Genomic DNA, 72,089 nt, shown 5'->3' on the forward strand with positions numbered 1-72,089 from the left:
CGGATATAGCTAAGAAAGTGATAAGTAAAATAAATGTGCACTTGTTTTTCTTTACCAGAGGTAAGATCTTGCTGTATTAATGCTTATCTACCGTATCCACAAATGAAACCAGTGTTTGAACTAAAAGCTGAATACTAAATTTGGACTATGGTGTATTGTATAATGCTTAATGATTTAGCATACCATGAAAAATGTTACTTCAAATCTGAGATGATCACCCCGAAATTCACAGCATTTCGACAAATATTGTTATTTTTCAGAAATATTTCAAATAAATAAAAAATTCTGAATCGTACGAGTTTACAAGCATAAGCTAAATTATTTTTATTGCAAGAACTGGCAATGTAACTTTTAAACTTTTCAAGATATACACTTAGAAATGTTCACAATACTGTACTGGGGGTGGCGTGTTATGTACTGAGGATAGTTTCCAAGCTGACAAATATGTAATGAGGAAAGCATGAAAATTAGGACAAAAATCCTGTGTTCTGATTGATAGTAACACTGTTTATGTACAATATATGTCTATTTCGAACTTTTTCGTTTACTCCAGTCTTTAGAAATATTTATCATACGTAGGCTCCGTCTAATTCTAGTATCCAAATGGTGTGCAAGTTGTAGCAAGACGTATCACATTTTACCAGAGGCGGATAGGGCCAGGGCAACAGTCTTTAATACAATACACTGTATTTTAATTATGTTAATTTTATGGCAAAATGCTTTTTTGTTCATTGTGTAAAAATCGGGCAAAATCACAAGTTTGGGAAAAAAGAAATTCGAAATCTACATTTTATACGGAAACGTTGTGTTTTTATGCATAGAAATCCTTAGTTTCAAAACAATCTATTTATCAAAAAAGTCATTGCTGTTCTTTAAAATGATATATAATATCAATGGTATAAAGAAATCAAGGCAAAACTTTATTACGGAAAAGGTTGATAACAGTAGTTTTTTCGTGATTGCTGCATAGGTGATTAAGCAAACATTTCATATTGCTGGTACTTTCAATATCACTGCAGGATATAGTTTCTTTAAAAAGAAACAAATACAGGGAATCTCTCACAGAACGGGTTTAAGGTGCATTTTTATTGTACAAAATGATTTCACTATTTTCTTTTTACTGAAATTATGAAGCTGAAACTGTTTACATATTCTGGTTATAAAAGCACCTCGATTTTAAAAGAAATTATCGAGGAAAAACCGTAGTTCTACTTTAATTAACAATGACTTTGATCCATGCTCTCCAAAATCAACGTCTAAACGAAGGTTGCTTAAATATCAAGGTTGGTCGCAATACATTATTTCTCTCTATAGAGCAGAGAGCATTTTTCTGTTCTAAGTAATAACAAACGCACAGCACGGTCTTAGAAAAAGTGTCACGTGTATGAATTTGGTCAGACAAGCGGACGAAAAGACAGACGAACATACCGAGAGGTCAGAGTGATACATACAGATAAAAAAGCTCTCATCTCTCGAAATGGACAATAATGAAACCATATCCCCCGACTTTACGTAGAGGTAAAAAGTCCTAATCATTATCACAGTCTCATTATTCGAAATACATCGTTACTATCCTCAGCCCACTAAATAGCTATCCTCTGTGCAGCTTTTTATTTGCTTCGCTTATCCCCAGTACACTTTCATGTCATCAAAAAGTATGAATATCTCCATAACAAAACATATCGTATTGATATCTTATACAATACTGGACGATGCAATTACAATGAAATCGCTCGATTCAGTTTTCATTCTTATTTTCTATTTGTTGTTTTATGTTTGAAATCCTACCACCTTACTGAACATTTCTGAGCGATCAGGCAACTTTCAGCGAGAATCGTGCTATTATATAAGAGAGGAGACACATTTCCATCATACATGTATATTGCATAGGGTTAAGCTATTCGACACTCTTCGATTCTGATAAAAATATAACCATAAAATACAAAAAAAATATGATAAAATGTGTGTCAGAATCAAACGTTTATTGATTTATCACTTTCTGAGATATCCGGTGTCCGTTTCCCCACAGTGTTTAACCTGGAAAAAAAACTGAGGATTTTTCTTTCGGTCATTATCTGACTAGCGCGGAAGTGCTGCTTGATTATCTATTTAGTACTATTGTACTTAAACGGCGGTCTGCAAATTTCGTCCACTCTCTACAGATTTTGTATAAGATTTTTAATGCTAATTAAATGTCCGTGAACTGAATCTTTTTTTCTCCTTAGAAATACCAGAAGTAATGTTGAGTGTGTTATTCATTTTTCTTGTCTTATTTTATATGGCAGTTGGTGTAGTCTGTTTGTGACTATGGTTTTTATTACAATAATAAATTATTTTCAACTTTAAACTATACCGATAGTTTAACAGGTAGTGTCATGATAACAAATGTTGTTTTTTTTCACATCTAAAGAAAGATTTATTGCCTGAACCAATTGAAATGAAGAAAGATTGTTATGAAAATGATGTTGGTTGCGTCACCATATTATGCAGCCAGTAACAAGAGGAGCCACTGAACAAGGCCAATGGATCTTTCATGCCTAAGTAACAGTTGTTGTTTTGGTTCTGATGTATACATGAATCATCTATTTTATAGATATGAATATTTTTCAGCAAATCAGCAAATATTCGGAAAGTGTTTCTGCATATTTTTTTCCAAATTGTTATGCATATAATTATTTTTGAGTATTGTGTTTGTTTTCGTATTGAATTGAACAGACATGTTCCGTAACGATGTATAGGCACAATAGACAACTATCTCTGAAATGTATTTTTTGTTTTCAAAATACAAATCTCACTGTTTATAGAATTTAACGCGCGTTAAGTTATCGTATGGCTTCTGCATTTAATAACCACTTAGAAGTCCATGAATATCATTTTGTACAGCTTTTTAGAATTACATCTGTCTGTAGCATTAGCTGATTAAATAATAAGATGCTGATATCAATTAATGTGTGGCATATTAAAAAATAAACGTTAACACCTGCTGATCTGTTACTCCTTTTCAATAAAAACATGTACTATCAATTACAACTTAAAAAAGGCACCTTCTACTTGTGATTAGCACCGATGTGACAATCGATCTGCTTCCGTTTGTCGTTCGCAGCGGGTGACAATACCTACTGACGTAAATTTAATTTTTTCAAATTTTTAAAGACCTTATCAGCATCGACATTTAACAGCTCTATTTCACCATTTTTCTTCATAGAATTAATGTAACCTTAAGTATAATTATTTAAAGAGATCTGACAGGTTTTTGATTTCTTTCACAATAATGTGTAATAGATTTAGATACTTTATGCAAGAGAATCCTTCACAGCGGTTATAATGCGTATCCACCATTTTGGAGAAAGCTTGTTAGACATAGCAACAATATCCAAAGGGTGGGTGGGCGAGGGGGATTCCTTATCTATGCATTACTATATTTAGCAACAGCTAACCATCCCGGGAAGCAGTGAGTAATCCATACAGTCAGATATGGCTATAACTATGTTCTCTGCAAGTTTGTTACATCTGATTTGATTTCATTGCCGGTCCACATATTTAGAAAAAGAAGCGGTATGAATGTCGGGTGCTTGTTATTTTTGGAGGTTGCTATTGTTATCAGATATGCAAGTGTGGCGAAGTAAATACGTGTTTTGAACCGTAAATTGCAGTGTAAGGATTTTTCACACGTGAATATTTCGTAAGAAAATTTAAAAAAAAATCGTAGGATGTTTCATTCCGCATTCTTGTACCTAGCAAAGAAAAGAAAAATATCTCACTTGTCAAAAAAAGAACAAAAATATCACTGTTTTGTCGTAAATGTCACACGTATACGCACTGCAGCGAAAAATGTATCATCATAAAACGGCTTGAAACCAGGACAGATTTGAACAGAACAGCTAAAATAAAATATATGTCTCTTTCGAACGCTTTTAACTCCTCCCCGCCATCCAACGCAGATATTGTTCTTTCTTAACGCTGTTTCCTGCTTCATTTGCCGTCCAGTAATAACAAAGCGTGATTTTGTATAATCGAAGTGTCAATATTCGTCAATTCGAAGCGGGAACGGTCGAAGACATCAATAGTGTGTGGCGCTCTCTTGTATACCGTTCATTTCAAGGACCGATCGCTGCAGAGTTTAATGGGTGCAAGGGCATGCTTCTCCAGAAAACTATGTATTTGTAAATGACAACCACTAAAAATGATTTGATCTCTGTAATGGAGTGTGAAGTGAAACGTGATTGTGTATTATCAGAGTGTCGACACTTGGAACTGGTTGGGGCAAAATCAGTAATTAAGAAATGAAATGATTTTTTTCGGTGTTTATGCGAAATGAACGACAGAATAGGATCGACCAAAGAGCTATAAAAATAAATAGATTGGCAACTTGAAAGGCATATAGAGCAAATCTCGCCAACCTCCCGTGACAAAAAAACGAGATCTCGTTTACCGGAAGTGGCACTTTCTCCACGCGCCATTTTGTATGCGAAAGCAATTAATCATCGGTAAAATAATTATCACCGTATGACCATGCTTCTTTCGATGGCCAAAAAAACGTGTGCTTCGTGTCTTAAGACCATTTCACATTAAACTAATTTTGTTTTAGAAGCTAACATGTATTTTAAATGTAGTTTTAAAGGTATAAATTGTAACTCCATGCTCGCCGAAGTTTGTTTTTAGTAAGATAACGCTGAATCACGCTCTGACACGAGCTCACGCGAGATTACAACCAGTTGCCATTCTGTGTATTTTATACTTCTGTGGATCGACAAATCCATGAAACGCGCCGATCATATTCTGTCGTTCATTTCGCACGAACACCGAAAAAAATAGTTTAATTTCTTATATTTACATTATATTTCCTTTCCATTTGTAAACAAGATAATATTGCACATATTTTGTGGCATTTAACATTAGAATCAGCTTCCCGGCCATTCTGCTCACCAGACGGAACAACTGCGACGTCATGTAAGGAACGTTCTCACTGACTATACGCGGATGTCGTCAAAACAGCGGTCGGTTATCACTAAGCAGCGATGCCTTTCCTTTTGCTGTTCATACGAAATGAACGTCATAATTTTCAATGGAAAAGAATAGGCGAATGTAAATATTAGAAAATAGCAACATTTTGTCCATTTTACTGTCCTAGGACCCGCACCGCCGTGTTGCAGTAGGACTATTCGTCAGCATTTGATACAGACTTTCAACAATCATGACAATGGATCTAGTTCTTGTATGTATCAAAGAAGTATAAAATACATTTTATTTTTATAGCTCTTTGTATGTATTAAGTGTTTGGAATTATTTTTGTCCAATTTGATCGCAGAATCTGCAAGGCATTTTAAGAGTTTTAAACGTCTTGTGAGTAACAGGTTACTTCAGAGAGAAGACTGATATAATTTCAACACAATTTAGGTAAGAGTTCATTTCCACGCACAACGAAATCGAACTGACTGTCCAGATATACCGGCCGTATTCACAATTTAATTCAATAGATGCACTAAAATAAAAACAACTTACCTTTACTATTTTGGGCGCACGATATCTTATCTCGAGCGCACGACATTTTATCTCGCGCGCTCGACATCTTATCTCATGCGCACGACAGCTAATATTATGTGCTCGAGATCTTATCTCTTGCGCACATCTTATCTCGAGCTCAACACGTCTTATCTCGAGCGCTTGACATCTCAACTCGTGTACAGGATATCTTATCTCGTGCACACGAAATCTTATCTCGAGCGCTCGACATCTTATTTCATGCTTGAAATAATGCGCGAAGTGGTACCTGGGGTTTCCTCCACCATCAAAAGCTAGAAAGTCACCATTTGACCAAACTTTAAACCCGACATAATAAGTAAATATTTTGAATGCCACTGTCATCTATGTAGGCTGATTTGTGCCATTTCGTTATTATGTTCTGTTGCAGCGACACCTGACCAAACGAGGCACTGCCGGATGTCATCCCGCCGATCGTGATTTTGGTGCCCTGCTGAACGTCGCCCGAACGCATGTGGCTCTACCAAACGCCGTCCCGACAAAACGTTGCTCCGCCGAACGTCGCCCCGCAAAACGTCGCCCTGCCGAATGTCGCCCTGCCGAATGTCATCCCGCCGAACGTCGTCTTTGTGCCTTCCGGAATGACATAGTGTAATCAAATTTGAGATAAAAGTTAGTAAGATTTAATATTTGTGATATATTTGTTAGTCACTAATAAAGTGTTACCAGAGGAAATTGTTCACTCTTACCCCGACCCCGACCCTCTTACCCTAACCCTAACCTTCAGTCCTTCAGTGAGTCTATCAGTGACATTTTTAACCTTTCTTGGGAGCGGGTTTCTCTTTATATGAAAAATAAAACTGTGATATTGTAAAGAGCCTATCTGAGGACGGTGCGCCACCATTTTCAAATACTAAAATGTCGTGCACTAGAGATAAGATGTCATGCGCTTGAGAGAAGATGTCGTGCACACGAAATAAGATGCGGTGCGCTCGTGATAAAATAATGTGTACACAAGAAAAGATGTCTTGCGCTCGAGATAAAATGTCGTGCACACGAGATATCTTAATCTTATAAAAATAAATGCATGTCCCGAACATTCCACCGTATATACCAGTAATGAAACTTGGCGAAAAAGCTCATTTGGTCATCGTGGTCATACATGTATTTTATCTAGGCTGGCAGGGTTTGTCTGATAGTGTGGCCACCAGAATGTTAACATATCATATTTATAAAATAAGCGATAAACTGTATCACTGTGCACTGATAAAATACCGGTATGTTTGTATGATATGATATAAAAATGTCAAACGTATATGTCACAGTTTTGATCTGTGATATTTCTTTTTTTGGCATTACTTGTGTAAAAAAAAAGAGTCATTTCTGTGAAATTTCGGTTTAGTACACCGTAGAAATATTATGTAAGGATTAAATATATTGGGTATGGTCAAATAATGCCAGTTTTATATATTTAGCGTATGGGAAAAGGAAACATGAAGTCATAGCATAATTGTTATTCACTTTCTCTTTTTTAACAATTAAGTTAAGTGATAAATTATGTAATCATTGTTTGTGAAGATATTTAAATATAATGACTTGCTATTTAAGTACAAAAATGTCATTCATTGATGTATTCAATGAACTTCTATCAAAACACTAATGATACGTCATATCTGTATACTGTTTGTTTGTGGAATATATTAAGGTGACGGTAGATGGTATTTCAAAGTTGACTGTATTTCATCAACGGCAACATTGCATATTTACCCCGGTCAATAGGTGAGAGTAGTCCTATAGTTGCTTTAGCAAAGAAAATTTGCAGCACTGTGACTTAACACCAAAATGTAGATGATGTATATTTTTTGTATACCAGACGGGGATTTCCGGTATTTTCACCGGTGCTGGAAAACTCCATCTTACACCCCGGTAAATGACGTATTACGAACTACATATATGTAGAAGACCTTGATAGTTCCTCTTTGTCCCTTATAGTACATTTCTCGATTAAAAAGAACGTAAGTTTAGTTTAAATACATAATGTTAAGCTGCAAGCGATAAAATAAAACCGGACCTAAACGCTGTTATTTGTCTCCGAAACGTCATGACGTCTTTCCTATTCGCGGACGTTGATTTCCCGCGCTTTGTGTCAATATGCTGCTGTAAGAAAATAATTTTAAGAAGAAAGTCGTTCCGTTGATTTTATTTTTACTGTTATTTCTTGAATATATGGTATGCAAGAAAAAGAGTCCATCAATGACACGCGGTAATTCGGCAAGCCTTAAACAGTTACCCTCGAGGTCGGATATTCCCATCTGTACCTACAACCAGTGAAAGAATGTTATAATAGGACCTCATATAATTTTAAAACTGTAGTGTTTAGGACAGATATTCAGCATATGTATTTAGAGGGAAACTGTTGTTTAACCAGTCTTGAAGGCCCACTTTAGTCAGTCGTTAAGTTCTTTCGGCGCAGCCGTATAAGTTTGTCTTCATAACCTACAATGATCTATGCCACGTGACGTAAGTTGGCAAATCAGCTTGCTTGATAACGTATCATATACGTATTTTAAGCCATATAATCATGAAACAGTGTTGCTGGTAGATGAAAGTATTCATTTTTTCATTATGCGCATTGTGCAACGCTGAGTGAAATTACAAAGTATCCATCCTGAATTACACTGTTTACTGCTTTAAAGGTATGTGTCGGTCAGTTTATTTAGCAAGTTTATTGGTATGCCTAAATCAATATAATAAGTATGTAACTATTATAAATACAATTAAATCCCATTAAAGTACCATTTTTATGGTTTACAGCAATAGATGCGTACAGTAGTATAACTTGCATTGACACAGTGGTTTTCGAGCGCAATCGATTTGAGTCTACTAAGTATAGAAGGTTGCCGATCGTTCCTCTTGTTTGTAATATACTACAATCTTTTCATGCGAAACTTTTTTTTCTCGTTTGATGTTTTGCTGTAAAAATGAACCACTTCAGATGATATTTAGTCCCAAATATTGCATTGTTGAGTAGATCTGAAAGATTATGGCCGAAACGAAAGTATGTTGGCCATATGAGCAGTAATAGAATAATCAGAATTAAACAAGAAACCACAGACAGTTGGCATTGTTTCATTCAAATGATTTGTACATACTTTCATTTTCCTACTAATACTTTTATACCCCCGGGACTAAATGATCTGGTGTATATTGTTTTTGCTCTGTCTGTCTTATTCCTCGATGGATCTCTTTCAAACTCACACACATAACTCCTACTAACAAATTATTTACATGAATGTAGAGATATTTCGCTTCGATACGGTGGCTGATTTATGCCATTTCGTTCTGTCGCAGCGACAAAACGACAAACGTGGTTCTGGCGTCCCGCCGGACGTCGCCCCGCCAAACGTCACCCCACCGAATGTCGCCGCGCTAAACGCCGCCCCGCCGAACGTAACTCCGACAAACGTCGTCCCGTCGAACGTCGCCTCGACGAACGTCGCCCCGCCGAATGTCGCCCCGCATACCCCGGGGGACGTTCGGCTGGGCGATGTTTGACAAGTCGACATTCGGCGGGGCGACGTTTGGCGGCGCGCCACAACGACGTTTGTCATTATGTCGCTGTGACAGAACGAAATAACGAAATTGCACAAATCAGCCACCATATTTTGAACTTCAAACACTTACCATATTGTCCAGTTTTGCAAATAACTTTTTCATTTCTTTATGCATCCCTTTCATAATTACAGACCTTTTAAGTCAAGATTTTTAAGGGCACACACTTATCTAATTTATTCGTAGCATATACTCCAACTACATTGTGCCGACAAACTTTTTAAGGACATGTCTTGTTTAAAACGATGTACAACAGTTACCTTTGGTACAATTAGCAACCTGAAACAGGACTATCTACGGCGGAATATACTCCTTTGGTTTTCATTTACTTCAAAGTTGTTTATCTGGTTTATTCTTAGACTGGTCAGCTGTCGTTGAATTTTCATATGGGAAGTAAAGGCATTCTGTCGAGTATATCTCAAAGGATAATTAATCAGTATGTCTGGAGTTGAAAGATTTGCAAAAGTTTCAAAAGACTCTACGGTGTTATATTTTCTGTTTCTTTGGGATCCTGAAGTCTAGGCAGTCTTTATGTAGAATGCAGTGCGCTAACCAAGGGGCGTGAAAGGTGTTGCACATTTCATTACTTTTCGCGAATAGACAATCAAACCGAGTCTGCAAATATTTTTACTATGCTATGCTTCAAATATATCTCATTCAAATTTAGTTACAACAGGTATGTGTTCAAGATTTAAGCCGGAGCTACGGTGCACATTTCATCACCTCTCATTAACAGACTCAGGCAAACCGATATTGCTGTTATGTTGTTTGGCTGCGTTCTATGATTCCGTAGGGTCTTTTCAGAGATTTTATTTCTGGCAGATAGGTAACAATTATGATCATTTCTGAAGTATTATCAAGCTCTGTTGTCGGTAATATCGTGCAAACTACATTTTGTAATAATGTGTTTTCATTTTGTTTTGTTTTGTTGGGGTTGTCTTGATCAAATATACTTAATTTGGTTTAATAACTTGTTTTTTTTCGGTTTAGCTTTATTTGTACTCCCAAATGTTTTCAGACTTTAAATACAATTTTCGTGCAAATCACCATCTGGAATGTAATTAAAACTACGCTACAATTTTGCTAAAAATGCAAAAAAAAAAGATATTTTAATCAAAGTTAAATTATAAACGAGTTTAGAGCACATGCGCAATTAATTAACTTGCGAAATTATGTATTTATTCTAGATTACAGAAAAGATGACTAGAACGCAAAGGTTAAGAGACAATAAGATTCATTACAACACATTTATTTTTCTTATATGAATACCTTGTCACATATAATTTATTACGACATCTCAACAGTTTGGCACATATTGGTTTTTAATTCCGGCGTAAGACCTTGTTGTGTACAAAGCTATTCGGGATTTTACGTCAAATTTATACCAATTTTCACACAAAATGTTGTCTTAACAGTTACATCGGTTGAAGTTAAGTGGAAAAGAAGATTTATGAAAGCCAAAGGAGAAAAGATTTATTCTCTTCTCGGTAGGTCAAAGTCTGACAATTTTATATGTCAGACATGGCTATTTTCCTAGTACATATTTCCCAGCATAACATTTATAGTGCCACGTGACAAGACTGCACATGGTAAAATGTAGCTACAATATAGGCTTAAATAACGTACATTAAATAGCAATAGATGGATTTACACTTCAACGGAAGTATAATTTCGCACATGCGCGCTCTACGTAGGGCAAAAAGACATTCATGACCGCAAAAATAAGTATATTAGAGTGTTATATCACATTTCAATCTACTCGTTCAATATGAGTTTATATTGTGATAAATAACCACTACAGGACAAAGGAAAGTATATGTAATTTTTTGCTCATCCACATTTGCCTTGTTCAAAATGAGATACTTAGATTAATGCGCATTAACAGGCAATAAACTATTTTTCAGCAATATTGATCTTTCATCTCGACAAAGTTAGTTTAAAGAAAAATGAGAAACTGATATTTTCCATCAACTTAAAAAGCTTATGTGTGTATGGACATTTCTTAACATTACATCCGACAGAACTTACAACCTGTCGCTATTAGCTTACGTGATAATATCATTAGAATTAAAAGTATAATTAAGAATAGTTAAAGACTTAAAAACTTTTCGACGGGGTTACAGATTTATTCCAATTGAAACGAACACCAGAATAGAATCGGTAAATCCATGAATCGCGCTTATGTAGGTTTCCTTATTGTTGAGCGGTCTTTTTGCCACACGTAAAGAGTGCATGAGCGGTAAAATCAAAACATACGGTAAAACATTAGGGCAACCAATAGCTTTGTAAATCCGTCTATACAAAAATGTCTTGCCATTCCACATATTATTTTGATCGTTAAACTCTCTAACAATAATGATGTACTAGAGAATGCATACATACACAATGTTAACACTGTCATCTGGTACATTTTGCAGCTATAAGGTTGATTAAAAAAAAACTATAATATAAAATAACAACACAAATGCCTTCAGAGACACTTGAAATAATGAAATGTAACTGGTAAAGATTGTTTAATTGAACTTGATTAGAACATGCTTTTCTTTGTTTACAATGAGCTTAGAACTGACAGAGAAAAAATAGAAAATATCTGATCGTATATTTTTTAAAACGACAATTTTTGTAAATGTAAATGATCTTCTGTGTATCTTTAAAGTTTGAAAGTGGAATATTGTCTGTTCAAGGAAAACTTGTTTATGTATATTTTTTTCGGTTCAGTTCAAAGGAGAAACTTAAAAATTCATTAATCAAGACAGTCCCTTTTATCTTGACAGCACTTTTTTAGACCTGTGTCCTGCTAAATGTTTTGTAAGAAACTAAACACTAAAAAAAAGGTAGAAAGCTTGTTACACATTATTGTCGGCGGAACAGTTTCCAACAAATAAAATTAACGATCTATACCTAAATAATATTCTAGTAACATATATTACTGTGTTATTGCGGTCATCAGTACGAATTAAAAAGTGCATTGAAAGTTCAAAATCTGGCGCTCGTTTGTTTTTTTGTTTGCAAGTTGACAGGAACCGATCCAATTTTTCGCAAAATATCACAAAATTGTACTTACTGAATTTGATACAGACTATTTTTGAAACTATGTCTGCCATTATTTACTTTATTATTTTAGTAAAGATGCAAATAAGTAGTATTACACTTTTGTACCTACAATATAATTTGCATGCAATGTAAACCGGATTTTTGTGTTTCAATTTTACCAGAACCGACAAAATATGTCATGCAAAATTCACTTTTTAACATTGAAGATGAGTTAAGGTTAAGAAGGCGTAATGAGCGGTATTTTCAAAAACAAGATGGATTCTTGATAACCTGTTTAAATAAAAGCAAAAGTTGATCTTTACCCGATGTACAACTATTGAAAAGGTCAAATGCACACTTTTTGCGCAAATGACGTCGAAAATTTACGTTTTAGCCTACCGTAAATAGTTGTGACTTTGCCGTTTTTATGGCGATTAATTTAATTTCGGCGCAACATTTGATTCAAAAAGTATTTTTTCCATTTTATAAAACAAGCCCTTTGAAACTTACAAGGTGATGTAATTTTTCAAATATGTACTCCGACTATTCACCGAAGGAATGCTTACTTTGACAGTAATAAATTTCAGGGCTCGCGCTGTCGATCGCCATTTGTTATTATTTAATTTAAATGGCGAATATTTTTTTTTGATTTGGCGACAGAAACTGGCGATTATTTAAGCTGCAGAATTAATTATGCCAAATAGGAAAGTAACCCTCGGTCAGCTAGTTGTCAGCGAAGTGTAGAAAATCGATAAAGTGGACTGTACTCAAAGCGTGGGCCAACTATGACGACGGCATTGCCTAGGCGGAAGAACGCAGACGACAAATGAAGGCAATCTGAAAAAAATCATACAGTCTTACTAATCTAGCATTATAGGAGATGCTTTCAACGGGCTACTTTTTGAGAACGTCTTCCCCCGCCATGTAACTAGCACCAATATTCTTCATTGCAGACGACAGTTAAACCAATCTATCCTGGTAGATTTCTGATGAAAACTTTATTCGCCGTCTATAATTACCGCTGAATAATTATCTGTCAAAAACATGTTATAAATTCAGAGACCTACTAACTGACGATTTCAAAACACCTTTACAATCTAAAGTATTCGAAGTATTTTCGAAACGTGAAAGTGCTGAAAAAGTAAAGGCCAGATATTGTTAACAGTTAACTTCAGAAAGAACTGGGAAAACCAGTCTTTTTTTTTCTATTTTAAGTACTAAAAAGTAACATGAACGATGCGTGCAAGCAAAAAAAATCAATACATTCTGGCATTAACATAAGTAAAATCCTTCCAAAAACACACACAAATATTAGTATTTATTGAACAAAGTATCAAAATCTTGTTTATATTTATTGAACAAAATATCAAAATCTTGTTTACAGAATGTTGTCATTCCATAGTGAGCGTAGTTGTCAAATATTACGTATTTTCGCGACCCGATTTTTTTCTTTTCTGGACTGTTTAAAAAGAATCCTGAAAACACTTATGATCTATATAAAGAAGAAAAAAAAGCATGAACACGATTCTTGAACACTGTAAAATTTCCCCTGTGTGCAACTGTGCGTTGAGTGGGGCTTTGGCTATTGCCAAGTTCACAAATACCTCTCATTATCGATCATTTCAGCTGCCGTACACAATGTTCATTTAAAAAGATGAAAGTTGACAATGTATGAATGGCTGTATGTCGATGTTGAAATAACTTGCAGCCCGGCCCAGTTGTTTTTGTTCTGTGTTAAAAAGATATGCTTGTATTATTTTATATATGAAACAAGGAGCAATCAAACACGCTCGGAAGATAACAGTTAATTGTTAAAACGCGAAAGTTCATTGTTATCACTTTTGCGAGTTTAACAACGCTACCGTTTATTCATATTTTTGTCAGGACAGTGCTGTTTTTTTTTAATTAGGAGTGTTGTTTTAAAACAGTCCCTGAGCGGTCATGTTTCGGGGAATCGGGGTTCTAAATTTTTTATCTTTCTTATTTTATACTTCAGCTCATTCATATCACCCGGTTTTGTTCCAAGCTTAAGTTGACAATGTAATCGATTTAGCGGCTATATCCAGCTATAATATTGAAATTTGAAAAAAATACACATACTGATAAAAACTGTGGAAGATTTCATCTGAGTGTTCAATATGAATACGGTCAAATGCTGACAAAAGTATAGCCATTTTTTTACTCTGAACATATTTTTTTTTTGTTTCTAGTCGTTCATTCCAGCTTTGATGGAAATGAATTATATCAGAAAATATATTAAAAGTAGGCAGTAGTTATATCCACTCCTTTATAAACAAAAATTAGATATATAATTGTTTAAATATGACGAAAAACTGGATGCGAAATGAAATCGTTAGCATACAAGCTGTTTACCGTAAACGCTTAGATCGCAAAGACGTGGCGTCGTGACGTTCCGCTAGATGGTGCTCTCATAAGCCTTCTTTACCTTAATATCAACATTTTAGCTTTATATCCTTATGTGAACTGTAAATTACCTGGTCGCTACCGCCGCCGTGTAACGGTTAGCGTTTGAAACAATGGTATTACGACATGTAAACGTTTGTGCACCATTTTTTTTTCACATAGACAGAGAAATAGTTCGTGTTTTCCTTAACCATACCCTGAAGCTTGTTTGTGCTCAGGTACGATAATTCATTGGCTTGAAAACGCAACCTTTCCAATCGTCAATTTTCAAGACTTGAGCTTCAAACGAAGTCTTGCAACATTTGGTCATGGTCGCTGTAAATTTAAAAGTTGAAATTAACACTCTCGTTCTGTCGCCTATCTCTTAATTTTAAGTGAACAGAATAATCCAGGATATTAACAGGAATAAATCATTCCAGTTCCAGGAGAGTTCAAGTCATTCTACGGTGATCCAGAGACAAGATCGTCCAAATTTTGATCCTCTGATAATGCACTGCTCGAGTCTTTATCGCTCTTTCCGTTATCCATGTGAGAGAATCCATTGTGTTCTACCTTGCCTTGAAAACTGAACGGCCATGTCTGAAAAAAGATAATAATCTCTTATATCTATATACAAGGATGAGAAAGTTCAAAGGGGACATGTGTGTGATTTTATTTATCTTCCGATCACGAAATACTATGTCGTTCGAACAACATAATTTAGTCGCAGCCAAGAGTTTGTATGTTGTCCAAAAAACGTCATGTAAATACAACTGTCCCAACAATAAAGAGACCTTTTGTTTGTTTGTTTTGGGTTTAACGCCGTTTTTCAACAGTATTTCAGTCATGTAACGGCGGGCAGTTAACCTAACCCGTGTTCCTGGATTCTGTACCAGTACAAACTTGTTCTCCGCAAGTAACTGCCAACTTCCCCACATGAATCAGAGGTAGAGGACTAATGATTTCAGACACAATGTCGTTTATCAAATAGTCACGGAGAACATACGCCCAGCCCGAGGAACGAACTCACGACCCCGCGATCCGTAGACCAAACGCTCTACCTACTGAGCTAAGCGGGTGGGCTATATAGAGACCTTACCGTATTTTTCAAAACATTATCATGAAGTTAAAAAGCTTTGAAATACATACAAATGTCCATATAGTTCTCGAAAGTCAATATGCTTATCATAACAAAAAGACATAGTTGTGAGCATATGAAATATACATATAAACGATTGAGGAAATGATACTCTTCTTGGACATGTAGAGCAGAAACATGAAAGAGATATAACATATTGTTCCATTTGGGTGTATTTCTTTTTCAACAGTGATTTGGATTGCTAAACAATGGTCCGATAAACTGTTTCGCTAAAACATAGAACAACGGGACAGTCTGATATTCTGCGAATATACATGTTGTAAAGACTGCAAATGTTAAGACTTAAATGGGACCCGAACCCAGGATCTCTCACCGTCCTTAGAGCGGGCACTCTACCACAGCGCTATAACAACAGGTTCTGTAATAATGCAACGTATGTGCACCCTTATTCTCTGCCCGACTTTAGCAATGTAGGTGCATCATTATTGTCTAACCGACTTTATTACGTAACTCGGACAGTTTTGTGACAGTGGAATGTTCGGTGTACTCCGGATTGACTTATTTTACGCTAACGGAAATGTTCGTGTAAATTAATATTATAATCTAGTTTTTCCAACATTCGGTAAAAACTGCCCATATTTCTGTTAGTCTCTTGTGTTCTAGAGTATGAATTTACAAACTGGCATTTTCGGTGAAATAGTTTATACTTGCGCTTTTAGAAGGCATACGGCGAAGACAGTGAGCTTTATGGAGTTACCATGATCCAAAAACTCCTCTATTTTAATGTTAACAAGGCATGTTATATACCAAACTGTTTGGCATTGCCTGTAGTATCTGGAACTGCCGGCATAAGTTGTCAAAAATGGTGGCGTTCCAAGAAATCCAAGACTGCGTCCAAGATGACCGCCATAAACTGCCAATTCCGTGAAAACTTTATGAAACAGTATGACCGTTTTATTTATAAAGGTAGTGCTAGATATTTGCATGGATATTACTCATATTATAATGTGCCTTAAATTGACATGCAGCACTGCCTACTTCAAGGTCAAGGTCATTTCAAGGTCAAAGTGCAAAAAATACCCAAATAATTTGTCATATCCTCTCTATTGTTTCTTATTTTACATGATTTTTACATTCAGTTTGATAAAAAAATTAAGGCGAAATTGGTAATTGCATGTTTTTCAATTGAAAGTCATATTTTTGTTAAAAAAGTATTCATATATCGTGGAAACAAATACTTTTCACACCAGTACATGGTGTCGAATATTGCTGAAAAATCGGTGTTTCCATGATAATTTAATGTTCAAATGCAATGTACTAATTTTAAAGGTATAGCTAAATGTTTGCATGAATATTATTTATTTGTATTACATACAACAAATTGGCATACAGTGCTGACTATTTCAAGGTCAATGTCAAGGTCATTTCAAGGTCAAAATACAACAATTACCCCAAAAATGATAGTTCTTCTCTACTTCTCTCATTCTGGCATATTTTTGTATTAAATATGTAACTTGTAAGTCTGTATTCTTTCTTTTATAACTTCATTTTGATAAAGAGTATTCATATTTTGAAAAAAAAACAAAAACAACAAAAACACCTTTTTTTCACTTCAGTCCGAGATAGCGCATTAAATCGCTGGGACCATGACAGTTTACTGTTTTAATTTTAAAGTTATAGCTAAAAATATAATGTGATTATCAGCTGAGTTTTTTGAAATGATATCAACCGACATTTAGAAAAGAGCATTTTAGAATGGCCGTCTGCTAATGGTAAAAAAAACCCTACATACAGCTTAGGTCAAGAATTATACCATCTGAGGTCATAAAAAAGACATTTAGGCCTACTATAAATGGATAATGATTTCAGTGAATTGAAATCAACCTTTGAAAAAAATCCAATGAAACAGGAAAATATTTTCATTAAACACTTACATGACTTTATTAAAATATCTATAAAGAGGTTTTTTAAAACGTCATGTTAAAATATAGATACTGAAAAAGCAAGAATTTTCTCCTCCTTTAACTTTCAGCATTGTCCAGGTTGTCTTCTGTTACACTGTGAACAAGTATTGGCAGATTATATCAGTATAATATCACTATCAACAAAGGCAGTCACTATGGCATTCATTAGTGCACAGGTAAACAATGTCATTAAGCAGTTTAGGTGGAGCAGCAGACTGAGTCATCATTTGTGGAATGAACACCCCTGTTTATAATAATCAACAGCATATCCAAAATCTACTGGATCTGGCAATACAACGTTTGCAACTAAACCAGCCCTCCAGATTAACATCTGATAGGCACATCGGAGCAAAGGTAGCATGAAACTATTGTCTGTTGGGGAAGTCTCCTGGGTTTCGTCCTTGATATTTCAACAGCAATCCTAGCTCTTAATAAATTCAATGATGTGCATTGTTTACAACCATACAAGAGCCCAACAAAGAAGACCGATGCAGCATTTACTAGAGGTGACAGTTCATGCCCTGATCCAAGATTTGTGAGTTCTGTCAGTTTATCAGCATACTTGCTCATTATCTGAAAAGCCTTTTTTTCTTGTCTATGCCAAAGGAAGAAAAGCAAGCATCACAATCTGTGAGACAGTAAACTGGGAGTGAAACTTTTCTCCCATCAGGTGATAACTGTTCAAATATCACATGTTCAGGAAGGTCGCATACCCACTATGTTGGTTTTCTCATGGCGTGGCTTATATGATCAATGCAAAGCTCTTTTAAATAGTGAACAAGCAAGACCAACACATCAGTGTCAGGACTAACAACAACAATGTTGCTTACACCTACTGTTTTTGCATACACCATATGAAGTAGAATTCTGGTGTCGGCTTCTTCTTGATTTGAATTATCGTGGAAGGAAATTGTATCAGAACATACTCTGAGAACCTTGTCACCAATTCCACCAGAAACATAGACATCCTGGCCATCTTTCAGCAGCGTGTGGCAGTTCTCGTTAAGGAACTTGGTGTACAGTTTTCTTGATTCTGCTTTGCTCTTGCCGTTGGTCAGTCAGTAGCTTCTTCCAGTTAGGAATTTCCATGTTGAATTGCACGAAAACGGGTGTAACAAGTGACACTTTTTCTCCGCGTTTCTGGCGAGTGGAGGAACTATTTGAAATATATTTGTCAAATATAACATGCAAGCATGACACACCACCACTTTGGAAGAGAATATGTCTTCAAAATGTTGAAGCCAAATCAAGGTTTAATCAAATTGACCTATAGTGTTGACTGGAGCATTTCCACAATATCCATTCTATCAAAACCAAAACAATCTAACCCCTGGACACTCTTGACACTACAAGGATATCCAGTAATGTTTTCCAACATTTGAAGATAATCAAATTTCTTTGTTGACATCATTATGCCACCATCCGTGAACAAACTTAATGAAATCGGTGAATTTTCATATTAAAGTACACGTTCAATTGGCACCTTTTTGAAAGCATTTATTGCCAACAACTTCCAGTACATGTCCTCTCCATTTATCTGAACAGTCTAAGATTTGACTTGGACCTTGGATTTGATAGTGCTCATGGTTTGATCTTTGTTCTTGACAATGGTTCAAAGAAGTTCTTCTGCACAGGATGATTTTACCAGTAATGAACCTCTCTGAAACAAAGTTATTGAGTATTTGCTTTCCTGTCTGATGGCAATTCAAAAGACTAAGATCGACCTCAGTAGAACCAAAATTCACCAGTTTCGGTGGAGGGATGGATCAATGAATGTTTCATTGAATTTATCTAACATTTTACTCACTCCAGCATTGTATTTGAGTGTCAGTGTAATGTTTGTTTGAATTGGAAGCTTGGCTATAAACATTGTTCGGGTTGTATACCACTGCATATTTGGCAGTTATTGGCCTGGACAAAAACCAACGGGACAGTGTCTTGTCATTATGTGTGATGCCTATAATGTTACCTGAAGATTTTAAAGCTTTATTTTCTGTCACTTCCAGGACATAACCGTTTAAAAGTTTAGTGACAAAAGGGCCATTGTCAAAATTTTTAGACAATTGTTTAGGGATGTCTTTCATTACAAGCACTTGATAGGACATAAATCTTGAATATACTGTACGATTCGAAGCAAAGAGAAATGGCAAAAGCTTTGTCTTTGCATACTGACTGACATCCCATATACCATGTCTGGAAGATGCAAAGTACATCTTTATTGGTAATGACACCTCATTTAAATAGTCATTCCAGAATCTGAATAATGGAGAAGCCTCCCTACCCTCGGACCTGAACATCTCAATGAAGGGTAGTATACTGGACTCTATATGCCATGTGATTTCATTTGACAGATCACTATGATGAGATACAGGGTTGATGTCAAGGGATTTTAGATCCTGAAACAGAGACAGTGAAAGAGTTTTTGATTATTTTTTTTTCAGACCAAAGATAAAACAGCTGAAGAAACCTCCTATCCAAAACCTAATCAACCATTATGATTGCTTTCAGTGCTCTATCGAAATCTTTTCCAGACAAAATATGCTCTGCAGTAAGTTTGGCAAATACAATAGAATCAACCAAGAGGTCCTTCAGACCAGCATCACCATATATGAGCCGTGCCATGGGAAAACCAACATAGTGGGTATGCGACCAGCATGGATTCAGACCAGCCTGCGCATCCGCGTAGTCTGGTCAGGCTCCATGCTGTTCGCTAATAGTTTCTCCAATTCCAATAGGCTTTAAAAGCGAACAGCATGGAACCTGACCAGACTGCGCGGATGCGCATGCTGGTCTGGATCCATGCTGATCGCATACCCACTATGTTGGTTTTCTCATGGCACGGCTCATATATGCCCAATCCCACCAAACAAAGCCATCATATTAGGCATACCACATTCTATTGGTATAACACCTTTAAACTCGTTTGGTCGAGCCCAAACAACTTCTAATGCCTTAGTAAGCAATCCCATATCAAAGACGACGGGGCACACAACTTGACCAAGAGCATCCATTTGCTCTTTAGTACGTTTCATGATAGTAAAGACTGTACTGAAATCACTGGGAGGAGCCATAATGATAGGATTAAATACTATTTCAGCAGGTACAGACAGACGATCACTTCGTATGACTACCTGTCAAACCGTCCATGGGGGATATTTATCTACTCTATCATCACAGATGCTAACTAATTTGTCTCTGCCCATGTGATACATAATCTCTCAGTGTCTAAACAATTTCAGTATTTAGACAATTGAGTTCTTTAATCTGTACAGGTGGGCTCAGTTGTGGTGTTGGTCGCACATGCACACACATACATTTCGATATTATTCCGTTGCAAAGTATTACAAGAGTAATTAAAAAAGGAATATTTTGGGACAAATACGCTAACTGGTCCATGATGTACATTAATTACATCTTATTTTTAATTACATGCCTTGTTAAGAACAGTTTTGACCACATTTGATGTAAAAATCTTTAACTATAGTGGACATATCAAATGTTGGTGTTTTTGTTTTACGTTGACCTTGAAACGACCTTGACATTGACCTTAAAGTGGTCAGCACTGTATATCAATTAGACATATATCATAGAAATAAATAATACTCATTCAAACATTTAGCTTTACCCTTATTAAATAATCTCTTACATTTTAACATTAAATTATTGTGGAAACAGCGATTTTTGGGCAATTTCGGACACCATATACTGGTATGAATACTATTTGTTTCCACAACATATGAATACTCTATTAAAAACTATAACTTTGAAATGAAAAACGTTCAATTACAAATTTCACTATTACATTTGCAACCAAAGTGAATATAAAAATAATTTAAAATAAGAAATAATAGAGAGGAAATATCAAATTTTGGGGTATTTTTTTGTACTTTGACCTTGAAATGACATTGACCTTGACCTTAAAGTGGTCAGTACTGTATGTCAATTTGAGATACATTATAATATGAGTAATATCCATGCAAGTATTTGACATTACCTTTATAAGTAAAATTACCATACTGTTACATAAAATTTTCACGGAATTGGCAGTTTATGTCGGCCATCTTGGATTTCTCGGAACGCCACCATTTTTGACAATTTATGACGGCAGTTCCAGATACTAGAGACATTACCAAACAATTTGGTATATAACATGCCTTGTTAACAGAGGGGCCCCACTTCACCTTTAGATCCCCTCAGATCGTAGGTTATCATTAAATTTTAGTGTTAAAGTTACACCATTATGATCCGACCTATAACCAGGAGTAATGTTTGAATCTATTGCAAAATTCATAACACTGTCACTTATTAAAAAGAAGTCGAGTCTTGATTGATTCTTAATTGGATTCAGTCTTCTCCATGTGCATTGCCTTATATTTTCATTTTGAATTCGCCAAACATCTACAAAACCACAATTTTCAATAAGGTTAGTGATATCTTTTCTAGCTCTTTGATTATTGACTGAGTTATAATTTTCATAATCTAAAGTAGGATTAATAACCAGGTTCCAATCTCCACATATTATGATGTGATCATTTCCAATACTATACATTTTCTGCAATATACTCACGGCCATTAGATAGCATTTTGTTCCACCAATTTATCAGCTCGATCCAACGATATAATATACTCACGGCCACGAACTCGATCCAAAGACATAATACACTCGCGGCATAAAATATGATTTTCTGTTGTCCATCAGTTGTGCTATTGGTAAGATATTATACCCTTCTTATATTAATAATTCACTTAATTCGTAGCATCTGTTAGAAAGCATTCTCTTTGTGTCAAATATTGCTGCAGATTTCATTCGCGTTATATATATATATATATACTTATTCAAACAAATTTAGCACAGTATCTGACAATAATGCATGCTTCTGCATAAATTACCATGGAAACGCAGAAAATCCGAAAACTGTCTTTGTGATTTAAGTGGTCTAAAATGTAAACATAAATTTTCATGCATGAGTATAACTTTGTTAGATTTCTGAATATTAATATCTGAGACAGTCATATTTTTCTTTACGAAAGACCTAAAGATAACAAATCAAAAACATGGTAAAAGTCGGTGATAAATTACGAGTGACAAGCATTGTCTAAACATTGCATACACAGTGTGGTGTCTGCTTTTATGTAAGACAAATTCGTGTGTGGTGGGTTAATTAATTCATTATGCATTTATCACAGTTATTGCGTGTAATATGACAGCGACTGTGAGACAATTTATGATTTACAATATGGGCATTGAATAATGTAATATATACCGCCATGTCATGTATTTTGTGAGGTACTAGTTTCTTACGATATCTTTAAAATGTAGGTGTTTATCAATTGAAAAAAAACACAATTTATATGGCACGTGATCCCTGAAAATGTATGATAGGGTAATATCATCAAGTCCAAAAGGTGCATCATAATGAAATCCAGGACAATGTGCAGTTTGTTAAACAATTTTGTTCATGTCTTTAAAACTGGTCAGTCTCATTTATACATCATTTTATGACTTTTTCATTCAAAGAACAGAAATGTTAGACCCCTTTTAGAAATGTTAGTCATCCAGCTGGCTTACGGAAGGTCGGTGGTTCTACCCAGGTGCCCGCTCGTGATGAAATAATGCACGGAGGGGCACCTGCGGTCTTCCTCCACCATTAAAAGCTGGAAAGTCGCCAAATGACCTATCATGTGTCGGTGCGACGTTAAATCAAAAAAAAAAAAAAAAAAAAAAAATTATTATCTCCCAATGGAAGTTCTTTCAATATTGTTTCCTGTTTTACATTTCTGTTTGATAGATACCGTGAAATTTCAGTAAACGGAACCGAAAAGGCAAGTTTTTAAACTTTTTGTAGCTTTAAACAAAATTAACATAATAATTATTTTTTCTGCGCAATTAAGATAGGCCAAAAGAGAGGTAATAACAATTTTCTGCTAACCATATATATTTGTCAATACAAATATCTGACATACGTTAAAGAATCTCATATCCATATCATTCCTTATGCAAAATTTATTTATCACATATATACATATGCTTAAAATGACTATTTGGCTGGGCAACCAGGATCGAAAATTTAAAGTTTAGAAATACGTCAAGTGAAAATCGAGCATGAATTATGGTCTCAGAGAACATGAAGAAGTGTAAGTGATTTGAACGAATCCATCACATGGCCCAAATCGGACTAATCACCTTTAAATAACAATTTTTATTTTATGCTAACTAAAGAAATACTGCATTCTATCAGTGAAATAAATTCCATATCAGTCACTGGTTATCACTCACAGAATCATTATGTTGCCACCGAATAACCATAAAATAAAAAGAAAATTTGTTTTTTTTTTAGGGGATATGGTATATATCTCATCTCGTAGTGATAAAATTTTAACATTTTATCACTACTGGATGAGATATATATATATATATAAATATCATATCCACTCAAAACAAACAAATATCTTCTATAAATCAATATCAAATAATATGTTCTCCCTTAGAACTCTTTAACCTATAGCCAGTCTGGCGGCATGTGGGTTCGCCTTTGCGACCAGTGCAGACCCATCCGTGCAGGCTAACCATGGTCTGCACTGGTCGCTTTTCAGTCAGTAAATTTTCAGTGAACACCCCTTTGAATAATAAGTGGAACTGCCCAACTTGAATGATGGACCAGTCCATTTTTAAAAAATTTAGCCGGGTAAAGGCTAAAATTATATTGTGACAAAACGAAACCAGGGTTTAGTGTCATATAAAACAAGATCTGTCAAAAGAAATTTGAATTTTTCAACTGAAGATAATTGCCGCGATTAATATTCTTGTAATCGCCTCGACGATTTGATGCAGGATGGCACATCTGGAGTCATATATCCGCAACCTTTACCTTATATTGAGACGATGGGAAGTTGTTTGCTACCTACTTAGTCTAGAGTGGGATTTAAGAACACCGGATTGGAGTAATTGACATCTAGTACACGGATTAATTACTTTGGCAAACGGTGTTAAATTCATATATTATCATTTATATTATCATTTTAAAAGAGTAATGTTAAAATTGTCAAAATGTCAAGTCTAAACTATATTACTTTAATGCAAATTCATATGAGTCAAAAGCTAATCTATTCCGGAGATTTTCCGGGAAAATGGATGGTTTTATTGGAACTAAGATATACACTGGCTCCAGTAACTAGACCTGATATATAAAAGAAAATATAAATAAAGAATATATCATAGTCTCGGCGCTAGGCTAGGTATTTTCTATCATATATGGCCCGGTCATGGTGGTGTTGCAGTTACATGCTTGGTTGCTAATAATGAAGCCCGGCGTTCAAATCTTGGTCCAAGAACAAAAAAAATCTGAAATCCTCTTTAGTGTCCCCCGCCCAGTTTCACAGTTGTTGCTCTCAAACCCCATTTTGATTTTCCATTTCCTGTCCTTCTTCAAAGAACAGTTCACATTTACAGCTCTCAAACCTACTTTGATTTCTCATTTCCTGTCTTTTTTCACAGACTATAATCTCCCGCCCAGTTTAACATTTGCAGCTCTCAAACCCCATTTTGATTTTCCATTTCCTGTCCATCTTCAAAGAACAGTTTACATTTACAGCTCTTAAACCTAATTTGATTTCCCATTTCCTGTCTTTTTACATAGACTATAATCTCCCGCCCAGTTTCACATTTGCAGCTATCACACCCCATTTTGATTTTCCATTTCCTGTCCTTCTTCAAAGAACAGTTTATATTTACAGCTCTCAAACCTAATTTGATTTCCCATTTCCTGCCTTTTTTCATAGACTATAATCTCCCGCCCAGTTTCACATTTGCAGCTCTCAAACCCCATTTTGATTTTCCATATCCTGTCCTTCTTCAAAGAACAGTTTACATTTACAGCTCTCAAACCTAATTTGATTTCCCATTTCCTGTCGTTTTTCATAGACTATAATCTCCCGCCCAGTTTCACATTTGCAGCTCTCAAACCCCATTTTGATCTTCCATTTCCTGTCCTTCTTCAAAGAACAGTTTACATTTACAGCTCTCAAACCTAATTTGATTTCCCATTTCCTGTCTTTTTTCATAGACTATAATCTCCCGCCCAGTTTCACATTTGCAGCTCTCAACCCCCATTTTGATTTTCCATATCCTGTCCTTCTTCAAAGAACAGTTTACATTTACAGCTCTCAAACCTAATTTGATTTCCCATTTCCTGTCTTTTTTCATAGACTATAATCTCATTTACAGCTATCAGGAAGGTCTAATACGGGGAATAGAAACTCCGTATAAATCAGTACATTTATCTGTATTATGCTGTCGTCCATACCTGTAAATATCGACCGGTCGTTAGCGATCGATATTTTGTTTTCGCCACTATCGATTAGCGTGTAATTAGCATATTACCTCATGTTAATCATGGAGCTATATACACTTTTTGTTCAAAGGGTTTACCATTCACATGTTAAGTGGCGATAATTAGATGATCAGAGATGAATCTAAAGGGATTCTGAAGGAAAAACAGCATGTCACTGCATGTGGTGATATGCTTAATTATTATGAATTAACTCGAGCTCACTTCCCTGAAAACATATTTTACCACTTAACTTCAAACCTGTATTAAAGGACCGTATCAGTTGTTCCAGCAGCTATCAATGTCTATTTTGTTATCCTTTTTCTTGTTTTTTTTTCACAAAACAGATTCATATTTACAACTCTCAAACAAACTTTGATTTCTTATTTCCTATCTTTTTCTCGTAGAACAGTTTCACATTTACGTAGATTTTCCATTTCCTGTTTTTCACTATCACTAGAAAAACCTTTAACGAATTTTTAATGAGATCTTATTGTGGGAACTCTTAATATTTGTGCCTTGTGTTTTCAGATTTTTCTTATTTAATTTTCAACAGCTTTCACATATCACTGCCAAAATTTTGCTTTGAATTTTTATATGTGTTCAGTCTATAAGAAATAACTTACTTGATCACCGCTTTTATCTGTTGTTATTTGGTATTATAACAAAAGTTATATGCAAAACGGTGGGAGCGCACTACGTACAATCAACGGTAAAAAAATTGAATCTATAATTCAAAACATATTTTCTTATGTCTTTACAAGACTTTTAACTTCCATTTTAAGACTTTATTTCTTCCACAAAACTATAAAACAATTTAAAATAAACAGCTCATATTTTCCAAAGCAGTTTTGTTGATTTACTGGATTTTGTTGTAATAAACAACGGATCATTACCCTTTGTAATTGCAGTGTGTTTAATGCTCTTTCTTGCTTTTTCAGATGTAAAATGGCCATTAATAGCACATATTCAAGTCGTTTATGAGCGTTGCCAATGATTTAAGGGCAAGAAAGACTGCGCGAGACTTTCATTGCAGTCGACTGCAAGATAAGTGATAAGACGCAGTGTAGAAATTAACGCAGAAATGATAACCAATTTTTGTTAATTGTTACAAATGGGGACGTAAAGATACAGTGAGCAATAGGTCAGGACAATTTTTTGCTAATAATTAAGGCAAGCTGATTTATTGTTTCGATTTTTGTGGAATATGAACTGGGCTAGGATCTTGTAGCTTGGTTTTTGGATATATAAGTCTTCGATACCAGAAAAGATTCTTTTTCTAAATAATATGATAAAAACTCTTGAGTTTTTGACATGAAATCTGTGTGAAATTTCAATACCGGCCATATGTTTATTTTCTTTTTTTTTTATTTGAAGCAAACTTGAAATAAGTACAAGTTTGAATTCTGACATTTTTAAAACTTTCTATTCAGAATTTTCAGAGAAATATCTTATCGCTGATAATGCTTAATCAGCCTGGCATATCAGAAAATCAGATATATAATATATATATGTATACTACCTTTCATCAGAATGTCGGCTCTGCGAAATAATAAACGATTTTAAGAAAAATATATCCCCAGCAGTAATTTATCGTAAAATAAAAGCATTGTTTTGGTGTTCAGATGGAAAGGTTTTATATCACGAGGAATCCTATGCACATAAGACTGAAACTGTGTTAGAGTGCAACAAAATCACTACGTGTACGTCACAATTATTACAATACATGTCATGCTGGAAGTTTGAAAAAATGTGGTTCATTTGAAAAAAAGTAGGGTAATCTCTAGACTAGCTCCAAGGATATCACATATTATCTTTTTTTTTTATTTTCATCTCTGAAGTTGTAATTTTTAAGCAGCCTGTCTAAAGTTCTTGGCGAAAATCTCAGTAACAGACTGGATACTGTTGAAGAAATAATTTATCCGAAATAGTGATATATGTCTTCGAGTAAATCAATTGTTTGGAGTTCGGATGCGAAGAAATTGCATATACATAAAATTATATTTGCTACTAATAGCGTTAGGCAGCTGACCTATTTAGAGTTGCATAGAAGTAGGGAAGTCGCACAGAAAACCAGCATTCAGAGTCTGTGGTCGCTCACTTTCAGTTTCTTAATCGATTAAAGCTTTCACTTCATAGTTTCTACTTCATATACAAATAAATTATTTATAATATTGTCAATCTATAAGCTCACAAGAATTGACGAATCTGCACGTTTCTGCTATTTTCGTATCTGGTGGTTAAAAGACCAAAGAAGGCAAATTTGATTAAGTCATTTAAAACAAGTAATGCATTCAAAGTAGAAATTCATTTTCTGTATTTGACAGCTTTGTCATAATATTGACATGTACGCTTCAGGGCGTAGTTTGGCAGAATTCAACATGTATGCACTATATTTTCAAAGCCCCGACATCCTTTTTAAAAATCACGAAAATATTATCAGTCAGAATTAGGGAATAACACAAAATTAAGTTTTATTTTTGGCTTAAATAATTGAAAATATCAAAATGGCGGGTAAGCTGCTTTCTGTGGTATTCATAATAATTTTACAACTGTGCAGCTTCTATGTTTTAGAATCATTTAAGAAATAATTTAAAGCAAAAGAGTGCTTTCACACTATTTATGCACGATGGGCGGTTATACGTCGGGCGTAATAATTGCACGAGGGCACAGCCCGAGTGAAATTATTTGTACGACGTATTACCGCCCGAGTGTATAAATAGTGTTTAAATACGGCTTTGCTATAAATTATTAGGATTCTAATATGCCCTTAATCTAAACAGTAGATAAAATATAGAAGCGCTCTTTCTTGGTCGCAACAAAAACTTTGACGTCACCGCACGTTAACGTGACGTCATTCTAGCGTAAGAGTGTTTTAACAGAGACAAGCATATAGAATATTATTTCATTCACTAGGACTCATATACAGGCATAAATAACATTCCTAATGATCGTAAAATAACTCGCAACTATTACACAATTGTGTAGAACAGATATGCTTTGTTTAATTGATTTCTTTTAAAGAGGTTTCGGTATTGTGTAAAGAGATTTTTGCAAGTGCTTGATGGAGTGTACATTTTTTCATAACCTGGTTTCTACTCTACTTTAATTCAAAATTTGATGCACAGTATAACGTTTTTCTATATAAATGTATATGACGGTTTTAGCCCCATGATGGTCTGTCCCCATGTTCACACAGTAATTTCAGTCTCAGCTGAGTTTGATGGTATAATTTTATTTCTCATTTATAGATTAGAATAAAAAATTAAGTTTATGTCTATTTTTAAGTGTCTGTGTAGAACTGAGGGTCACTCTCGGCTGGAATTTTATCTTAAAGTTCTAGTAAAATTTGCTGAAAGAATTTCAATCTCAAACTTAGCTGAGACTAAAAAATGTTTTGTGAAGATTGACTCTGTTACTTGTTTATGAATGACTATGCATCAGAGGCAATTTTATCTGCACTTCCCTGAAGCACATTTTGATGTGCATGAAGTCGCGTCAGAAGAGTCTGATATCGATTTAGTGTATTACGATTAATAAAAGACAGCTAATATTATCTCAAAACTAAAAGATATACATTATTTTATACCAAAAATTCAGTAATTTCAAATAGCCTAATTGCAGTTTAACATAATATGTAAAGCTTTTATAGATCGATACACGTTATAATAAAACAGGATTAAGTCCCAAAATAAATATGACAACTTCAAATTCCAATATAGTTTCAGGTTTGAAAAACGTATTTATACTTGAAATAAACTAATACAAAGCATTTAATTTAGGACATTAGTTTTAGCTGGTAATTTTCTTAACATGCTATGTTAATAACCATGGCTTCATATTTTATGGAAGAGTTATTTTAGGGATGACAGGATCTGTTATTATTTGCCAATTTAAATGTCCTACATCTTTCAACTCCTAACAGGTCTGGCCACTTATAACCGTCCAGAAAGTAAACACTAGAGCACGTTTTTCACTGACAAACACGACGCCGTCTTTCAGTGGTCACTGCCGGCTTGAACACATGCTTAATTTCCAATAAAGTATCAACAGACTATTGATTTTTTAGCAATCCATTAATCTACCGTAGTCTAGAGATATGCAATCTGACCGTAGAAAACAAACGGGGTCCGGGAAAAAGAAAGAAAAATCAATAACTTTTTGTAAAATGTAAATAATTTCCCGTTAAATCGACACGAATAAAATAACAGAATAGAATTATACGATTATAATTTTCTTTTTGTAAAAAATATCTGCAACGGGTGACCTGCGAATCTTACCGATATGTATGGGGCGGTATTCCCATAAAGGGGTATTATTCACCCTCGCCCCCACTCCATCCCCTCCCGTCTGTCACAACAGATTTTGGACACATAATCTAGGCAATTTATTAATATATAGTTTTACCTTGTAAAATAAAGTGATATTATTGTATCCATCTCATATTTAACTAATAAATTATTTCTCTTTTGCATTAACTTTCTCCAGTAGTCATGTAAACACTGGTGTAAAATGCAAGTAATTATCCGCCACTACATCTTTATTTATCGGTACACAATTGCATTGTTGAACCCGAGTAGGTCCAAGATGAGTTAACACTGTCTTTTATGCCCGTCTATAGAAAATAACAACTCATAATAGAAATGTATAAGCATGTTCATTTTAGCGTTTTAGTCGTGTTGAGGTAACCTACATGGATTTCTAAAGAAACATTGAATATTTAGAAGTCAATTTCACTTACACCCCCTGATACATATATCTGTAGATAAAAACAGAAAGTTCCTCATCTGGATCTTTGTTTAGATTTATTTTACTTTATTTCTACCACGTACATAAAGAATTACTAGAAACCTTTAAATATGCAGATTTTCCTAGCTCGCATTTAAACAAAACACTATTTTAGAGAACATTATTTTTATCTGTGGTTAGACTTTATCTAATTGTGTGTGTGTGTGTGTGTGTGTGTGTGTGTGTGTGTGACCATACATGTACACCAGAATTTAACTGCGTTCCTTCGTGGATATTTTACATTTATTTTCATATATCACTTTTTTCTAGACCGAAATGACACGCCGTTAGAGTGCCAAGAAGCTAAATTCCTCAAAGAGACTGGTAGTACAAATAAAATTCCTTAACAGTCGTAAAAATTGTACAAATGCCACATTCTATTAATTGGACTACTTGTAATAAAAATGTTGTTTTGAAGACAAATAAACTAGTTTCAAAAATAGCTTTTGCCAAAAGTTATAGATTTGTTTCTGTAACTGACACAGTTATATTTCAAAACTATCCATTCGTCATAAATTCCTCCCGAGCACGTGCATCTGTCAAAATTTCAAACGTCATGTTTATATTATATTAATTTTGTATATCTGTAATTTAAACATAACCGTCGAAAAAAACACAAATTTACTCAAAAGCTCCAAGGTATTCAATCTTCAGTAATTTAAAAATGTTTAAAAATGTTCTTAGAATTTGCACATTTACTTTTCACTTTCTTTATCATCTAAGAAAAAGTAACATATAAAATAACGACTAGATCTATTAGCATTTTGCTTTTTGATTATCAAGAAGGGGCTTGGGTCAAAACAACGAGAAAGCACCAACAGTAGAACACTTGTCAGAGCCACCTAAAATGCGTTCTAGTTAGAAAAAATAAAACACTTGTAAAACGGTGTAGTAATTCATATACTTGTATTTGATTAATATTGTCAAAAGTCCTTTTATCTAGATGACATAATGGTTTTTTTAAGTTATTATATAAGCGTATCATGTACAACACTGTTTTAACATTTGCTGAATATGAAACGACTACTGAAATTTTTCTGAAGAATTTTGCATTTCGTCTTTCAGAAAAAAAAGCATGATCGAAAAAGTATAAAATTTATGTTGATATTTTACTCTTTATTTCGAATTTTCGGACACTTGTCCTTTTTCAAGAATATGATTCATTTCCTGTGATATAAATGTTACATGGATATTACTTAGTCAGAAAAATATTTCCATATTCTTGAAAAAGGACAAGTGTCCGAAAATTCGAAATAAAGAGTAAAATATCAACACAGATTTGTACTATACTTCCCTTCGGAAGATTTACAGACATATTATAAAATTTATTTTATAGCTCTTTGATTATTTACACGTCTACAGAAAATGCAGACAAAACCTTTCTCTCTTTAGCCGCTCTCATTCGTCGTTTCAAATACACCATTTTAGATATGTTAATTGACCTGGTGGTTATTAGATTTGTAACATTTCTTCATAGTTTCGAGTCATGTTAATTATATATCATTACACGCTGAATACAAATCATTTTCAGTCTCGTTACATGTCTTGGTTAAATTCAAAATAAGACGCACCAATTTTTTCAGTGAAATTCTGTTCTGATCTGTTCTGCGACGTTAAAATATTAATTATCTCCCATATTTATAAACAAGTCAGGATTTTCCACATTTTGAATTGCCTTCCTATATACTTATAACTCATGATTTGTTCTTTTTTTCAAAAGCCCCTTTAGTTAAAAAGAAACATAAAGCAAACCTGTGTATTTCTCATTATTTAAAACTTTTTGTACCAGTCCTGTCTTGTTAATTAAAGAAAAGTGGCATATCCTTAGGACGGCCTGCACATTTTTATACAATCTTATTTGAGACAAAGGGGTTCAAAAATAAATATCAGAAACATCTATATTTTGCATATTGATAAAAAAAACCCGCTTTTGTGCAATTGTATATGGAACTACCCTTAGTATTGTTTATACCCCAGTTATAGTGTCACGTTTTGGCCGCCACGTATAACTACGTTGGGAAACGTGGCTACAACGTGAGCCAACGTGGTTGAAACGTGAGAACACGTGAACGCTGTCTTTTTCCTTGATTCTTTTTTTCAGTACACAAGATGTTACCTAATGTCTCCGTTCAACGCTGATTTTCAAGAGATGACCGACGAAATATGCCTGCCATACATTTCAATAATGTCACATACATAATTTAACGTTATAAGCGAAATGCTTATATGTCATGTTAATATTCGCCCGATTTAAGAAAAACAAAAGGTAGCTTGAAAAAATAGGTAAATGGCAAGTAATGTTTTCGTGAATTCAAAATAGAAAAAAACAACATAAAACTGGGCCGGATGACGTCACATGACGTCACATGATGTTGCCGCGGGGACTAACATTTACCCAATAATTGTCCACAGAAAATATGATATTGACATATCTACTAAGTCTGCCTTAATCGTCTCATTGATTTTAAATGACAGCACCTTTCCGGGTTTTTATTGAACACCCCTCGTATAACGTAGCAAAAACGTAACAGAACGCGAACATAGCGCGTCCGGTCAGCTGATATTGCCCTAGTCAAAGTGTCACGTTTGGCCGCCACGTATAGCTACGTTGGTAATTTAGGCCAGTCAGCCAGTCATTGCGTGACTAGTTTTAGCTGCAGCGGCAGCGAGAGATAACGAAGCACAGCGTATATCAACGTGGCGGAAACGAGGCGACAGTGTGGCCATCACGTTGCTAGCACGTGACGACAACTTGGCACATCGTGGCACCCGGTTGAAAATTTAAACAAAAATGTGGTTGTCAGAAAAAGGTCACAACGGCGCGGCCAAAACGTGACACTATGGCTGGGGTATTAATACAAAATAAAACTCTGTTCGATATATTCTTAAATAGTGTTGACGATTTTATTACGTAATCACGGATATAAAGTTTGGAGACTGATAAAAAAAGTACTCAGTATCCTCCGCGTATAATAAAAAATAAAGAAAGACAAACTAATTAATATTATGGAGGATAATATATTCGTAAAGGTCAAACGAAGTCATGTTAGGTTTAATTTAGATGCAGTAGGTACAAAATAAACATTGCACAGAAAGATTAACCATTTTTTTAGGAATTAGCATAACTTGATACGTGTAGAGGTGCGAGCGTTTGCATTTTCTAAATTGTGCTGTTATCATATCAAAATATAATCCCTATAAGTCTGGCAAAACCTCGTCTTTTTGCACCATTGAACGTCACTGGCTACACATTAAACTGTCCATCTCCAACGACATTTTTCAAAAAAGAGGCATAAAAATGAATCGGGAAAACAAACGTTGTTTTATATCACACTGTGCAGAGAGCAAAACTTATGGCAAATTTTATCGCGGAAGGATACTAAAATTCCGATTTGTTTATGTTGGAAACTATTTTTCCACTTCTGAAATTACCGATGGCACGCGCGTTTATTGTTTTAGATGAGAGACGTTTTTCTGCAACACTTGGGACGTTTGTTGTTTTAGCAAAGAGTGCATCAGGACTCTGTTTTGCTGGAATTAAGTTTCATTTGTTTCGGTGTAGCAGACGTTTATTGATATAGTAAAGATTTGCAACACTGTGCTATTTTTCTTGTATTAAGGTCCATTTGTTTGCCAGTAAATCGAGAGCTTCCACGTGTGAAGAAAACCCTCTGCAAATCCACTTGTTTCAAGTTACAGATTATTTATTTTTTCATTTTCTAACATTCCTGGGCGCATTTCTTAAAATTATCAGTTTTAATGAATTTTAGTTAGATTTATAAAAAAAAAATTACCAACGCGTATTTCATCTTAAAGAATGTAAAAACAAACAGACAATTTCCAAGTTGGTGTGAACATTACAACGAAGAAAATAAACCTAACTTTTACGGACATATTATTCTTACGCTGTTTATTACAATTGTTAACGTATTTCCCCTTTAAGTAATGATAAAAACATGTACATGTAATTTTGAAACAAATTATTTGACAGTGATACGGATGCTAAAATTTGAGACGACAAACTGGACGCAGACTTCTCAAAATTGTGGTTATTTCTATTATTTGAATGTCTTTTGGTGATGGTCACCCAACTATGGAAAAAGTACAAGAAAAGATTTCCACTACTTGGCTTTATCACCCGTTGAATCAAATTACATATGATAAATCAATAAAACATGATACTGCATTATCTGTACAGAAACGTACAAAAATTCTCCGTCTAATTATTCGCTTTTTGAGACACGCATAATTTGTCCGTTCAGTATATTTCTAAAAAAAAAAATGCTTTTACACACATTTAACAATTGATTAAGGGAGTCGCGTAGACGTTCATTTATTGCATTCTATCACAATAGGTCAAATTTCAAAACCACAAAGTGTCAAGCAATAAATAATGGCGGCTCCCAAAACATCACTTTTCACTCAATAGTCTCTGATAAAATAAAGTATAACATTTTTAAAGGTGGTTCATCAGATTTTGTATAAGTAAGGATTTGTTTGAAAAATCACACTGAGTGCTTAATGCATACCAAGATTTCTTCTCGGGTATTTTAAAATTTGATTATTTTCCTATCCTGGTTGCCAAACCTAGACAGAGTTCTTTTAGCATAAGTATAAATTTCATAAACGTACCTTTTCTAAGGAAGGATATGAATATAGAAACTGCTGCATTGTATTTCTGAAAGATAACATTGATGATTTATATATTTAGCCGAAATTTATTAGAAATGAAAGTTTGTAAAATCAATATTACCTCACTTTGCCCATTGTGGTTTTTGGTTCAGACTGTTGAAATATCTATATATCTGGCAAATGCAAATGTAAAACAAGAAATTATATTGGGAATTAATTCCGTAATAAAGCTGTGTAATTACAAAATTCCATGCGGAAAATAATAAAACATACATTTCTAATAGGGAACCAACTTTTTCTTTTCTTTAGATAAATCTGTAGCAGATTCGAAATATGAAAAACATGTTATAAAATGTTACTTAAATGTGATTGACCACCTTTAAAACTATTTTGTGGAAACGTGAAAATGTCATACTGTGTTACGTGTATAAATGTTTTACAATTAAGTTTAATTGCAAATCTTGGGGTTAGAAAGTGGACTAAGTGATTTTTTATTCCTGTTTCGATCTCAGCCCCCGAATTACACATTAACTGCATTTGTGAAGAAATAGTTGATTGAAAAACGAAATTTCTTTTTTTTTTAATTTGAAGATACATGTAATGTTCTTGTTATTATATTTTAGATATTGAATGTTTAATTATCATGAAGCATTTGCTTTTTAAATTACAAGAAAAGGCACAAACACTATGCATCTCGTTGTAAAAGTTCCTAAGCTTCCCAGTTTTCACAAGATTAGGACATAATTATTATGTCGAAAAGCTGTTTTTCTGACTATTTTATATTGGATGTATTGAAAAGTGTTTTCCATCAGAATAGTTTTGTGTTACCTCAAAAGTTTTTTGTGTGACATTAGTTTGTAACTGAAAAAAGGACGCAAAAACTGCAAAAAAAACCTGATGATGGAAAAAGAAACGTCTTCAATCACTGTTAGAAAAAGAAAGTGGTTAAATTTAAATATAACATGTGCATGGTTTTCTGCAGGTTTATTAATGCCCTCAGGTAATAAAATTGGTGCTAAAAATGTAGTACTGTAATATTATTTTAACTAATTTCTTCATATATATGGACGGAACAAGTCTGTTTATCTTTGGCAATTTTCTCAATGTATGCATGTTAAATGTAATGCAGTAAGTGCATAAAACTGTCTAAGGTGTTTCCTTCTTCAGATTGATGTTTTAACCTTTACCCTGCTAAATTTCTATAATGGACTGTTCCATCATTCAATTTTGGCAGTACCACTTATCATTCAAAGGGATGTTCACTGAAAATATTCTGACTGAAAATAATGGTAACATTTTGAGCTCGCATTATAAGTACAGTTCTTATATTTGGACAGTTTCGAGAATGTTGCAAGTTTTTTTTTAACTTTTGTTTTATACATTTACGGATGAGCCGATTTAAAATTCTAAGCAGCAGCAATATCAGATAATATTCACAAAAATATTCATTTTGTCTTTATATAAAAGTTCCCTCTGAGACTCCGTACTTACCAGATTTAGTGGATGTATAGTACTAGGCTGATTGCACTGTTCCTCTTCTTCATTACCGTCTAGAATCTGTTTTAAATGTGCAATATAACTTGACGCAAGTCTTAAAGTGTCTAATTTCGATAATTTTGTGTCTGAAGGTACCCATGGCAAAGTTGTCTTTAATTTTGAAAACGCTTTACTTAAAACCCTCATTCTGCTACGTTCTCTTTCATTTGCCGCATGTCTTTGAATTGGATGGTGTTGTTTTGACAACTTTCTCATTGAACAATCCTCGTCGTCTTCGCTTTCTTTGTGTTCCTTGCGTCTTCTTGGCATTATCACTGTCACTTTGGGTTAATTCCACAAAATACGAATTATTTCCTTTAGTTTCGAATTATTTTTTTTAATCCTGTCAATTATTTATGACTGTATTTGAAAGGATAATAGTGTTACATTATTAAGTTAGATTTTTTAGACAGATGAAATAGGAACGGTTTTAGAAGCCACAAACTGTCGGCAAAGTGTCATGCTAGTAATCGGCGGTATTCTATTTCTCCTGCAACGATTGAAGATTCGCATATGGCAGTAGATTGGGTATGTTTTCCATCAAAATTCTGAAGTAATAACTCTTATGTTTATCTATATTATACAACCTAATCAACATACCCGTGTCACGCGTACACCTGTCCTTCCTTGCCCTTCCTACTGGCTTATCAGGCTAGAAAATGAAACTTAATAGCGCGGGCACCGTCTTTTTGGACGCCGAATGAAAACTGTATGGCGCAATAAATAAAGTCGTTGAACACTAATTGTACCTAAATTGGTTTAAAGCACCAATAAATACATCAGTAATGATGTACGAGTTAAAGTTATACTGAGATAAATATTCCGAGTCGTTTCTTTACCGTGATTGATGTTTATTTCAGACTTTAATTGTTTTTTGTTTTTATATATGATTACAGTTTTTCTTTATAGTATGTTGATAGACTTGGCGTCGGTATTTTATTTTTATGCCACTATCAAATTATTCCAGATTATAGTATTTTCTCTATCCAAAATCCAAACTTTGGCTCAGTATCTCCAAAACTTGTCAGTTTCAAGTTTCATAGATAGTAACTCCGTCACTTAAAACTTGTAACTGTAACAAATTATTATCCACGGCGTTTCATTACGATTTTAATTTTAAGATTTAAAGATATATGTAAATCTGATTAATTTTGAATCTTAAACTATTTCTTGAAGTAGCCGGATGATTTTTGTCCGTCAATTAAAGAGCAACACCACAGGTGGTACGTGTTTGTATAATGTTTATACTCCATGTTGTTTATATACACGCATTCTCATCAGCTGTAAAACTCAGGTAGGCGGAGCTTCATTACGTAGTAGGCGGGGTAAGCTAATTTGAGTGGATGAAACGCTTTCTTTATTAAAATATACAAAATATATTATTATTCTTAAAAAGTCAGATTTAATTACATAAATAGATCGCAATAAACGAATTATTACATCATTACATATATATAATTTCATAGGGTCTATTTCAGTTTAGTTCTAATAATCTGTTAAAAAGTTCAATCTGTTAAAAAGCATTTTTGTTTAACCAGTCCTGTGATATCAAATTATAAATTAATAAGAATCTAAACGAATTCATCTCTTAATAGTTTATCGATCCGGTAAATAAAAAAAGCCCCAGTTTTATTATTATTTTTTTTTTTTTTTGGTTTTTCATAATTGAAAACTTCTGACCGATAAGCTGCAAGCACAATGTGTGTTAATTTTTAGGACAAGAGACTATCATTCTCAAGATAATGTTTAAAACATTACTGACGCCGAAGTATGCGGATCCGAGCCTCGCCGTTGGCATGACCATGCCACCATAAGGTCACATTTTTATGAGAGTAGTTATTCTTTTGCTATAAACGTCTTTGAAATTGTGCAGGAGTTGGTGGCAGGACAGTGTCCAAACCATAACGACACTGTGAATATGTGCCCGTGTAAAAGTGCGTGTAGTAACTTCATTTACATATAAAAAAATAATGTATAAAGTAATCAAGTGGCTCACTCCAAGAATATACACGGTGTTGAGTGCTGATGTTTAAATTTTTAGAACACGCACGTCTAAATTTAGTAGTACATGCGCTTTTAGAAACAGATATAACAAATTATCCTATACAACAGGGCACCGTCCGTTTTTTTTATAGCTCATCTTAAAAATTACCTGAGTGTACATATTGACTATTTAAACCAAACTTTTTATATAAATTACGCTGATGAGATATGTCAATCAGTAGTATTTATTGAAATACTATGTCCATCCGAGATCATAAATACAACAAGAAACTAGACAAAAATGTGATAAAATAACAATTTATTTGATTAATTACACGCGCATAGCATGTTTGACCACACGTTCGATTGTGGTTCGGGATCATTGGTAGATATACTTACGGTCAATAGATCTTTTGCGCGGATATTCACCTACCAGTATATCACTTACAGCAGTGATTGTGCACTTTTCATAACCAAAGGAATAAATGTGATAAAATATGTCTGTCAAAACATGTTAAAATATTATTTTTTACCTATTTTAAGCTGTGGAAAAGTCTTTTTGAAAAGATATAAAACTAAAAAAAAAAGTTTAACATTTTGCTATTATCTATAATATATTTTCCATTGCAGCTTATTGGTTGTGGTACAAGCTTAAAAAATAAATTAGCCATATTTTTTTTTTGGACAAAAACAAACAAACAAACAAAAAAAGAAAAAAAAAAAAAACAATTATACAAGATAACAACTAAACAATAAAATTTAAACTAATGCCAATGATATGTCTCTTGTAATTCTTTAAAGAATGACCATTATAAACAATTAGTGTATTTTTAAAATGTATTGTATAATTTTATGCAACTTATTGTATATGGATTATATAAATAAAAAAAATAAAAAAATAAATATGTAACGTCACGTCAAAAAAACACACACAAAAAAACAAACAAACAAAAGAGCAATACTCAAAGACAAACGACCATGGCTTCGACCGGACACGATCCAGTTTTGTGCTATTTCCCATTCTACTTGTCAAATTATGGAAAACAAAAACAAAAAGATCAACTGTATAATTGTATGCATGTATGCAACAAATATTGCAATATAAAGAAGCCCCTTCTATTGCTATTACCGACCTGGGTCAAAATAGCAAAAAAAAAACAACAAAAAAACCAAAAAAAAAAACCAAACCCTCCCATCTCAGAAAGTAAGACAAAAAAAAAAAGACACTTGATTTTATCGGAGTCCTAAAGTACATTTCCTTAAGTTGATTTACGTTTAATTTCTCAAAAGTACATTTTGCATTTAGGTGTTTAGATGTCAGTTAAGATAATAAGATAAACAGTGTAACTGGATTCGGATCCAGAACTTAATTTACTGTAAAGGTCACTGCATGTATCGGATGCAGAGAACAACGACCTCAAACAAAATGTGTCGTGGCAATCCGTCACAGAGAACTTACGTCTTCAGACAAATGCCTCACTGTTCATGGCCTTGTTTCTACTAAGCTTAACCTACAAAAAATATGTGTAAGGTGCATCTAAAATTTATACCGTACATCAAAACTATGTCAACCGTTAAATTTAAATAATTTACTGTGCACTATACCCACACGAACATTTTTCAAGAAAGAAGGCGATATAATAATACTTTATTTTCAACTGATAACGGCGAGTTGTTTTAACTCTTATCATGCTGGACACAATTTATTCTGCCTTTGCGACCAGTGTAGATCATGATCAGCCTGCACATCCATACAGTCTGATCAAGATCTGCACTGTTCGCCATTCAGTCAGTATCACCAGTAAGCACCCCTTTTAACAGTTAATGGCACTGTTCAAATTGAAAGATGGACACGTTCTTTGTAGAAATTTAGCAAGGTAAGTAAGGGTTAAAAACCCAACAAAAAGTTTGTTTGTTCTAAATTGTAGTTATTTATATCATCCGACAATATTTCCTATTACGTCAAATATGTTTTGTTGAAAAATGTTCCCACTAATTCTTTTCATTGTCTCAAAAAAAATGCGAAAAGGCGGATGTACTTCCACATAATTATCCAGGAACAATAAAACATGGAAAATGCAAAAAAAAACTGAAGTTACAGTATCATTTTCATGGCGTCAGTCGAGGTCCTAAATCTTTTTATTCTGGCGTGTAATATCTGCATTGAGAATTATGCCTATCTCCTTCCTCCTTCGTTTTCACTGTTTAAATAATCAATTAATTAGATATAACGATGTTAGGGGTCACTTGGGGCTACCTGTTATCACACAATGACCTTAGGGATATCACGGGATAGTTCTTATCTGAAAATCATAAAGGATAGCAAGCATTAATTGGAACTTCTCGGTATTTATCGTGTTAACATGACAGTTACAATAATAAACCGTTGCTACCATAATGCACCGCGCGGAAACTATTTGAAATGCACAATAAAATTGATATCTACCATTGTAAATGATAGCTTTGATTCAAAGGAATTCTTTAAAAGCATACCAGAGGATTGTGTGATTAGATGTTAGCTTCTTGTTTACATGAAAAATGGGAACATGTGATCGCTAGAGATCTTGCTCGATATCATATCTAAATTCGAATAAACAAAAATACTTTACATTCTGTTTATTGTAAGAAAATATGCGTTAATGGTACTTCAAAGAGTGCAATATCTTTCAACTAGAAAGAAAATACAAACGAACATAGAAAAACACCTACGAATATTTTTTGAAAGACTGACTTTAATCTTGAAATGTTTGATCAATTAGTCTGCTTCATTTTTTTTTCAGAAATGGTTTTTGGTCTGTTTGGACAAAATTCAATTAAACATTTATTATTTCACCCGAACAGCGTATGAAAAAAGATTGTTATATTTTCTGTTGAGACCTGTTCCAAATAAGTTAGCGAACTATTTCTTGCGGTATGTCTCTACCTTTACTCGTTTTAACCCCCACATTTTTAAATGTTTACCCGAATTTATATCACGAAAATGTATCATTTGCCGCTTAGCCTATCTCGTAGTCTGGCCACCGACTAGATAATCTTTTTTATCTATTTTTAAAAAAAAAATAATTTCTCTTATATAGTCATCCCCTGTGAACAAAACACAGGGTCTGAACACAGACTACATATCTCGTTAAAAGACTGATTACACCAACCAGGAAATGACTACTCAGTGAAGTCCAAAATGTAGTTCCATATTGTTGATGACATCTGGTGTAATGAGTCTCATAAGGATGTGACAGTTATATTTTTGGCATAGTTGTATTGCTTATGGCACTGAGAAAAGATTTAGACCATTTTCATTGTGAATTTCCAGGTTTTAGTTTTATTCATTAAGAATATGTCTACATACGCGTAATCACTAAAGGAAAAAAAAATCATGGGTGCATTTTCAGAGGGTGATGTTTTTCAGAACAGAATATTTTTCTTATATGTAACATAACATCTCCATATTTTTTCATTTTTTGGTAAGAAGGCATGTTATACCAAATGGCTATGTATGGTTTTTATATCATTGAAATGCCCTAAAGAACTGAAAATGAGGTCTCAAGATTTAATTGTTTATATGAAATAAAGGAGCAACGGAATTGGTATAACGTAACCTAAGACCAGCGCACATCGATGTACGCCGGATAGACCCGGGCAGTGCCGGGAAGCTAAGCGAACGCATAGTACGGTTGCCAGCGGCGAAACGGCGTACGCCGCAAAAGTGACCAAATAATTACCTTCATTACTTTACAAACTATAAATCAGTCATTAACCAAGTACTGAAAATATATAAAAGTTCAACGCCAGACTGTCATCGTTTTTTCTGTAATATTTCATTGAACAGAAATAACCATTAAACACTGTGCCCAATTTTCCTTCAAATGTATTAATATTTGGCAGAGAAATCATCAACAACAATAAAACAACAAGAACAACAACAACAGCAAATTAAAACCAAGTGTGGAGTTAGAAATGTTGCTAGGTGTTTGACCTTTAACCTGCACTTACATTTCTGTTGCAGGAAAATGCTATATTTCTAAAAATCGGGATTTTATTTTTACTGTCAGGTTCATGGTGCCTTTCACTTTTAGAGAATAAATCATTTTATTTTGTGCTCTTTAATGAAATACTGAAATTTATCAGTGAAATAAAATTGATATTTCACTGTTTCAAACAGTGAAAATGTCATTTTTATTTTTCACTGGTACGGAACTTCACTTGAATGCGAAAGAATATGAATTATAAATAATAGAAAATCCCTTGCAAAATATACTTCAGAAAAGATATATAAAAATACTAAAAAGAATCATAAACATAAATATTATATCATAATAAAATGTAAAAGAAACCAGGAAATGTAACAGAACTATTTACAGTTTTCTATTTTTCTACAAAGATATCGTGACCTTACGACATTATAACGTCATGATGCGATGCACGCGACGATGCGCGGACAAACTGGATATAATTTTGTTAAAACTATTAAAAAAACAAAAAATTAATAAAAAAAAATTGTTTATTTCCGAGTAAGATCGAAATATATTTCACTCGTGAACACCATAACTTACATTTTCACTCGTGGCTGCACCACTCGTGAAAATATTGCATTATAGTGTTCACTCGGTGAAATATATTTCGATCATACACTAAAACAAACACATATCCTCTATACCTGCATTTTAGATCTTCGTAAATTAGTGTTACCACCCGACCTATTTAATAAAATATCAGTAGGTCCAACAAGAGCAATCACTGAATCAGGACGTAAATGAGAAGGACATTTGATCTTAATTCCAACTGTTCTTTTTTTATAACCTTTTATTTAGCAATCCTACTCTTTTATATCTCGCCGCCTCAAAGAGGTACCCCAGACTGAAACATTTGCTGAAAATACAGTCTTTCTTGCAAACTTCGAGACTATAAATTACATGTTTGAGTATTCTGTGAATCGAGGCTAAATGCATTGGTTTTGAAGACTTCGTTCTACATACATTAATCGCTCCAGCAATATTACAGATATTCTGGAAAACTCAAAAGAGTATTACTATCTCTCTCATGTTTGTCCTAGATAAAAGTCATGTATTTAAAAGATCTCCAGATACGATAGGTGGTCTTTCAACGTGGAATAGACCTGCCGTATCATCACCTGATCTCTGACATTCGTACAAATTGTTTACAGTATAATATCACATTAATATTCACATTGCAAGAAAATCGCAATTTATCATCTTTATCCGTCAAGATCAGATAAACGTTTGGTATCAGTGTAGTTAGAAGCTTGGTATCGGTGTTGTTAGACGCTAATTGAAGATAGTGAGATGCTGGGATATGACACCTGATACATGATGCCTGTAGAGCTAGTCAGGTTTTTTTTTTATTTGCAGAAAAAAAAGAGAGCTCTAGGCGGTATTTAAATAAACTTGTAAAAGTTCAATCTATATATTATACATGCATGTATTTACACTGTTACCAAAGATATTACATGTAAGGACTAATAGAACAAAAGTCCAGTCATTGTTCTTAGAAAGTATTTTGATTCAAAATTCATTAATGAATAGTGTAAACCAAGAAATTGCCTTTACTGAGCGATTTCTTCGACTGGACATTCCAGCAAATTTACTAATTTACAAATAGCACTTAATATGATCTAGTTTGTTAATATAACTAATAATTTGCCCAGCTTTAGATTATTTTCTATTCATTTAGTATTAACTACTCAGTACAGCACATTTTAATTGGAACTGACCGAAACATAGGACCTGCTCTACCATTCCGTGTATCGAAGAAAAATATTCATTAACTGGTGTAGTATTTACGCTTTTGATATTCGTGTCTCGACTTTTAAAAGATGTCAAACATGGTTTCTTAAACTAACTATACAATATTTTCATTAAAATTTAATTTATAATGAAGTAATTAAAACCTCTAGTTGCGAATCGCAGTAGCTATTTTTTTTCTGATACTGATACAGAAAACGCTTGCAGAATATGTTGCGGATACTAAAACGTCAAACTACGACTGATATAGTTACACGCGAATGTTTTCATAAGAATGACTAAGTTTCATCATTAACCTTTATCCTGCTAAATTTCTAAAATGGACTGGTCCGTCATTCAATTCGTGGAGTACCACTTCTTATTCAAAGGGGTGTTCATTGAAAATTTACTGACGGTAGTGCAGGCTATTCTTGGTCTGCACTGGTCACAAAAGCAAAACAGGTTGCCGCCATCAGGCTAAAGTATACTAAAAATATTGCTAACATACTAAACTGCCGTGGAATATCTGGCTCGACGGTAATATTGTCCGGTATATAAATTTTTTTCTCTGCACCTGGAATGTGAAACCGGCTGTGATGGTATTTGCTGATTTTTTAAAAATTATTCGAAATCACTTTCAGTTATATTGTAATACATTTCTAAACGGTGAGATAATAATACATAACTATAAAAATACACTATATTGAACAAGAGTTATATTTCAATTTTTGGGCTTTTACAGGGGTCAGATACAATATATCATAGCACATGCTGGTTGGTTTTCACGCTGATGCCTATTTCAATGCCCCAGAAGAATGGCATAATAGCAGTCGCATTGTTCGTCAGTACTTTTATTAACTTGTATGCTCTTACGTTCAAAATATTTCATTTCTGTTGTATAACGTTAACGTTTAACGTGAACGCGAAGTGTGTCGTGAGCAAAAATCAGCTTTACCACAACACAATTTGCTTACTGTTGTAATTTTATAAAGAATTTGAATGTTATCCAATTTTCTTTCCCTCCGAGAGTATTTCATTGCAGAGAATCTCTGCTACTTTCTGTAGGATGCTGGGGACAGCTAGGGTCAGTGTGTTTGTCAACATGTAGCTTTATGGTCAAAGCTACCTAGCCGACAAGGTTTATGCTACTAGTATAATTTATGAGATAGCATTCCATATTTGAGGGATAGCTTTCAATATCTTGTAGATAGTATAAAAGGAATTGTCATGTTTTCTGTGCTTTTTTCTGGATTTTTACTTGGATTTCTGAGGCTACGAATTCGCAAATATGAGAAAGTGATCTTATCATTTTGAAACAATTGCTGTACATATTCATTATAACATGACATTAGTGTAGATTAAAATGTAATTGGAGTTGAGCTTTATGTCTTGTATATCTACAAACTTATTAGTAGAGTGATCCGCGTACAAAAGGAAAGAAATTTGACTTACATTACTATTAACTGAAACTCTGCAATTTGAAATTAATTATACACTAAGAATTTAACTAAGAACTTGCTATTCAGCAGATTGTACTAAAATCTATTTCAGTACTATTTTAAGCAGTACTGATTCGCCAATGAACATTTTGAAACTTGCGGTAGCAAACATTTCAAATAATATCTTAAATATAATTTTGATATCGTTAGACTATATGATATCCAAGTTCTTGCATCCACAACGTCTATTACAGATTTGTATCTCAATCCCTCTAGTAACCTGAAGGTGCTCTGGCCTATCTTGTAAACATATAAACTTTGTTGATAGGAATCTTCTGTATACGATATTTTCATGTAAACTAATATTATAGAGAAAATTAATGAAGAGAGTTAGTTTACCGAAGTTTTCAACACCAGGTACATATAAAACAACTGCGGAGGATGTTGGCACATGTAAGATACGCTGTGAAATATGTCCCAATAACACATATATCCGGTACGAACCTTTATCTTTGCTGCTACAACAACTAAGATATATGTAATATAGTGTCAAATGTTGCGATAAGATTTACAAATTTCTAGTAAGAGGCTCCGAAAGAAAAAAAGAACACAGAATAATATTATAGCTGTATAGCCAAGCTTTGTTAAATCAAGTCCGAAATATGTTTATGCCCTTTTTCTACCCAGTAATACAATAATTCGAACTGTGCGCTGAAATATTATTGAATGCTATTTCAATTACATTGTAAATGTTATTATTTGGCAACGAGCAGACTTTACAAAATTAAAGAATTTATGATGGAAAGCAATGTATTATTTCGAAGATAACGTTACTATCTAAAGAATATTTACTGTTGGGAAAACATTTTGATTGCGGGGAAACATTCTTTTTTACGACAAAACTAAACAATTTCGAAAATTAGGCAAAACGAAGAAACCAGGAAAATTATAAAAATTGTCGAATTTGTAAAATGCGATAACCAGCTGCGTCTTATTTTAAAAATGAAGTTCAAATAAAGTAATAGTATTATGTATGTCGGCATCAAACAGACGGTTTTTCTTTCTGATACCAGAGTTAGTACCTGGCTCGCCTATTTGATTAGTTTCAAGTATATTAGAGTTATTGTTGTCGGCTGTGACTAAATACAGAGTTGGTGCGCCCGTGATATATTACAGACTCCGGTATATACCGGATTAACTAAATTTGAACAAAAATACCTTAAATGTATATATTTTGTAACCATGGTGATTCTAACCCTAACCTTTAGTCAGTATATTATGCACATTATACACTAAATGCGTGCGGACATGCAAAAAAATGAGTATTTTTGCCGTGCGTTCCATTTGATAATAATTCCGCGCATGCGCAGAACGGCTGCACCAAATCTGCAATGAGAAACATTCATTGTTGTCACCGTTTCGTTGGCGTCGGCGTAACAAACGGTTTCCATGCAAGTAGGTTTTCTTTCAGAATATGGGATGGACGAAAACAATCACATCTATCATATATCCCTCCTTATTTTCTTTTTGGAATTGTTTCACAGACGTGGAACAACCCGTTTATTTTTTCATTTCAACATAATATATACAATAACAATAACATACATTGACATATATGAATACATGTGAGCAGTACCATCTTGATTACATAGTTAATTTGAATACACGATCACATATTCTTTAAAAAAGCTTTCAAAGTATAAGGACGAATATTCCTATCTTCATAATAGTTGATTGAAACTAAAATATCGTAATATAAAATGTTCCAAATATTTAAACTTTTTGTTCGTCTTTCGCTCATAAAGTAAGTGTAGTATATACAATATGAAATACAGTTTATTAGTTATATTCACGGAGTTCTATCTTGTATCCAATAATCATACATTTCAAATTTCTGAATGATTTATTAAAACCACATCTATTAAATGTTTCTTCTGCTTTTGACCAGAAGGTATCTAAATATTTACAACCAAGGAAAAAGTGGTCGAAGTCTTCCGTACACACATTACAATACTTAAACAGATTAGTATTTGTTGCTACTACATGTACTACCGTTTTGCGGCTGATTTGTACAAAGCGTGTTCAATAAATACCCAGAAAAATGCTCTTAAATCTTTACTTCTGGTCCCATTTCGCTAAAATTTGAAAAGTTAATAGATTAAAATATTTTGAATTTGAATTCTTAAATAACAAATTTCAGATTATTATTTCTTGCATACCAGACGGGGATTTCCGGTATTTTTACCGGTGCTGGAAAAACCCATCTTACACCCCGGGGTGTAAGATGACTCTCGTGCTTTAAATGACGTATTACGAACTACATATATGTAGAAGATTTATGTAGTTATTTATATTTTATTTCGAAAAACGGAATAAAAACCCAATACCTTGACAGTCCCTTTTTGTTCCTGATAGTATATTTCTCGATTCAAAACACGTTATTTTATCAAAAATATGTAACGTTTCGCTGGAACTGATAAAATAAAACCAGAACTAAACATGTTATTTGTCTTTGAAACGTCATGACGTCTTTCCTGTTTACGGACGTTGATTTCCCGCGCTTTGTTTAAATACGCTGCTATAAGAAATAGTTCTAAAAAGAAAGCCGTTCGACTGATTTTATTTTTATTATTTTATCTTGATATCAGTATGAAAGAAAAAGGTTCTGCCACTGGTTATAGGTGCAGATGGGAATATCTGGCTCTCGGGTAACTGTTTAGGCGGTAACGAGGTAGAAACCTCGTTACCGCCTAAACAGTTACCCTCGAGGCCGGAAATTCCCTTCTGCACCTATAACCAGTGAAAGAATCTTATACTACGGCAACGTCACTACCACTAAAGCGGCCCAACGTCATTTTGACGCCGTTATATCAAACAAAATTAATCAAATCAAGTCGCGATTACCAATGATTCAATATGTTTCACCATTAAGGTAGTTCTGCACGTTTGATAAACCGGAAGTGATGGCGTAACGTCATTTTTCCGGAAAACGTAGAATATAGACTGGATTCGGCGTACGGAAATGAAAATCATTTTATGGATTAATCGCAACCTGTGAGTAAATTTATTAGTGGTTCTGTTGCTATATTTCTAAAGTGGAAATATGATATTAAAACATATCACACGTTAAATAATACAAAATAATTTCTTAAAATTAGCGTGAAATGTCCGGTTTACTTTAATCATGGTCAAATATCTCAAAAATAAGAACACGGACCTATACATTTTATTTCATCAAATCATAGGCCATGTCTTTATTTACAATTGTGAGAAGTTTCATCAAATTCTACATTGCAGAAAAATTTCTATACACGAAAATGTTATGAATGTTATGATTTTCCCATAGACTCCCGTTATGAAGTATTGCGTGAGGTCCCTATTTTTCAAATCAGTCTAGCAAAAAATCAATCACACGACCCTATCTTTTTTATTTGCTGAATTTTCTAGGTATATTCTGAAGTTTTGAAAAATCAGAGTTTAATCAAATTCTACATTGTAGAAACAATTTCGATCAAAACGTGCAGAACTACCTTAATTGAATCTTCTACATCTTCCTTCGAACAAATAAAAAATATTCATACAATTTTCCTCTGGTATTGATAAAATTAGACACTGAACTATGAAGCATAGATGCATATCAAAGAGTTCCTTAATTTTCAAAAAGTGATCAAATGTTACAGTCTTCTGACATCCGACCCGCGAGTCAGCAATAGTACTCTCTGTCCCTGTCCATTATGAAACGTTCCTTACCGCTGATAAAATGTTGTCATTATTGTAAATTAAAAACGTAAATAATTGCATCAGGGAAGACCCGTTACTAATGTTGCGAGAGCTTGTGGGTCAAATCTTTTGCCTAATATATGTACAAATGACGTAGTTATTTGTTTATATATGTATATACTGGCTATAAAATATGTTTAAAGTATAAAATGTTGTTTTCACTAATCATAATTATCCTACGCATGTTGATACTACGCTACTGAACCGAAATGCGTTGTGTCTAAAGCACGAATTTTGGTAGTAATTACAAAATTCGTTGCTACAATTTTGAAAATGACCAAAAGATCAAACTTCGAGCTTCGACTAATTCTCTACGCTTCTACCTGTAGGTCACAGGTAGAAATCAAAGAAAAGAAAACCAGAGAAAAGAAAACATGAAATACAATTTTGTAAAAGGTAAAACGGAACATGCTCTCACAAAAGTCAATAATAAATTACGATCCTTGCTACATCTGTTTTTATGAAGAACACACATAGAAAACGACGACAACATCAAAATAGGTGCGGACAATGAAGTGGTAGCAGAACCTGTTAAACATCCTTTAGAACGGAAGGGACGCCAATTAAACCTCTCAGTTTCAACGCTATACAGAGTGTTTGCCCTTTACCTAAATGTTTGTTGTAACTACACGAAAAAAATGTTGTTTTATTACAGGAACTTGATATTCAATCAGAAAATAAAATAGAACTATTTATCTTCCGAAAAACGACCCCTCTATAAAAACACATACTTATTGACATATTATGCCCCGTTTGGAGGCGTTCAGGTTCAAAATTGGCGCCAGGTATTGTACAGAAGTAGATATTTTTTTAAACATTTGTTTTGATAAAATCAGTAAATACCTTGGTGCAAAATACCAGCGTTAAACCGAGGTGAATTCAAAACACAGAGCACAATCAACATGATCACAAACGGTAAGTTGTGATTAAAAATAATGTAAAGTTTTTATTTATAAGGAACATAAATGATATTAAAGTTTTATGCAAAAGTTTGGAAACACTCGACTAAAAGAAGAATAAAATATCAAATTATCAATGCAGATACATACTTAATGAAACAGACAACCATAATTATGATAAGTAACAACAAAGAAACACACGGAATATGAAACTAAAACTGTTCACCATTTATGTACAAAAAGAAGATCTAATCTTATATTATTTCTTTTCAAAATAAATAAGAACTAGAAAAAAACAAACAAATAAAGCCTGTTCACTGTGAATTTATACATTTAACAGAACCAGTTTGTACTTCAAACGTGTGACGAATGCATAGTATACAATTTTGAAATACGTATGTATAAATAAACTAATTACATTTACTTCATGTATAGTACATTTTTTTCTTACAATTGCAGCGTTAAACATACCGCTTCACAAACGGAAACAGCATCATGATTTTGATTATACCAAACAAGTATGAGTCTGACAAATACGTACTTGATTAAAGTGCTATTTGTATTATACGGAACAATCATGTACAGTTACAATATATTGAGAAAATATACACTTTTCAAGAAACAAGTGATTCGGATAAGAAATATCGCTTCTTGTCACAAGTTCCCAGACGTGGTTTATCGTAGAATAACCCGAGTTTTGAGTTCTTATGTGTAAGAATATATCACGAAGGCCGTAGGCTTGAGTGATATATTATTTCGCATAAGAACGAAAAACTCGGGTTATTCTACGATAAATCACACTTGGGAACTTATTATTTCGATTCTAACACGACATACAAGTACAACAGTGTTAGCAAAAATGGTAACTACTTTTTACGACCGTGCTACGCACCTGTATCGGATGACGTCATTGCACGCGAGTGGTTTATTGCAGAATAACCAGAGATAGATTTTGCTCTACATGTATGTAGGTTATTTGCTGGTCGTGTTAGAATAGAGAATCATCTGGTCCTCGTCCGTTCATCCAAGAAAGTCTATGGTAGCATTAGTTTCGATACCAGTTTTCGTTTCTTTGGCATTTACGACGATTTCCGTGCCGCTAAATGTCAAAGATATCAGAACATTTCGCTCCAAGTCTCTGTCATGGTCGCCCAGTTCCACTTTCATGTTGCCAATAAGTATACAACCTTCATCTGTGTATTGGGGATCCTTTAACTCGGATGCATATATGTTGAAGTTAAGCGCTCTTTGGTTTATGTACAGCGGCCTGTATGTCCTTTTAACTTGCGGTTCCCCGACTTTAACTAGCTGATTCTTTTCCACATGCTTACTGAATATCTTTTCACACCTGTCAACCATACCATAATTAAAGCGCTTACTTTCAGGATGTTTTCCTTCTTCGAAAACACATGTTGTTTCTACGCCGTAAGTGTATTTCAGCAGCCTTTCAGTTATAGATTTTGGACTGTGTCCGAAAATGAGAGCTCCTCTCAAAATAGCAGAAGATGCATCTTTTGGAATAACAGCAGGAACACCTGGGAAATTAGATTTCACCGCGTGTTGGAGCATAGGAGACTCTGAGAACCCACCGACCATCAATATTGCTTTCACCGGTGTATCCCTGATGACTGACTTCGTATAACCGATTGTTTTTTCTATTGACGTGTCGAACAGCGATTTGAAGATGTCTGCCGAAAATTTCAGTTTATCGCCTGAAAATGAGATATCTTCTGCAAGTTTTGAACAACTCAAAGCATCAGATAGGCTATTTCCAGTTTCTTTCTTAAACATATCTATGAGCGAAATTGGAAATTTCATGTTGATCCTTGCTGGTTTGGACGGACTAAACGCTCGTTTTTTGACTTCGAAATCTCTCCAAAGGTCAAGCCAATCTTCAGTTTCTTCAAGTTTAAATTTCTCATAGACCTGTCCAGTAAACAGATCTAAAAGCATGCTTTCAAAAGCTTTATCTACTATAGTACCACCCCACCCACCGCCGCATGCTGCATGAACCTCCTTTACACCTCCCGATTCCTCAACTTCGTGCACAGTTATGTCAATGGTGCCACCTATAAATAAAGTAAAGTTAATTAAATGAATGATTCCTTCTTACCTCAATAAGTTTTAGTAGATGTTGCACGGTAGCATAATCGTGGAAGGTGACTGCCTCTAAGGAATGCATACAACGAAAATACGTTTATCTATAAGATCTCGATCGAGTACGAGGTCTTATAAACGTAGGTTCTGGGTGTTTTATGTAGCTCATTGGCAAGTTTTCCTACACAGAAAGGCCAATGTACGAGGTCGATATCCGGTTTACACACCGCCGGACTACCCGTCACTCCACGCCTAAAGAACTTGAGGCAAAAGAAAAAGAAAGTCTGGTGCAGATTGCGAATGTGTATTGTTATTTTATGCATACTTGAACTTACGTATCGGTATTATAATTGTTATATGGTTATGTGTCTTTTTATATTTAGCGCTGTTTTTCAATCTTGTTATCCGAGCGTTTAAATTTATGATTTTGCACTTCCAAGATCAACTGAAAAGCATAAATGGGAACGATACATGATGTCATTTTCTGATGAATTTCCGAGTGGCTGTAACCTTAGCTATACTTCAATGTAACAGTAATCTTATACAGTGAAATATTGAATTCTTGCTAAAATAGTGATTTAAATGGAAAACATTTGTATTTTCCTTTGAAGATTTTCGGACAACTATCAATAGACACAACAGCGAGAAATTTTAACAATCATAACACAATTTAGTTAACTTTATAGATGAGTTATTTTGTGATCCACGCTTTGGAATGCCAATGACTAAAGTGTCCGTCCGTCCATTATTCCGTCCGTCCGTCACAATACATGTATTTAACATATTGTGTATTCAATTCCTCCTACATGGAACTTGTGAACTCTACTCCTTCAAATTCTATTAATTTAAATATATCAACATCTAATGGACATTATTTTTTCAAGGTTATGCCCCATGTTTAGCATAAAAATATTGTATGTACTCAGCTCCTTCAGTTTCCATCCAATTCGAATTAAACTGGGTATACCTTATCAACATGAGGTGAACATAGTTATGCTTATTTACGGGCGTTTCATGTTCGGTTCATTTTTAAGTTTTGTCCCGTTTTGGACAATATGAAATTATTCTATAAAGACTTTTCAAGGCCACGTGCTATTTAATGTTGATAACACTCTTGTTCATTCAACAATTCATTCAATGTATCCGACTGTGAGTATAATTCACGATTGTTGACTATACAAATTTACACGCTCATATAATGCTAGTGCCATAACGAGAAAACTAGCCGGGCCCCCTGAAGTCATGTTTGTAGACAAATCAAAACAATGTTAGAGAATTTAGTAGAAGGTAGCTGTGAAATTACTGCGAAATCGGACCAGCGGTTTCAGAGAAGAAGATTTTCAAAATTTTCATATAGCCTGATGACCTAATTTTTGACATATATCATTAAGTTGACCAAGACTTCCTTGAGACACACATTCTGAAATGTTTTATGATGAACAAGTAGATCTAGTGACATAGTTTCAGACTTGCCCTATATTTCCTAGATATAAATATTCTGATAAAAATGTTGGAAGATTAAGAAGACAATTTGGCCTGTAGATTGTGAACAAGGTCTTTCTATGATTTAACCCGGTGACCTAGTTTTTGACCTCAGGTACCCCAATTTTAGAACTGGCCTAGCTTTAATAGAGACAAACACTCTGACAAAGATTTATAATAAATAACTGGAAAATCTGGCCCTAAATGTGTTAATAAGGCTGTTCTATTATTTGACCATTGTGACCTAGTTTAAGATCTCAGGTATTGCCCAGTTTTGAATTTGACCTTCCAATACCGAGGCCTCCGTGGCCGAGTGGTTAAAGTCGCTGACTTCAAATCACTTGCCCCTCACCAATGTGGGTCCGACCCTCACTCGGGGCGTTGATTTCTCCATGTGAGGAAGCCATTAAGCTGGCTTACGGAAGGTCGGTGGTTCTACCCAGGTGCCCACTCGTAATGAAATAATGCACGGAGGGGCACCTGGGGTCGTCCTCCACCATCAAAGCTGGAAAGTCGCCATATAACCTATAACTGTGTCGATGCGACTTTAAACCCAACAAACCAAACCAATACCCCTCAACTAAATTCATTACAATAAAATCAAACACATAAAATGAAACTTGAAAAGTAAGTACCACTGGAAAAAAAGAATAGTTTATTTAAACAAGATTTGATTAAACCAACCATTCTCCAAGTTAATTTACGTCGAAATATTCTAGGTGACACTGTAATATTCTTAGTGACACTGTGCGAAACCATATTTATATTTATATAAACCATTTAAGGATATAATATAGATATGGAGATAATGTCTGTAATTTTTCTCATTTCCATTTCCCATTACGGTATCTGTCTTTGAATTCGCTCTAATAATTAAAATGCTACTGCAATTTTTTTAACAATCATGTACAAAAATAAAATCTTATTAACCTTTAGCCTGCTGGCGGCAAATGGTTCTGCCTTTGCGAAGAGTGCAGACCAAGATCAGCATACACATCATGGTCTGCACTGTCCGCTATGTTTTTTTTGTAACATTTCAGAGAACACCCCTTTGAATGATAAATGGTATTGCCCAACATGAAAGATGGACCAGTTCATTATAGAAATTTAGCAGGCTAAGGGTTAAACAATATTTTATAGTTCATGTGCTGTCAGAACCATTTGTCACTGAGACAAGTAAATCTAAATTACTATTAGTAGGAACAAAGTTGTGTCAAAATCAGCTACAATAAAGGAGATAACAATACAAAGTAACAATTTGTGGGACAGGAACTTTTTGAATTCAGTTTATCAATGGTGGAGAGTTCTTCAACTTCAGTAGTTTTAAGTCAGAAAAGAGATATAACAGACAGGGTTATTAAAACCTATCATTGCGAATGTTTACTTATTTTCCTTTGTTGTAAAGTTATTGTCCATGAAGGTATATTGACGTGTCATTACGAAAAAAACAACAAACAAAAACAAACTCAAACGTATAATCAGCTAAGCTTTTCGAACCGTGCGAGAAATAAAAAAATACATTTCGAGGATTAAATGTTTGAAATAGTAAGAAAAGTGTTTTAATAGTTTGAAATGTCTTAAGATGCGAAAATATATAGAAAACAATGTAGAATGCAATCAAATAGGCAGATCTGAGTTTCAGAATAAGATCTCTAAACCGATGCGTAAGCATTTGTTTGAAATACTGGGTCGTCTTGTTTGTTAAAATGCTGAATACAGTCTTAGTTATATTCGCAGTTGTCTGCAGCAATACAGTACTTCACGTAAGAAGTTACAATAGATAATAGAAATTTTCACAAGTAATCAGAATTTAAAGTAATTTGAAAGTGGTTTAGCATAGTCCCCTTTTATATGGTATCAAATAATTTTGTTCTAGTATTAATAAACCTTTTACCTCCAGCGTCGAGTATCATGTATTTTGTCCCGGCTTTTAATTTTGCAACACAAACATCAGATTGATCAACTGTCGTTTCCACAGAAATGTTTCGGCAGTACACAGATGCCGCTTCTGGTTCGAGTGCAATTGTTAGATGTTTACCAATAATCCCTGCCTAAAAAGAGATGTTAGGTTCAACATATAAATACGTTTCTTTTTTAAATAAATACAAAATAAAATTAGTCAATTCTCTTTGGATATAATGGAGTAAACATGCAATACCGTCATTTCATCAGGTACAATTATTTTTGGCAATTTAGACTTCCGCCTTAATATATCAAAAGGCCAGAACACAAAGGTTTCAAAAGGTAAACGGTCTCCACGTGCTTGGAGTCAGTGCTTTTATATTCTGGTCGTTTGGAATCATAGAGTCAGTTCAATTCTATTGTTAACAGAATGCCACTTAAGTCGGCGCTAGGCTGATGCACATTTCAGTACCTCTCTTGAAATGACTCAATCGAACCGAGACTGCTATTATTTTGCTTGGCTGTGTTTTATGCTTCCAAAGGATGATATAGATTTTAATATTAGCTCTTAGCATAACTGTAAGTGTGCATTCCGTTGAAAATATTGATTTCGTAAAACAAAGTCATTTATTTATCTATTTTTTTATTTGTAAAAAAACAACATACAAAGGGATAACCACCTTTGCTTCTTTCAAAACAAAATTTAAATCGTATTGAGATCTTATTAAGATATATTTGCAGTCAACGAATTTTTAAAAGCCTATTTTTTGCTGTTATCTCCAGCACCTTTTGGAGCGGGCAGTTCACTGATGTTAGAATATCACATGGCCCACTTCATCTGTAAATGCTGAATTATGCGTACTGCAAGCATATGCCTTGTTGTATTAACAATGGAATATGAGGATTGTTCAAATATGAATGCATCTAAGCACATAAAAATGTATCCTTGATAGATTTCAATGAAAATTTTATTTGATCCCCTCGAAGTATTCACCTCCAACAGATATGCAAAGTTTCAGTCTTCTGATCCAATCCTTGAAGGCATTTTCATAGTCTTTTCTAGGTATACTATGAAGACACTGGAATATTGCAGAACCGAGATGTTTGCGCTGCACAAATTTTCGACCAGAAATGTATTTTTTGAGCCTTGGGAACAAAAAGAAGTCACACGGGGCAAGGTCAGGCGAATAAGGAGGGTGAGGGAGCGCAACAACCTTTTCCTGCTTCAGAAAGTCTTGTACAATAGAGGCCTTGTGCGATGACGCATTGTCATGTAGCAATCTGACATTGGCCAAACCAGTTGCGGGTCTTCGATTTTTGAAATATTTCTTCAGTTTTCAAAGAACTTTAGTCTTGTAAAACTTCGCATTTACGGATTTGCCTTTAGGTACAGCAACCTGAAATGCAGGACCCTGAGTTGTGAAGAATATGGCATACGTTACCGCTTTGCAATGCATGGTCTTTTGCCAGACTTTGTTGCCCATATTTTGTTCTGAATCTTTCGTTTGGGCTCAAAAAAGTGAACCCATGTCTCGTCACCAGGGACGACATTTACGAAAGACCGTGCATTGTAATTTGGAAACTGTTTAAGCAACAATTTTGCGCTTTGCACGCGTGCCTTTTTCTGCTCATCTGTCAACAGACGGGGAGTCCATCTAGCACAGATCTTTCTCATTTTCAAATTACGTTTCCGAATTGTATGAGCTGCTCCTAATCAGATGCCAACCATACTAGCTGTTTGCCTAGCGGTGTATCTTGCACCAGTAGCAACTATTTCTTTCACTCTAGCAACCATCTTGGCAGACGTTGCTGTTTTCGGCCGACGGTCATGTGGTGCATCTTCTGTTGAAACTAACCCACATTTGAATTTCTTAAACCAACGAATAACTGTCGAAAAAGACATTTCATTATGCCCATAAACAGAACATATTTCATCAAAATGTCTTTACACTCTATGCCAAGAATACAACGATGCTTAATATAGGACCGTATTTCAACGGCGTACACGAGTAGGCAATGTTTAGCGAGCGATAGACACAACTAAAGTGAACGGATTTTAATGGGTGTGGTATCAATGTAAAGCTAACATGTATCTACCTAATAATCTTAACTTCCTCGTGATTTTCGCAGTATTGAGCGAGATAACGTTCTAGATGCATTCATATTTGAACAATCCTCGTACTATAAAAGTAAAGCACATCTTGCGTCATCGCGTTTTTCATTTTCGGTTTCTAAGGAATACCATAATACAATTAACGAAATATATTTTAAAAAGAGTGTAGTCTTAAAAGGTGTGTATGCATGGAAGATGAGAAAGGACAAGAAACTCAAACATCCTGCCTCCAGCAGAATACAGCAGCCCGGCAATTTAATTTTAAAGTAAATTTACTACAACAGTCAGGTCTCTTTTTGGACGTAACATGCGACAGCCCATATGCCCCGCCCAAAACATGACGGTAAACTGGTAGTAAGGATAAGATCACTTAAACTGATTTTGAAAATGTGTTATGCGGTTCTTCTAATAATGATGCGCAAAAGGCTTAACATCCAAAAGGGATAACCATGTCCCAAACCCCCTGTTTCAGTGCATGTTTGGACGCGTACCTAGCCATACGTACATACACAAACATAGGAAAAGTAAAACATAAAGACAACGAGGATAAAGCAAACAAGAATAGACTACAATGGTCACTACCTTTAAAAAGTTAGTGGGCAAAATAACACCGGATAGTTTTAAATGAACCGATGACATAAACACAATACATCAATCTTAGTCCGTACCATGTTCCAAACAATAGTGGTTTTTAAAGATTTCTCCGCCAAGTGAATTCCTAACATGGATAACGATACAAAAATATAATTACTAAAAAAGAGGTTTCCTCGTGTCAAACAACGAATTAAGTACGCATTTTTTGACTTTGCAAAAGGCAGAGCAACAACAGAAAGACAATTAATGGACAGACGAAGCAGAACACAAAGCAATGGAGACAAAGATCCGAACTAAATAGGCACTTTCCAAACATGCAGTAAAACTCTGATGTAGTGTATATGTAATCGTGAGCATAAAGGATATATACAAAATACTTAGACAACGCGGAACAAATAATTGTTCCTATAGGATATTTAGCAATGTTAAAGATTGATTTTAGGCATACCTTCAAAAGAAGCAAAGCAAAAATTGAAGTGAAACAAACATATTCGATTGATGGACGAACATTATCAAAATATACAAAACTATGTTAAATTGCAGTTATCGGTGGCGGCGGAAAGTTCTAGTGAAGAATCTCATTTGCAATGCTGATCTTGAGAATGATCCGTTATTGGTTAACCAATACAGATTATATAGATTATATTTATTATCATGGCAGGTTAACCGGTCTGTCTTCTAATGTTTGACAGCAAATCCTAGGGCGCTATTATGATTTTAGCTAGCATAAGCAGATATTTCTTGCAGCGATTATAGACAGATGGTATTATTTTGTGTTTATTTTGCTGAATTTTGAGTCACACTAACACATGAAAATGTGATACACAATGTCGACTATGTTAGCTTCAATGGCGAAGGAAAACCTCAGTTGCCCATCCGATTATTATTTCAGTCACTAGCAGGAAACCACCAATATTCCCTAAGTCTGATGAATGGCTTGCTCACATGAAGAATTCTTCATTCCGAGCGAGGTTTTGAATCCACAGCGATGAGAGGCAGGTAATTCTAAGTGATTCACCACGGACGCCCCTGAATGCGATTATGTATAACACTAATAATATAACAAGAGGGCCAAGATGGCCCTAGGTCGCTCACCTGAGTCACCTGAGACACACATCATAACAGTGTGAACATGTTTGAAAAAAGGTGATTTCACAGAGTTAAAAATTATGACCAATTCAGGCAATAATTTTATATAAGCTATCTTTTGCTGACAGTCATTAATAATTATATCTAACTTTAAATATAACAGGAGGGGTTACAGCAGGAGAATGGCAAAATTTGTATGGTCTGGGAGGGTCTATAGCAAACTGAAACTTTTGATACCTAACAGAATAGAAGACTTCCAGATTTAACTTGATTTTTCTTTCTAACTGCTCTTTAATTATTCTATTACGACTGTGTGTGTTAATTTATATTAGTATTTCTGCATGATAATCTAGAAGGTGACTGTTCATGACCAGCAGGATATCATTTCTATGGAAAGCTAAATAAACAGCTTTTTGTGCTAAAATATGACAAACTTACTTTTCAATTTATATATTTTTTTTATTTACAGACAATTTAACATTTTTAAGTTATCAACACATTCATAGATCAGAAGCTTTCAGAGACATACATGCTTATGTCAAAATATATTTGTTAGTCATAGATACTTGTATGTTCATTGTAGTGTTTGAAGAGGGCAACCTAATAATGTACATGGGTATGATTTGCATTTGAAGCCTTAAACATCTGCAATATTGTACATACTGAAATTATTACATTTTATAGTAAAAACGTCAAGTTTGCTGCTGTAATTGTGTTCACTGCTGAAGCTCACAAGAACTATTTAACATAGTCAATTCTATATTTTTAACAAGATATCTAAACTGACATAACCTATACATTCAGCCATAAAAATATCATTTAATTTTAGAGTTAATTATAAAAGGTAAATTAAGGCACAGTTAACACTAAAACTATGAAGCACTATGTAGTAATTAATAATGTATGTACCAGAGGAAAATGTGAATCATAAGAAAAACAAGGAGCTGCGTTCAATAAACGCTTGATGCCCCCAATGGCATCCTTGTTGATAGATTTTGCACCAAAGTCCAAAACGAGGTCACGGTCAAACTGAGGTCAGGCGATGTTTTGAAGATGAGGAATGGTCACAGTTTACATCTGTATTAGTATCAATTCATTCTTGTAAGGGGTATTGATGCTAGACAAAACGGTCCCATTTAGTTAACCTTGTACGGACGGACCGACAGGACAATCACTATATGCCTCCCACATCAGTAGATGCTGGGGGCATAACTAGAAAAGATGTACTGTTGCAAAAATTGCAAAATGGTTGTTTCAGTTTAAAACAAGTACAAAATAAGTTATTTATTTTTTATTCATATTAACTATAACATTAATACATATAGCTGGATCAGTAACAGATTTTTCATTATCCTCAGAGCTGCAGTATGTTGTGACTAGCAGCAATAATTTCATGACTTGATATACCACATACAGCTTCATCATACAGCTTCAGCAAGGTTATTGTAAATAGCAGCTTTTCATGAGCTACCATCATATTTAATACAGGCCACTCTCGGGGTTCTTGAACACTGCCAAAGTCTTCAGCAAAGCTTATGCCAAGATTTAGCCTGTTTGCTTTATGCGGCTCTGCTGCTTAATATTTGTAGACTGAAGCTTTAAGTTAAAACCAGTGTTGTAAATTGTGTGCACATTTTTTAACAATCATGCACAAAAATTAAATATGCTATTGAGCAAATTGAAAATTTGTCATATTTCAGAAACACTTTACTCATAATCACAATGATATAATTTTTCAAAGTCTAATTAAACTGGCAGACAACTCTTTTGCAATAATTGCCAAAACAATAAACAACATCAACAACAAGAAAAAACAACATAAAAACAAATAAACATGGCAATACATAACTTCTATTAATTTTAGATGTTTTCTATTATTAAATGATTTTTCCACACAATATTCTGAAAATTGGCAATGCAAACTGGAAGTGAAAAGTTTCTATCAAATATTATATCAACTGCATTATTAATTCAAAGTAAATAAATTTCATATTACAAAAGCCTACAAAATAATATGTTTGAGTACAAGCTCATAACATTCAAAATAATATGACATTTACGAGTACATGAAAATTTAATGTTAATGCTGCTTCTGTTTCGCCCGGCAACCGGCCAACCACCACATGGCGAGCTCCTGGCATATGGTGCCCCTCCTTGCTGTGACGGTGGTCCAGTTGGCCACTTTAATTTTTGCACTAATTTCAAGTAATATTTATTCTGAATGCTGTTTTAGCAGCAGAAAAAATCTTAGCATGTTCCTAGTATTTACCGAGATAAAATAGCAAAAGATGGAAAAATTCTTTGAAACAGGATATAGAAATAAAAATAACTTGTCATCTTCTCAGAGGAAAAAGAAAATGACTGGAACAAGTAGTGTTAATAGTTATTGATATAACCAACCTTAATGGCAATCCAAAAAACTTCTGCTGTTCCATTTATTTAGTACTATTAGCATAACATTAACATAGTATTACAGAATAAACTAACATTTCTTTTAGTAATTATATTATTATACAAGTGGTCATTGTAATGACAGTATATTTATAGAAATGATTTTAATAACAATATCTTTAATGTAGACAACATGTTGAAACTACCAATACATGTATTCTGTCACAAGCAAATAAAATAATTATACAATATGTTGAAAAAATATGTCTGCCAACATGACTATCTGACAATCTGACATGACCAACTAACATGTCACCAACTGTGGTACAAAATAATAGCAGGATTAAAATTTCTTAAACATGGTTGCCTTAAGCCTGTACTAGGGATGTTGCACATTTCATTACCTCTCATGACTAGAATCAAACCATGTGTGCTGTTATGTTGCTTGGTTACCACCTTTGCTCCACATGATTTTTTATGATTTTATTATGTAATGAACCAACTTGAAAACTTAAATGAAATCTATATGCCCCTGCAGGGGGGAACAAAAAACTTGCAACATCTAATGCTTCCTCATCACTACTATGTTTCATGGAAAGCACAGACTAAGACACCCCTTTGGTCTGGTCTTTCCACTAGTTTGAGAATGGTGGTCACCCACCTCAACAAAAACCACCAGCAGTATCGACCTCTTGTGGAGAGGTTGATACTGCTCACTCTATGCGGGTGAAATACTTTCTGGTATCTTAGGTATGAAAGAATACCAACATGTGGTCAGACCAATATGTCTCTATGGTTCCAGAGTTCCCTGAACAGTTTGTAAATATTAAATCTAAAGCATATCCATTATCTGTTGTCTGTTCCTTTACTAACTGAGTACATCCTCGCCTTTGAAACATGAACGTCTCCAGATTTGTATAACTATCCTGGAATACATCAATACTGAAATCCCCAGTTATCAGTAGTGGTTTATTTCTGTCCAAATGTTGAAAAAGCTCATTTTCCATTGTTTGAATGAGGCGCTGGTAAGATAAGCGAGGGGATTTGTAAACAATTGCCACCTGTATAGTTTGTAAGGTGTGTTTTACAGAGACAACAATAAATTCAAAGTGAGTAGTACTGAATGAGTGACTACTGCAAACATTTACATCATCATGAATATATAAGGCTAAACCATGAGATGGCCTTCTAGCAAGCATGTCTGTCAGTTGGTTATTTCTAAGGAGGTGAAAACCCTCAATGGCATATTCATCAACTTGATCTGTCTGGTACAGTCTTGTTTCTGCTAAACCAATAATATGTGCTGATAACACATTTTGATCAGCTTTTACATGTTCAAAATGCTTATGTAATGACCTGCAATTATTATAAATTATCTTGAAATGTAGAGAGGAATCGACAGTGTCTAAGGGAGTATAGCAGAGTTCCAGCTTGGCACTTCTTTGTAGCCTGTCCATTTCTACCACAACATCTTCATCAACTTTCAAAGCCTTTTCATTGAAATTTAATATATAAAGATTCTGAAGAGATCTGACCCTACTTAAAGCAACATAATGTATATGGGCCCATTTTCTCACTGTTCTTTGAGATAAGTCTACCACAACCTCATTAAGTGTACATCCTTGAGTTCTATGAACAGTTCTTCCAGCAGCTGGTTGTAAAGGAAACTGTATTCTCTGAATAGTTTTTCTATTGTACGAAAATGTCCTCTCAACATCAAATATAGGTGTCCAGGTATCATGTATCTGGCTACTGTAAAATCCTCTGTTTCTGTATTTTTGTCTTTGTTCAGTGTCTACTCTGGGATCATCAAACATGACCCAAATTATACTTGGTCTATCTGTCTCTACTTGTCTGTATTCAACAAACTGAATTCTGCATGAAGCTCCATTTGTAAGGCCATCTGCTGTGTTCAGATTGACAGTTAAATCATACACCATATCCACTACTATTGGCAACAGTCTGAAAGCATACCGGTTTTGTTATGATCATCTGGAATGATTCAAGTGTTCTCTCTTGTTTATCTTTTGATAATTTTGGAGACATAACAACATCAAGAGAATTCACTGTGATGTGTTGGGTTTGCTTACGTCTAATTATCTCCTGATTATGCAAGTTCATGAAAGTAGATTCTGCAAAAATGTGTGGGACATGTAAAGGATGCTGCTCAGAATACTGCTTTACTTCACGTTTTTTCAATTCTGCTCTATCTACATCTGTCAGGGCATTGTGCCGAAGCCTATTCAATAACTCTGCAAAAGATATATCATCTTTCTGTCTCATAATTTCAGTCAACTCATACATTCTGAAATGATCCTTCCATAAATTTCTGGACAAAGCAGAAGCACCTCTATCAAGGTCTTTAAATATCCATCCACCTGTGACAGGCTGTAACTGGTACAAATCACCAACTACAATAATACTCAGTCCACCAAATGCTTTGTTAGTGCCAGTTAACTGCTGCAGCCTTTGATCTATAAATAGCCGCCGGTTTCTTTTTGCCAAGCCGGTATTTGGCAAATTCAGCCCATATTTATACGCGCTTTACAAAAATGAAAATTGCCTTAAATTGTTACATTAACCCACCTATTTTAAAGTTAGTATGTTTTGATATGATATCATTACTAGTTTTTTGTTAATCAGTACGAGAAAATTACATTTGCCATGGCAAGAAAATTCATGATTTTGCCATGGCAAATTTTTTTCATTTTTCTTAAAAAGTGATTTTAACTATTTCCAAACGAATGTATTGGTAGAAATATGTTGTTTCATATCGATAACTCAGTTTTTTTTATTTTGCCATGGCAAAAACTGGCCATGGCAATTTTGCCATGGCAAGATTCTGCCATGGCAATTTTGCCATGGCAAGGTTCTGCCATGGCAATTTTGCCATGGCAAGATTCTGCCATGGCAAAATTTTACCATGGTAAGTTTGCCATGGCAATTAATTTATTTTCTCAAATATTTTAAAGGAAGTTTGATAATTTTAGTGATTATGAAATACAATACTGACAGGAACAGAGAAGATTTTAGATTTCTTGTGTTGGCACATTTAAATCAGCAAGCACAGAATCTTGCTACATAGGTTGTTTCACCATTACTGGGATAAATGCTGATTGATTTTCAGTGGCAAGAAGTAGTTTTTTACTTCCTTGTTTTAATGAATAAAAATTGATGAAATGTAATTGTAATATCATATAACGGTAATCATATGACATATATTTTTTCTGTTTAGAACAATACATATATTTCTCGAATTACATATATAAAAAGTAAGTTTCTTTCGTTTAATATGAAATACGATATTAATTATTATCACAGTATCTTAATCTTTGATGTTATATGTGACTCGAGGATTTTTTTAGGCTTGGATAATCTAAGCCGCGCAAGAAAAGAAAAGAAATCCGAATAGAAAGGTTTAGCGCTTTAAAGTTTTCTGTCAATCTTTATCTAAATTTAATTGCGAACATTGAGGTACTGAAGCTTTCTGGAAATGATTGTGAATACATCAATTTATAATAACGAAAAAAAAAAATTTGTATCAGATAGTTTTGTGCAACATATGCTATGTTACTAAATGAGCATTTTGCAATACCCGTAGAAAGTCACCCACCGGCTTATAATGTCGTTCTTGTCGCCGTCAGTGACCCTGCATTATTATTACGTCACTGTCGTACATTTAATTCAGGGATACCTATCGATGGCAGATAGCTAGCATTTGTTCGGAAGTTTAACGTGTCAGGCAAGCGAATTTTAAGTGCATCGGTGCAATTTTAGTTGTATTTATATGAAATTATTATTAAATGACAGTACTTAAACACAGAGACTATTTTTGCGGAGAGATAGAGCTCTTAAATTGTTGTTTATGAATGGCAAGGGAAACCTCTAGTTTACAAATCGAGCTATGTCCTACACGTTCTGCTGGGAATCATTAGTATTTAAGTTGGTTTTTAGGCATGACCAAGTTATTATTATTATTATCATCATTATTATTATTATTATCATCATCATCATCATCATTATTATCATCATCATCATGATAAACACGTTCAACGGCGCTTCACTAAAGAAACGCAGCCACACATGGCGAGAAATTTGAGATATTATACTTTTGAGTTTAGCAAGTTATTAAAGATTTCTGTCTACATTTTTCAAGATATTCTCTAAATATTTGCATGCTCCATGTGATTTTCTTTAACAGTGCACCGTTATGACGTTACGCTTGGCGTAATGATTCTGACGTACGATCTGTATGTGTTTTTGAATAATAATAAACAGTTTCAGTCTTCTTTGTTTAGTATGGAAATAAATCGGGGCGTGTTAGAATGTGCTATATAACGAATGCGAAGGTCATATAATGACCATATTTATTTTTACAAGAATCAGAACATGTGTATTTACGTCAATTTATAGAATAGAAATATGTATTTTCCACAAAGCAGCGGTCCCACATCTATATGATTTTTCACTGAGGAACTGACGTATCCTGCATTTAACATACGGCCCAAAACATACGCTAACTTACTTTAGCACTATTTACTTTCGCACTAGCGTTAAGTGTCGCAAGTACAGTTAAACGTCGCAAGAATGAAATTAAATGTTGCATCCACCGTTAGCAAACGTTTTGCCGCAAAATCATCTGCCACTAGAAGTTACACTTTTGACATTAAATGTTGCAAGAATTTGTACATAGATATATATCGTAATATGAACTTTTAATGTCGACAATGCCTACTGAAAACTAAGACATGTATTTATAATCAATTATGTAATAGGCTTGGATCTTCAATAGTAAAATAATGTGGTATTAGCTTTAAGCCCAATGGAAGTTATACATTCTATTACATGTATACTTTCTGAAGACAGCAGTCTTAACATGTATAATTATCTAAATTTTACTTCCTTGTATATATTGAAAGACGAGGACCTTGCTCACCTTGCCTTTATAGTTGGCTGTTTTGATAGAGGGTCACGCAAGAAAAAGGTGAAATTATTTTGAAATAGGGAGAGTGTTTGTGACAGGGAGATGTTAAAGTTTCCACTTAAATGATACGGGATGGTAATGTCGTGCATTTGAGGCGTGTGGTAGGGATGGGGTAAAGGTGGGGAAAGGAATGAATGAATAATGATAATATTGTTATTATTAATAATGATACAGGAATCTAAAATATAGTAAAGAAGTAATTTTAAGGGAAACAGAAATTGATTTGTGGGGTGAGTGTAGATGACTAAGGGATCAATTTGGAAATGTAGAATGATAATGTGATACTAGGAGGTAATGCCAAGAAACTAAAGATATGCAAAATATCAAGGCACCCTGTTCGGTATTTGAAATAGTGCAATGAGGACAACACATGATCTTCAGCTGGATAGTCGCCTTATGACATTTACTAAAATTTCAACACAGAATTAGAACCCATGATCACTTGGCAGGAAATCATTCGTTTTTCACAGCTTCATTGGTACACAGGAATACTTCATGGACAGATTAAAGTCTCATTTGTGCAAAGGCACAGGCGTTTCAAGATCGGTGCAGTTTACACTTCTTGCATATCAATCAGTTTGCCATTGGTTAGGATAGCTTAACCTTTGAAACCATAGATATTTCATCAATGATAATAATAGATAATTCTCTGTATTTAGATCTAAATGTATTAAGCCTTTCGCAAGTTAATTGCTGATTACTTTGCATGTAGCCTTCAAAAAATGCTTTCGCTATTGTTGAACCATTTATATTGAATGCTGCCTTCTCTGTGAAAGCACACAACAGAATCCGTATTTCATCTGAGTTTTGACCTTCTCTCAGATTAAGAAACCGATATAATGTCTGAAAGATAGCTTTAATGACAACACTTTTACCAACACCAGCTCCTCCTGATAAATAGGCATACAGTGGTTCAGTTTTTGTTTTGATCCAATGAATTACATGATTATAAAAACGTCTTTGATTTGTATTAAGGCATCGTAAAAGTTCTAAATATTCTTCTTCTGGCAGTAAGATTTCATTTGATTCTACCCTAGCATTTGAACATCCACTACCTAATTCAATGCCAATATCGTAATGTCTGTGTTCAGCTACTCTATCTGGGTTGAAGTACACAAATGCTTCTGACTCTACTACTTCTTCCGCAGCAGTATCAACTTCAGTTTGTTGTGTTCCAGGTGCTATTTCATCAAAAATCTCTTCATCAACTTCTGCCATTTCTCTTGCTAATTCTATTTGTTCAGCATGGTGTTCATATTCCATACATTTGCAATCTATTTTTGCCTTGACTGCCAAGTAATGATCCTTGTAAGACTCATAATTTGCCAGAAGATCTAATACTTCATTGCGCCATGGTAAAAACAACAATAATTTCTCTCTAAAATGGTTCTCTTCATCTGACTTCAGATTATATCTTACATATCTTATTACTCTGGCATTCTTCCTTATCCTTATTTGTCCTCCATTTTTGAAATAACAAATTGTCTGGCTATCATTTAAGTTTTCAAGGTTAAGTCCATCATCATCACTTTCATTGTCATCATCATTAACATTTTCTACACTGTCTGAAAGGTGTTCATTTTTGGGAAAAACTACATCTAATTTAGAAACATAATCAGCAAGACACCAGCTTTCAAGCTTTTTAGGTCTTTTCGAATACCTTTTGATAGCATTTTCTGCTATAACATCTGTAGAATTATCGGGCATTTCATCAAGGACAGTTTTGGTTTCAACAGATGTATGCGCTTTTCATGAGCAGACGTGTTGATAAAGGTAACATCTCTTGTGCTTCTTGTTAATGACATTTGAAGAACTAAATACACTGCTTCTTGAGCACTGACTTCGACACTGTTCGAAAATACATTTCCAATGTGTCTCACTTGTCGTTTCAGGTCCAAATTACCATTTCTTGCCTCTTTACATGCAGCATGCATCAAAGAACTCATTCCTCTTTGAGATTTGCTTATGTAAGATACAATATACATAGCACAGGCATATGGATCTAAAATGAATTGTATATCAATGTTGGCTTTCCAAGCTCTCAACACAGTTTCATTGTAAAGATTGAGACGAATATCTTTCGGTTCTCTTTTCAAAAACACTTTTGGTGTATTCAGTGTACTTCTTATGCATTTTATATAATCTTGTTCAGAAAGTTGCACTATATCAGTCAAAAATTGCTTGTAGGACATATCAAATCCATCTTTTTCTTTATTCATTTTTTCTTGTATCTTTTCATATAGCTTTTTATATTTGTCTACATCTGACTCAAGTGTTCAAGATTCATTGTTTCTGGGAGTGGTGGCAAAGGGAAACCAAATCGACACTTTCTAACATCTTTTTTCTTACATGACCTTGAATGTTGATGAATCTGCAACTGAATCAGATCTGTCATATCAGCATTATCAGAGGAGCACTTAAGGTACTGGTCAACATAAGCAGTAATTTCACTCACATTGCACTCATTATATTTTGGAGAATTTTGAACCCATGCTATCATGTGTATATGGGGTGAACCTCTCTGCTGAAACTCGACTCGATAAAAATAATCTGATATGACACCAAGAGGATTATGAGTACTTTTTAGTACCAGTTTTATAAACTGCTGAACTCTGTGATCAAAGTAACGGGAACATGTTACAGGATCTTTCTGTATAAGTTTGACCTTTTGCCCCCAGGATAGATTGCATATATCATTATCTGTGTACTCCACATCACTGTTTAGAGAAGCTAACATTTTCAGCAGATCAGACCATCTTGTATCAGCTGATGAGAGAGACAAAAACCAAGTGGGCATACCTAATTGACGTAGCATTGCAAACACATCCTTTTTCTTTGTTTCCAGATAGGCTGGTGAATTTCTTAATTGTTTAAATATATAATAACCTTGATCTTTTTTCACAATTTCTTCAGTACAGTTCACATCTCGAGCCTGTGAGGCAGTAATGTCCCTACCATCTATCTGACATCGCCTTACAGCCAGATTAACTTTGTCATTGACTTGTTTCATTTGAATCTTTTTCAATTTGAAGAAAATATTTGGCACACTGTTAGCCGCCCTTCTATCAAAATGCCGCAACTCCCACTTAGCAATATCACTGTAATGAACAGAGACAAGTCTTTCTTCATTCTCTTGCCGAGTTTGGCCACAAAATATGGTAGGAAAACATAAGTATTCAGAGTCTTTATCCTGATAGATACTCAGAGGACGCTGATTTTCACCAGGTGCAAATGTCAATACATTGCTTCGGTTTTCTAAATTTTCATAATCAACAAGTGTGTCAATGTTGCCCACATTTTCTTGTAAATGGATATTCTCTTCTTCATCTGAATCATACAGCTCACTTTCTTTTTGTTCAATACCTTGTTCTTTCTCTTCATGAGCTATATTTACATGACTATTTTCTGAATGAGACTCTGTGTCTGCAGATAAAAACTCCTGTAACACTTCATTACTATGTTGCGTCACTTGTTCTATCCACTGTTCATCAATCTGAACATTAGCATTTGCATATAATTTACTGTGTCTTAATAGCCAATGTAGTGCTACTAATACACGTAGTGGTCGAATATTTTCTGTGAAAGCACAAGATTTATGTGACAATTTCTTCTTCAGTTTTACAGGAACTGTAACATTTTCATCTAATGGCCTCGGCAGAACATCAACAACTGGTTGAATTTCAACTGGCACATTAATAACGTTTCCTTTCAAAGAGTACTGCCGGCCTCTAGGTAATTCCCTCAACTGCATAAAGGGTATCCGCAATGCAATTAAGCGCTCTTCAAGCGGATATAATTCTAGTTCTTCTGGTCTTTGTGGCCACTTCATACCATTCACAACAGATAACTTAGGAACTCTTTTATTCAGAATGCTGGCTTTACAAGTAATGCATATCCACTCCTTGTTATCAACTGATTTTTTTCCTGTTAAATACTTCTTAAAAACAATGTTCTTACAACTCGAAATGACACTTACACTTTCTTTGAACCAAGTTTGTTGGCAGCAACTGCAAATGTATTGTGGACCAGTTTCAATACTTCTATGAAAAAGTCTTATACAATCATCAACACTGTTGCCATATTTTCTTTGTTTTGCATTCTGAGTTTCAGATTCTCTATAATCAGGTTCTTTGCGTTTAGATGCTTTTCGATTTCTGTCAAGCACTCTCTCTCTATCTTCGGTTTGTTTTTTCCTTCTGGATTCATGCTTACTTATCCTTTCTTTTTCTAAGACATAATCATTTTTTCTCAGTAAGCGTTTTGCTTCTCTGTTTCTCTCATTTTCTGCCTGCCTATAATCAATATCATCCCTTGTCAATTTTTTGGCCACTCTTTCTTTCTTTTTCACTTGCTCATCAAGTCTACATTTTTGTCTTGCTGCTTTGTCTCTATCCTTTTCTGCTTACCTATAATCAATATCTTCCCTTGTCAATTTTTTGGCCATTCTTTCTTTGTTTTTCACATGCTCATTAAGTCTACTTGTTTGTCTTGCTTCTCTGTCTCTATCCTTTTCTGCCTGCCTATAATCAATATCTTCCCTTGTCAATTTTTTGGCCACTCTTTCTTTCTTTTTCACTTGCTCATCTAGTCTACTTTTTTGTCTTGCTGCTTTGTCTCTATCCTTTTCTGCCTGTCTATAATCAATATCATCCCTTGTCAATTTTTTGGCCACTCTTTCTTTGTTTTTCACTTGCTCATCTAGTCTACTTTTTTGTCTTGCTGC

At 34.3% G+C, this 72,089-nt stretch overlaps 1 protein-coding gene across 1 annotated transcript; it reads right to left on the reverse strand.

The window, feature by feature from the left end:
• Positions 1-10,928: 10,928 nt before the first annotated feature.
• Positions 10,929-37,863, reverse strand: LOC123524788 (transcription factor 21-like). The gene is made up of 2 exons (XM_045303258.2): positions 36,831-37,863; positions 10,929-15,129 (listed from the first exon to the last, which is right to left on the reverse strand). Exons 1-2 carry the CDS (start codon positions 37,143-37,145, stop codon positions 14,992-14,994), a joined length of 453 nt encoding a protein of 150 aa, XP_045159193.1. The 5' UTR covers positions 37,146-37,863; the 3' UTR covers positions 10,929-14,991.
• Positions 37,864-72,089: the final 34,226 nt, after the last annotated feature.

The sequence above is a fragment of the Mercenaria mercenaria genome, chromosome 3 (genome assembly GCF_021730395.1).
Source record: "Mercenaria mercenaria strain notata chromosome 3, MADL_Memer_1, whole genome shotgun sequence".
Taxonomy (NCBI): domain Eukaryota; kingdom Metazoa; phylum Mollusca; class Bivalvia; order Venerida; family Veneridae; genus Mercenaria; species Mercenaria mercenaria.

Excerpts from the sequence above, each read along its gene's own strand:
- LOC123524788 (XM_045303258.2), bottom strand. The coding sequence starts at position 37,145 with ATGCCAAGAAGACGCAAGGAACACAAAGAAAGCGAAGACGACGAGGAT. Across the intron at positions 15,130-36,830 it reads CTATACATCCACTAAATCTG|ACATGGCCGTTCAGTTTTCA; the intron begins GTAAGTACGGAG and ends ATCTTTTTTCAG.